General features: G+C 44.0%; 1 protein-coding gene and 1 pseudogene across 1 annotated transcript; both read right to left on the reverse strand.

The window, feature by feature from the left end:
• Window positions 1-2,711: 2,711 nt before the first annotated feature.
• On the reverse strand, window positions 2,712-35,524 carry LOC147703065 (uncharacterized). The gene is made up of 2 exons (XM_086931605.1): window positions 35,369-35,524; window positions 2,712-5,907 (listed from the first exon to the last, which is right to left on the reverse strand). The coding sequence occupies exon 2, from the start codon at window positions 5,752-5,754 to the stop codon at window positions 2,896-2,898; it is 2,859 nt and encodes a 952-aa protein (XP_086787731.1). The 5' UTR covers window positions 5,755-5,907; window positions 35,369-35,524; the 3' UTR covers window positions 2,712-2,895.
• Window positions 35,525-49,788: 14,264 nt separating this feature from the next.
• LOC147703066 (peptidyl-prolyl cis-trans isomerase NIMA-interacting 4 pseudogene) lies at window positions 49,789-50,202 on the reverse strand (annotated as a pseudogene).
• Window positions 50,203-72,089: the final 21,887 nt, after the last annotated feature.

The raw sequence follows: 72,089 nt of genomic DNA on the forward strand, positions 1-72,089 counted from the left end.
CACCGCACCCTCTGGTTGTCCAGTGTACATTATTTTCGGCAAAGCAAAGCACACCTTCCCTGCCTCAAGTGACCTGAATTAATTTGGGGCTGATTAATGTGTCACAGAATATTTTTTTAGCTGGCACCTGCTTCCTTAGTGCTTCCTGATTAGTGATCTTTTGCACTTGCTAAGTGCTTTCATTGTTGCAAAATTAGTTACAACACCTGCCCTGCCCCAACTGACAATAATGAATTAGGGGCTGATTAATGTGTCACTGGATTTGAACTTCCAGCCTGGCTCCTGCTTGTCTGCCTTAGCTGTAATTCAGGACCTTTGTGTAACTATTCTGAGGGTCAGAGCAGGGTCACATAATAGTTGCAAGTAGGCAACTGAACTCTGGAGGGGCCCCTCAGGAAGCACTACAGGAAATGGCTACTAATGATGAGCTTGAACTTTTGAACCTGGTAAGTAGTTTCAGTTTTGCTAAGATCGAATTTCTGCAATTTAGTGCTTATTCGCGGGGCGCGAAGTTGAACTGCAAAGCCGCGAACTCACGCGAACAGTGCGAGCAAGCCATAAAATCCGCTGCTCGCGGATTTGCGGATTTTGCAGGAAATTCGCGAATCTCGCGGATTGCGAATTTACCGAAAATCCGCAAAATCCGCGAGCGTAACGGATTTTCCACCCATGCTTACTTGGCAGGAGCAGTAAATCTCCCACTAAGGCATAGCAAACAGTTATGTCTTGGGTGTGTACACCCCGGGACAAAGAGAGTACCGGCCCCTGGGGGGGAGGGGGTGATGGTCCCCACCGCCATATTGACTCCAGGAGGAGGGCCGCACCCCCCTCCCTTTGTTTCATTTAGCCCCGGGGAGGTGGTGGTCCCCTGGGGTCTGCAATGGACCCCCTGCATTTTATTATTTGAGCCCCGGGGAGGTGGTCATCCCCAGGGCTGCGGGGTGCATGCAGGCCCCCGCATCACTCTTCTTGTTTGCCCCGGGGTGATGGCGTTTACCGGAATACTTGGAATTTCATGAAGACATGAAGCACATTAAACAGCAAAATGGAATAGGTTCTTCCTCATTAACCTGAATGAATGTATCCAATTCTATCTCTATGGCTGTACAATACACATCATGAACACAGGGGCTCTTCTCAGGGCCACCTTTACTAAGTGAGTGCATTTTGAATTTTTTTTTATTAAAAAAAACCTTATTTGGGGCCTTGGATCTGCCCTCCACTGACCCGAGGCATAGTTCTCCCATAGCTCTCTTGCTGGGTTTGCTGATGGTGGACGAATCCTATAAATTGCAGAAAAAATTGGTGTATCATTAATCCCTTATGGAGCTGTGCACCCTACCATCCATATATGCTCACCCCTGCTGTGCATGGCCTTTTTCAATGCGCAGCCAGGAAAAACCATAGGGCCTGTTTTCTTGTCATATCTGGCACCCAACCCTTCGCTGCTGTCCTACTCCCATTTCACATCACCTTTGGGCATCCAATTCTGGCTGCATATAGTTTCTGCAATGCTTAGCAGGTAGGTCCAGAAGGCCAGGTTTTCAGGCAAGCCCTGGGCCCCACCCATTGTGGGCATCCGACCCATGCCACACATGGTCTATAATTGTGCACAGGGGTCGCCACAGTCATGCACTGCATCCCACCCACCGCGTGTGCCCCACTCTGACTGCACATGGCCTTAAGCTGCGTGAAGGAGGGATATACTTGAGTGTGTGGCTGTGCTCAACCATCCTTGGTCAGCACTTGCTGCCAACATCTTGCTGCACAGTCTTCATATGCATCAATCATTAGGCAACCATCCAGAAACAAATAATCTCTTCAGAATTTAGAAATTATAGGATTTAGACTAGATTCAGGAGTACAAACATTTGGTTTTGCAATTATTAAACTGAAATTAGAAACTGACCTCCTCCAAGGTTAAAAATGCTACATGTACCAAAGAAAGTAGATAGCACGAAAAGAAGATTCCCATGTGAGCACAGCATGGCAAGGAGTGTGAGCAAGTACTTCCTCCTAAAGTCCTACGGAGCAGCATATCATAACTCAATATGTGTAGTTACTTGGAGATGGCATGGTAATTTGGATCACACATGGGAAGGAGGTAAATGTATTTATGAGCATTAGAAAATCTTGCTTTTTTTATATGTATGCACACATACACATATAGTTACATAATATAGATTATGGCTGCTCAAGCAGCATGTGCATCTTACAGGTTGCTAGAAATGTGAAAGAAAGGCAGGGGTAAATCATGAGAGAGTTTCTTGGCCAACTGGCCCAAATAGGCAGATGTCATTAATTATTACCCTTTGTTCGGCTATTTAGGTGTGGGAGTGCCTGCACTATATGGTGATAAAGAAGTAGCTATGGGGTGGGGGTTAGTTAGTTAAGAAAGCACCAACCCAAGCCAAAGTTAGTGGGGGCTGCAAGGCGGCAGTAGGCATGTTGTTGGCCTTTCAGTTTAGGGCCTTGTGCGGTCTTTCATACTGCTAAGGATCGTGTGGCACAGAAGAGAGATCAGTTGCTGGTGGGATGGCTTCTGCCTACCAAAACAGTTGTTCTAGGGATGAGAGAACTGGTGCCTATGATCCCAACCCTGAGGGAAAAAAGGCAATATTCCAGTTTGTAAATAAGTCTAAGTTGCACCTTAGTTTACACAAATTCAAATAAAATACCTATTGACTCAATATACTCATCTGGTTGGTGTGTAATAAAATAATTTATTTAAATTAAAGAAATCATAAATGTTACTGGCTCTTCACTAAGAAAGATATTGCTCAACAATGGAAGTGTGGGAAGGGCTTTGTCAAATAGAATGGATTCTTCATATTTTTCTTGCTTGTTCATAGCTGAGAAACTGATATTTTCAGCAGATGTTTGGTAATGGGTCTATTAGTAGTCATCTGGAATAGTCCCACGCAAAATTGGGTTATTTTCTCCTCCGTCGTCCAGTGTTTTTAAGGCCATATTGACTTTGTGCCAGAATAAGTGTACCTCTTCCCGCTTCTGTGGCCAACGGAGGTAGGTCTTTCTCTTGACCAGCTTTCTCATCCTATGATATGGTGACAGCCTCTCTCTTGGTATTTCTTCTAGGAAAATCAGAATAAGGACATCCTTACGCTCATCAAAAAGGCGGAAGCTGGCCACCTGCATCTCACTGGAGCACCACTCACTCCCCAAGTAGTGTTCACTGATGACACAGATGGTCTTCCGACTGGCATAGATGTTCTCCACAATGTTGTCCAAAATTGGCTTCCCTGGCTGAAAATCTCGGTGATGGAGGCATAGCTTCCACTGGTATTGTTCTTCAAGTGTTGGAAGAAGATCTCTCATCACCCACTCTTCATCATGCCTGTTGTATGAAATAAATGCATCATAGGTATATTTTGAACCCAATTTTCTCTTTTGTTTCTTATCGTAGAGAAAAGCAAGTAAGAGGTAATAAGCATAGGCCACCTGCCACCTGAACAAGTGATGGATTGTGCAGCAAGCCATCACCAGTATTGTTCCCCCTGATGTGCTTATGAAGAGGATAAACTCATAGCGTGGGCACCACTTGGTTTCGAATGTGTGTAGGGGCTCTCCCTTGGATCCAGGTGGATATGCACAGGTGTATTCATAGAAATGCAGCACTTGGGTTTTCAGATCGTTGAGGGACCAATTCAGGAAGTCCTTGTTATTGCAATCACAGGTGAAGGGGTTCTGCCTGATATCTAAGAAATTGAGGAATGGTAGAGCCTTTATGTGCTGATCTTTGATTACTTGCAGTTGATTTCCCACTGCACGTAAAAGAAACATTTCAGAAAAATTTACATGGAGTACAAAATCCAGGGATTGAAGCCCAGTTCTACTAATATGCAGTTGACTTAGGTTTGCTACTGGCTGGAACACCGTTGGATCAATTGTGTTGAGAAGGTTATTGCTCAGGTCTAGTTCTTTAAGATTAGGGGTGTAAGTAAAAGTGGTTGGGTCCAGAGTGGTTATAGCCAAGTTGCCTGCATGAATCCTCTTGACAGATATCAATCCTTCAAAGAAATTTGCTGGTAAATGAAGTAGCCCTGTGTGGGCTTGACTGTTTAAAGTGCATATTTGTAATGACTTCAGCTGAAGAAAAGGAGGTCTTTTAAGTTTTTCTGTTGAAGCGTAAGATATGTAATTGCTAAACATTTGCAGTTCTTTGAGGGAGGTTAATCCATTGAAGATCCCTTTTTCTAACAATGGACTGCCAATGTTGTTACTGGCAATTAGTAAAGTTTCTAAATTACTGAGGCCATCAAAAGCTCCTGCTTCTATTGATTCTATCTGGTTCGCCACTAGATTAAGAGTCTGCAGTGCAGTCAAGTTTACGAAGGTGTATTTCTTGATGGCAGTAAGTTTATTTTTCCTTAGTTCAAGTGATTTTAGCATCACTAAAGCTGGAGAGAAAGGTGCTGAGATTTCTAAGAGTAAATTTTTACCAATTTGTAATTCCACCAATCTGCTAAGTGCCTGAAATTGAGAAGAACTGTATAGTTTTATTAGTTGGTTACCGACAAGGTTGAGATTTGTCAGTTTACTGGCAGACGCAGATTGATTCATGAAAATGTCTTCAATATTATTGTAGCTAAGGTCCAACATTTGTAAAGATGGCATTTGTACAATGTCATCTGACACAATAAAGAGCTTGTTATATGCCAGGGACAAGACCTGCAGAAAGTGTAGGTGTTTAAAAGTCAATTTGCTTACCTCCTGGAAATTGTTCATGGACAAATCCAAATGTGTTAGAGAAGTGCAGTTTTTAAAGACATCTTCCTTGAGCCCTGTGAAGTTGTTGCCTCGCAGTTGCAGAAACGTAAGATTTGGTTGGAAAGAGCAGATCTGTTCCACTAGATTGTCGGAGTCTGTCAAGTTTAAATAATTGAGTTGAATGTTCTCCAGAGAAGAGCAAGAAAGGCCTCGGATAAGACCTGACAACTCTGCAGGCTTCATATTAACACCACTAAGTATTAGATTCTTTAATGCATTTAAGAAACAGGGATCTTTAAAAAACCATGTGATAGAATGACTCCCACCAACATATGAGGTATCCAATGAGTGGAGATTCTGGAAAACATTGCTGGTCATGTCAATTTCAGAGAGCGGATTTCTTGAAATGTCTAGCTTTGTCAGGTTCATGAGGGTGTCCATCAAATCTTTAGTTAAAAAATTATGTAAACCATTGTCCCCGATCTGTAACCTCTCTAAGGTCTTCAGCATGAACACTGCATGCATTGAATCCAGGGTCTGCAACTTGTTGGATCCCAAATCAATCATTCTTAGATTTTTCATGCTTGAAAAGGCATGTGGCTCAATGTTGGTGATGCTATTGTGGCTGAGCAGAAGGGTGGTGAGGCTGCTCAGCCCAGTAAACATGCTGCTGGAGAGGTCAGTTAGCCTATTTTTGGTGAGGTTCAATAGTTCCAGTCGGTCTTGGTTGGAGAAAGTATGACTATCAATGGTGCTGATCTTGTTCTGGGAAACATTCAGCACCTGGAGTCGGCTCAGGTTATGGAAGTCCTTCGCCTGAAGGTCGGAGAACCTGTTCTGGGAGAGATCCAAGTTCACCACCATTACAGGTAGAGACCAGGGAACTCGTGACAAGCCCACGAGATAGCAGAGAACCTTCATGTCCTTTCCCCAGACTCCTTGCACTTGGCAGCCTTGTAGGGAGAAACATGCTACCCTCTGGGCTGTTACGGACAGCAGGATCAGTGTTACAAAGAGAGAGATCATGGCCTCTGTAAGAAGTTCTATTTAGCAAAAAAAATGCCCATAACCCAATTAAATCGTTCCTCTAAAATCTAGCGTGCAGTCACAAGCTGGTCAATCGAGGAAAATTCCACACCCAGGCTCGGTTGGATATCTGCGTTTTTTCCTTCGCAAGAGCTGTGGAAGAGAGAAGAGAATAGGACATTAGAAAAAACATAAACAAATGCATGTAAATCAAATGCCTGAGCTCAGCTCCGCATTTCTTCCACAGCTCTGTGCGTAACATAACCTGTCTTTCAACCTTGAGGACTGCACTAATTTACTTTCTATCAAGTGGGGAGGTAATTTGGTGGACTTTACCTCAAACCTAGTTTAGGTAAATGAGTCCAGTTAGCCACCTCATAAAACCATATCTGGCAGCTTTGTGGAGTTCTTCCACCTGTTTCAAGCAGCATAACTCTAAAAACCTGCTTGCCTTATGTGCATTGTTGTTGGAAGTCAGTGGCTTTAACACTGTTGGTACTTTGAAAGAGGAGGTAAAATAATTGGCCCTTCCATAATGTCTATGTGTTGTGGTGCTTATTTGGGTGTGCCATGGTTCAAGTTTACAACAAGGGCCATCCAATTGCACCTCTCTACGCCTGCTTTCCTGCTGGGGGCCAGGACTCAGAGCCCCTGGCTGCACCACGCAGATAGCGTCACACCCAGTGCCAGGAGGCACAAGATATAAACCAGCGTGGGCTCCCACAGCTCTGGACCTGCATGTGCAGTGCCCGGGCCAAGGGCCGGCCCGTCCTTGCCTGTCAGAGCCCAGAAGAGGCTGGGCTGGGCCCGGTCTCTTGGTTCCTGGATCCAGACACCTAACTGACTTCAATATTTGTTGTGCAACAAGGGGCAGCCTAATTAGAGTCTTTTTGCATGAGCGAGTCTGATTTACATTTGTAATACCCCTGATTTGGAATGGCGGCTAAACTAAAATCGACGGGTGGGGGGGGAAGCGTTCACTCCAAAACCATCGCTAAACTCTACACTCAACTGCTTCCTCCTACGGGTCGCCAATGCCATGGACAAGGAGATTCAGGTTGCAGAGCAACGTTTGTCAGTGGAAGGGGGTTCGGTTGGTCTTATTTCTGGCCCTATTACTGAGGCTACTGCACAAGCTCTTCCAACAAGTGACCCCAGTCAGAACAATCATGTACTCAATAGAAGTCTATCCGTCTCATCCCTTGTTCAGTGCCCTTTTTCTTTACCTACAGCAACTCCAGTGCATGAAAGTCCAGCTAAAAGGAAAAAAAAGGTAAAACATTTGGAGCCTTCATGGGTTGTATGGACTAGATCCAGGAAAAAGATCCAGGATTTAGCCCCGGAAGCTATTGCTGACACATTGCAAAGACCCTCTCTTATGATTGGCTCTAACACTAATTCGCCTCTCCACTCTGAGGAATTACACCCGCAAACTATTGTAACACTAATATCATGCATAGAAAAAAGTATTGACAAAAACTTTCTGCCTATCCTGGCTAAACTTGACAAATTGGAGTCTAGTGTGGAACTAATTCATAAATCAGTTGCTGATATATTATCTGGAGCAGGGGTAATAACGAAAATATTTGAAGGGGGGCTGATTTTCATGGGGGCTCAAATTCTGGTGAGGGGCTTTCTAGCAGAAATGTAGATATACCAACTTGTGCCTTAAATACTGGAACTAATAGGAATGATACTAGGGCAGCACCACACAAACAGATAGGGCCCTTACGCTGTAGTCACCTGGGGAATGTAAGGTTGCCCCCTATTCACATCGGGCCTATCCCCTCCAATTTAACTCCCACTGGGAATTTAATTGATTGCAGTCAACAAACACATCCTGAAATGTTGAATCAAAATGGTCTGATTGATCAAGACGATAAGGTGACACTACATCTTCCCCCAGAGTGTTACCCCTATGTGGCAATCCTACCTAATGTCCCCCGTTACAGGGAAATCAAAAAGAATCTCTGAAACAGTTGAAAAACAAAGTGTGCTAATGGTTAACACAGAATACAAATTTTTCAAATACCAACTATAGTGACAACATGTTTCTAAGAGAGATAAGCTGGGTTGGCCCGTTACGCAAGTCCATAGCAAGAGATTGTATCATCATAAATTGTAGATCCTCAATGCTAGCGGGACAGGTTCTTAGCTGAGGGAAGAATCCATTAATACAGAGGAAAAGATTTGGGATTGACATTGTTCCACTTTTTTTATAGGCACCTTGAATGTGCAGGCCCAAATATACCAGTTATTAAGTCACTCATTAAGAAGCCTATTGCGAGACAGGAGTTCCCCTTTTTGGAACTGAGAAATAGATTCCAACCTTTGACTTACCTGGATTCTCAAGATTGACTACCCATTGTAACTACCAACTCACAAATGATAGCTGACGAACCATCTGCTATTCAATTCGAAGAGTTTATCAAAATCAATACTAGTAATGAAATTGTACACTGCGGCCCAATAATTAAGCATTGCCATATGTTTCAACAACTAGATTATGAGAGAGCAAAAATCACTTTAGGATATTGCCCAGGAGCCCATGTTAGAAATCCAGGATTTGAAAATCTTATCCTGGAACATTGCAGGCATAAAGTCTAAGTTAATTGATCCTGTAGTGGTGTAAGCTAGAGGGTGATTTCCATCTATGCTTGTTCCAGGAAACCTGGGCGTTAGAGCAGGTACACAAGGTCTGGTTCACTACTTTCAGTGTAGAAGCCTGGCTGTCTTCAGTTGGCTGCTCAGCCGGCGGTTTATTAATCTGGGTTAAGAATACATTAGCATGTAAAACCAAGGTGCTGGAACTAGGTTCAGAGGAAATACTTGGGTTGGAACTGACTTCCCTGAAAGGAAATATCCATCTTAGGCTTTTTAACATTTACAATCTCTTTAGTAGTCCTCACAAGTTATCTGACACAATAATCACATTAACAAATTATCTTGACTCAACAAAGGGGAATTATCAACTCATAGTAGCGGATGACTTTAATATAACATTTGATCCGGTTGACTATATACAGGAGCTAATATATGATAGAGACAAAGCCAGATAGATTGATAAACTTCAGATTAAACCTATTAAGAAGTGTACTAGGGTGGGGCAACAGGTTTTATCATTCATCGTTACCCACGGGGTTCGAGCCTGCAATGGTCAGACACGTTCAGACATAGAAGCATGCCACACGTTTAAGAGAGGGGAAGCTAAAACCAGGATTGACTATATTTTGGTTCATCTTGATCTTCGGCCAAACGTCAAAGATATAGTCGTATTAATTCGGGAGGATAGCAACCATAATGCTCTGGCACTTACGCTGTCTGGCCTAGTACTCTTATATGGACAGTTTTGGCATAAAATCGCCCCTGTTATCGCCACCAACAATAATAAAAGAGTAAAATGACCACAAATACTGATCCAAATATTCTCCCAAAAATATATTCTGAGGTTGTGCAGATTCTACCCAACATGAGTAATACTGTTGCTAGCGCAGACAACATTATGGCCACATTCCAGCAATTGACTTGCACACTAAGACCATTTTTTAATAAATAGTGCAACCAAAATTCATTCTCACGGAGTACCGCCGCATGGTATAATGAGGTTTGCAAAAAAGCTAAGGATGATTTAATTGTGGCTGTAAAGGAAAAATCTTGCATAGATATTATAATTAGTAGGAAGCTGTATAAATTGGCACAAGACAAGGCAAAATGGGATTGGGAGTCAGGAAATTGGCGCTCACTCGTAGAAGCATCAAGGCAGAAGGACTGCCGAATATTCTGGCATCTCCTGTAGAAAGGGTCATCTAAACAGAAAATGGAAACAGATTTCCATATATAGCCCCATGTTTGGGAGGAGTAGTTTATGCATCTTTATGCAGGCAATCGGGTTGCCCCTTCTTTAGGTTTACAGTTGAATTATTCAGACCATACATTAACTGATGAGACTGCAATTACAATAGAGGAAACTACTACAGCTATTAATTCTCTACAGAATGAGAAAACCCCAGACTTAGATAATCTTCCAGGAGACATGTACAAAGCAGAGCCTAAAATATGGGGATCACTGCTACCAATGTTTTTTAATGCTATCTTGTGTGGTGGTGAAATCCTGGTGTCCTGGAGAGGCACTGAAATTATTCCAATATACAAAAGGGTCTCCCGCAAATTATAGGCCCATTAGCCAAATAGACGTCTCCAAAAAAACTTTTGTAAAATTATTTTAACCTGGATTCAAAATTGGATTGAGGAGAATAATATTTTATCAAATTGCAGGCAGGATTTAGGGCCTCCACAAGCACTATAGATCACGTTTTTAGATTTCTTCTGCTAATGTGGAAGGAAGTGACCATTAGAGGAGGTCATTTGTATGTTGTGTTTGTGGACCTGAAATGGGTTTTGACTCAATAGAACGTACTCCACTCTGGTCAGCCCTATGAGATCTGGGACTCTCACCATATCTACTTAAAATGTTGATCCGCCTGCACCATGACACCTATGCAAAGGTCAGGTGGAATCTTGATAGCAGTCTTTCAAATGATATTTCTGTTTGTAAGGGGATATGCCAGGGATCTGTTCTCACCCCAACATTAATTACCATGTACATAAACGGGTTAATAGGAGAGTTCTATGATTGTGGCTGTGATCCCCCAAAATTAGCGGGTAGTCCTGTGCCCTCTCTGCTTTTTGTAGATGATATGTTATTCATTGCTAGGATGCCAAAGGGGATTCAGAATATTGTGAACAAATTTGCTAAAGCCTGTAAGGACAGAGGATTAGAAATTAATTGTTCTAAGACTAAATATATGAGGTTTAACCTCTATAAATCCCACATGGGTATATTGACTCTGGGCTTGCAAACCATGGAGCAGATTAAGGCATTTGACTACCTGGGAGTACAAATTAGTGACAGGCTGATTTGGACACCTCAAATCTAAAAGAGTACTTTGACTCTCCAGTATGCCGACTGCGCAATATCCGGGAAAGCTAGAGCGTCTCCATATCGACCTCTCTCCCCAATTTTGGAACTTCATAGGGCTAAAGGTCTAGGAGCAGCCCTGTATGGGGCTGAGCTATGGGGACTGGAGAATCTCAAGGACTTAGTCCTTGCTGAGAATAAATGTATTGGGGTGATACTTAATCTACCCGTGAACACTCCCCACTTGCCGTTAAGGCTTGACCTTGGTCTTAAACCTATTAACAACTTTTCCATTCTTAAGGCTCTCTTATTTTGGGTAAGGATCTGAACCAGTAACACACAGGTTCCGGTGAAGGAGGCCCTGGAAAATCTACTGACCCTACAAAAACAAACAGGCCACCTGGTGTGATTCAAAAAGATCAAGGAATGGTTTTTCAAACTAGGGCTGGGGCCACTATGGGAGGATCCGGGGTCTATAACAAAACAAATGGTCCCTCTCTTTAAAAAAAGGTTCTGGCAGAACATGTATACCGAAAGTATTGATGGTATTGCACATGGTACTTGAACTTCTAGTTTTATAAAAATAAAAGGATGGTTTGGTTTTGAAATGTTTATGGATGACATCAAACCTCCCCAGGCAAGAGCTCTGTTAATTCAATGTAGGTAAGGAGTTCTTTCCCTTAATTCTAGGAGACGCTCCTGGGAAAATGCATCTGTAACATCTATTTGCCCGACCTGTCATTCCATACCCGAGACTCTAGATCATTTTTTCTTTTTCTGTCTATATTATACTGACCTTCGGAAAAACTGGTTAATTCCTATCTGTCGTCTAAATCTTTTACACGCAATGTTGATGCTTTACGCATTTTTAAGACGGATACCACAAGGAGGCTAGTATTTACATTCTCAAGATATTTGCTCTTTGCTTGGTGGAAGAGGTCAAAAATGATCAATAAGGTCTCTGTGAATTTAATTCGATTATGTATGCCACCATGTTGTGGGGTCTCAAATCGGACACCGGGGAACAGAATTATGGAATTTTACAAATTTAAATTTTCAGGAATGTGGAAATTGTCTCTTCTTAATTACTTTTACAAATTTTTGAACTTTTGAAAAATATTAATATTGCTAGAGGCATGTGATAGCTCGCTTTTTAAATCATTCTTTTATCATGTAATGAAATGAAATATTTTACTGTTTTTAAGGGTATGAATTTTTACTATGTAAATGTTTATACTTCTGATCGATTAAATAAATATATATAACCTGTCTTTCAACCATGAGGACTGCACTGAGTTGCTTTCTTCCAAGTGGGGAGGCATTTTTGTGGAATTTACCTCAACCTTAGTTTAGGTCAATGAGCCCAGTTTTGCACCTCATAAAACCATAGCTGGCAGTTTTTTGAGTTCTTTCACCTCGTTTCAGGCCGCATAACTCTAAAAACCTGCTTGCGTTATGTACATCATTGTTGGAAATCCGTGACTTTAACTCTGTTGGTACTTTGAAAGAGGACGCAAAATTATTGGCGTTGCCTTAATGTCTATGGGCTAGATGTAGGTAAATAGGATTTACCAATTCTAAAATACCGAATTTTACCGATTCGGTATTTTAGATTTGGTAAATGCTATGTAGGTAATAATTCGGTAAAAATTACCGAATCGTTAAGATTCGGTATTTACCGAATCTATAATTACCGATTCTGTAATTGACATTCATTCCTATGGGCCTGGAGGCCCATAGGAATGAATGTCAATTACAGAATCGGTAATTACCGAATCAGTAAAATAGGTGGCAGGGTGTCACTTTGACACTCTGTTGCACCCCTGAATAGTGCTTGTGTGCACATGTGGCACACATACATGCCCTAAGGGCATGTACGTCTGTCACATGGCACAGGTGTAAATGCACAGATTTGCATTTACAGAGGTATTCGTTATTTACCACCAACTAATAGTTGGTGGTAAATAAAGAATCCTTAAAGCACAGAAGCACTCTTCAAAGGGCTTCTTACATGTCATTTACCGATTCAGTAAATACCGAATTGGTAAATACCGAATCGGTAAATACCGATTAATTATTTACCAAATCCTCCCCTACATCCCAAATGGCCAATACCAGTCGGTAACGGCCGAAATTCGTTAATTTCTGCTGTTACCGACCGGTAAAAGCCTTCCTACATCTGGCCCTATGTTTTGTGGTGCTGCGTTAATTGGGTGTGCCGAGGTTCAAGTTTACAACTGTACTCTTAAACTCAGATCAGGCAAGAACTAGCAAGGGGTTTGTAATATGCACCCTTGTCATAGAACATTGAGAAGCCAAGTGAGGAGCTCTGTGGATTTGAATATTTTGGTTCTCACCTCTAATACAGAGAAAGAAGTTGCATCAGAGGAAATACGAGAAGACATGAAATGAGGGAGTGCGTCTTCTTCCTAGGCGTGACGGGAATATCGTCGAAGGTATCTATGGAAGGAGTTACTCAATTAGAGTCAGTAATGCATGCTTCTACTTCGGGAGTGCTTTGTCTCTGTAAGAGCAGGAAAAGAGTTTCAGACTCTGACAGAAGTATGGTCATGTGGAGGGAAACGAGGATCTGTGATCTTGCGATCATTCATCGTAAATGCTGCCTGGTACTGGAACCAGGGCAGCCGCGGTGCGTCCATTGGGGCGTAGGGGCGTAGCCCCACTAGCAAGAAAATAAACACTGACTGTCACTGTCGATAAATAATTTAGTAAGCGCCGAGCGCCGCCGGGAATCCGGGCAGCACCCGACCTATCCGGGAGTGCGCTGCGCAGGGGGGCTGGTCCGGAATGCTGCGCAGCTTGAGTGACAGTCCACGCACTCCCTCAGCTGCAGAGCAGACAGCCAAGGTATCTGTAGCGCGCAAGTGAAGCTTGGGGCTGAAACTAGCCCGAGCATGCGCATTAAAGTTCCCCCACAGAGAGTGACCAGGGGGGTGCTGGTTGAACCGGGCCGCAGCCCCGGCATGCAGCGCCAGGATTGGCTGGTCACCGCGCAGCAGGGCAGGGCAATCCATTATTGGATGCTGTGCGTGGGTGGTGAGCCGCACTGCATAATGGCCAATCACTGTGTGTGACTTCATGTAGTCATGCACTGATTGGCCATTTCGCGGCGCGCGGCGCTGCTGACGTCAGATGATCCTCTCTCTCTGGGGCCCTGGGACTCGCCTCGCGGACCGTGGTGCGTGCGCATGAGCCAGCCTGTGCCCTGTGGTTTCTCTCATCTCGAGTCTCGACCCGTAGGCCGTACACAGTCCCAGATTCAAGCTTCCTGTTGCTGATCAGGTATTTTCATTTGCTGTAACTGTATATCGGGTCACTCACACAGCCCCGGCCCTCATGCGCTCCAAACGGCACTAGTCTCTGCCTAGACACACAGCCTCCTTGAGGCCTAAAAACAACTTTACAAGTCAGTGACTTGTAAAGTTGTTTTAAGCCTCAAGGAGACTGTGTGTCTAGGCGAAGTCAGACAGCGCCCAACCAAAGGAAACTGTTTACCGATATAAAAAGGAATAACCCATTCTCAAAACTCGCGGAAGGGGCCTAAGTTGTTCTAGGTCTCTAGCTCTAATGGTCTCAGGGGTTAGAAGGACTGTAGCAGAAACCCCACCAAGACCCAGTAAAAAGGGTGTGCCAGGAAGGAAAAGAGAGCGAAAAAAGATGCCAAGAAATTGCACCCCTGGCCGAGAGGTGTGGCAGGGTGTTGCGAGAAGTGCCAAACAGACAAGAAAGGGTGCAAAACACAAGCGGCCAATAGAAGGGCGAGTTGCTTATTGAATGTCAGCCCCAAATGGGGTTTTGAGGGTTTAAATGAAGGCTACAACGGCTGGGCCCCTTACATTCATCGGGTGGCCGGGCAACAGATTATCGTGAAAAACCCACTCCTAAAAAGCAAGAGCCCAGACAATATTGCAGGCTGGACAGCAGCGAAGGTGTGCAAAAAGCAGCTCAAGGAAGAAGGTGAAGCCACATCAGACACAGTGGGGTGGCAGGGCTTCTAACCGTGGGATGCCTTGCAACACAAAACACGGCACTCACAGCCCAGGTCTGCCGGAAGGCAGGAAGTAAGGAACGATCAAAGCCTACAAGGGTTGAAAGGAGTACCCACCCACACAAAAGGAGAAACGCCAGCGCAAAGATTCAGTTTCATCACAAACTGATAGATTGATTACTGGCTAGTTGATTTATGATTGACAAGTGATGACAAGGCAATGATGCAGGAAGTGATTTGTGGCCGTACCGATTTATTGTGCATCATAAAAAGGGGAAAGCGAGTTATGATACATTGCCAAGAATGATTTATAGCCCCAAATTGGTCAAAAAAATGTCAAAGTGATTTATGACGGGCCTGTCGCAAATGGTTTATGGCCCCTAATAAAAGACACGAAGGGACCTGTGCTGTAAATTAATGTTTGATAAACCACAGCCAATATTTCCTACCTACCAAAGATCAATGTGCATCATTGCTTTGGGAGTAGGCCTCGTGCCGGGGTTTTGCCGCTCCTCCCTCGTTAGGTTGCCCTGTCTGAGACACCAGTGACTCTGAAACACAGCTCTCTGTGTTTTACTGCCAAAAAAAAACCTCCAGCGTGAAAGTTTTTGTTCTGAAAGCAAAATACTTTGCTGAGTATATGTAAAAAAGCATGGCCTCTAGCTGGCAAATTTCATGTTTTATGTCTCTGCAATGTCTGTTTGCAATGCTACCCTGCGTACGTACATTCTGAATGAATGTACATATGTATGTTATGTTATATTTTACTGCAAGATAACGCGAGGCTCAGTGAGTGAAACCCCTCGCATTGCATGCCTAACTGATGTACATCTTCCCAGTTTGTCTCTGTGACTGTATGGTCGGCTCCTGAATAAAAGAGGGGCATGCAATTATACAAATCATATCTTTGGAGCAGAGGTACTGCAGATGTCGATGCTGCAGTTAGCCGATGATTCAAGACGTGTATTTACTTATATACTCCTGTGACTCTTGGCTCCTGCCTGTAGTTGTCCCTGGTTCTAGGCCTCTGGCTCCGGTGGTCTGTGGCTCCTGCCTCTAGTTGTCCCTGGTTTTAGGTCTCTGGCTCTGGTGGTCTGTGGCTCCTGTCCTCTAGTTGTCCCTGGTTCTAGTGCTCACTGCTGGCTCTGATTGTCTTTGGCTGTAATGGTTGACAGTGTATTGAGATACTGCACGTCTGTTACTGGATGTTCCTGCATTTGATCATTTTTGCTTTGTATTAGTTCATATTTTCAACAAACATAAATACAACTTAAAGCCAGCTGTGGCTTCTTTCTTTTGAAGCTTCTATTAGTATCGTCGTTGTCTTTCATAACGAAAAGCGTGGACATTTTCGTAGTTAAACCGGCTTCTGGGGAACAGAACCAAGGGCGTTCATGGAAGGGAAAAAAGCTTAAAACATTCTCTTGTGTGAACAATATGTGTTTGTAGGACCGTGGTATTCACTTCAGCAAGGCAGGCTTCTTCAGAGTTTAATAAAGAATTAACATACAGAATCTTTTTATTTAGCGCACTCACGCGAGCCCTTTGCTGCCGGGTTAGGGTGGATGCGGGTGCGTTCCGGGTGAAGAAACAAAAGAAATGTTCCAGAGTCGGAGGCCGCAGGCCACACCTAACACCGGCTACACAGAGGGGCGTAGCTGTCACTGGTGCAGCAGGTGCAGTGGCACCCAGATGAGGGAATGTACCACAATGATTGCACCATTTTTCTTCGGAGCCCTCCACAGTTCCTGCTGAATAGCAGGGTTGCTATTCATTCCACCTCATGCCTCTTTCTTCCATCATCCTCCGTGTCCTATCTCATTATCCCGCTCTTTCAGGTTCTTTTACTTCCCTTCTTTTTCTTCCTTTCTCGCTGTTTTTCTAGCGTTCCCTCCCTTCTTCTCTCTTCCTTTTCTCTCTGCCCAGCACCTGCAAATACCCACATAATTGTTCACTACGGAGTGACTCCCTATACAACAGTCATGACTGGGGGGGGGGGCTTGCTCCATGGACTGGGGTAAAACGTGCTGTGCAGTAGGTGGACATGGACAGTTTGACCACTAGAGGAGAGGAAAATTGTCTCTTTATTGTTTTCCACACGCATATGAAGAGAGTTCTGCATTTTTAACAATCGTAATTTGCAATTAAAATAGCATACAAGAGGAACGTATGCTGTGCTTTCAGGGCTTGCAAATTTAATGACTCGCGGGCGGGTCCAAAAAAACCGAGCTTTTCAACGTTAATGGGGGAGGCGCGAGGTGGCTGTTCTTTCCAGACCGCATGCTTTAAAACATGACTAGCATATAAAGAGGATCCGAAAAACAGACGTATGTGTGTTGTGAGGTACATAAAGTTAATTATAGTGGTATATATTATGTTATTTTCTGTTGTGTGTATTTGCATGGCTGTGATAGTAATGGTCTTTATTACTGACAGAAATACAGTTTATGTCATAATGTCTTAATACTTTTTTCAGTCATTGTTTGTCAGTCACACCATCAGTGATAGGGCCCGATTCACAAAGGCTTTAGCAATTTAAAGAAAAAGAACACATGAATCCAGTATTGTGCTCCTGAGGTGTTTATTGGAGGGAGAAGCAGAGGCTGGCTCTGGTGGGCCATCGCCAGCATCATGGCCATTGTTGCTGTTGTTGATGCAATATTATGGTGGGAGAATCGCAGAAAATATACCCTCATCTTGGGGCTGTGGCAGAGAAGCTAGCTAGCTCCCACTTCCTGGTCGCATTAAGACATTCCTCAGGAACACCATGCTAGAGGAAAGACTCAATGTTTTGGCGATGCTCTCTGTAGAGAGCAAGCTAGTGCAAAAAATACCGGACTTCAACAAGAAAGTAATTGACAAGTTCGCTACACTGAAAGAGAGACGTGCAGATTTCATTTACAAAAAGTGAATGCTGCTACTTGTTGGTTGAATAAAAAAAATACTGATTGAGGTACTCAGAAATGCATTGTTATCTCTGTTTTTAAAAGTTTTCTAGTGTTTGTTCCTATTTGGGGACTAAACACATTTTAATGATCAAATGGCATATTAAGTACATTTTGTTTCACCTAAACACTATAATCTGTGTGGAAAGACATGTGTGATAAAGTCACATGCGTTCTAATGGAAACGTGGTAAAGGTAAGGCGTGGTTCCCAATGCTTTGTGAAAGCTGTTTCCCAACTGCTGTGCAACTTATTCTACTCTTAGAGCTGGAATTTTCATGAAAGTCTTATAGTCTGAATTCAGCACCTAAGCGTAATAGGACGGAATGTATGAAGCTCTGTGGTTATACTGAATAAGCAGCTACCTATGTTATGCCATCTATTAATGTAATAACTGCACTTTCACAATTGCTTTATTAACCTTCCTGCTTTCTCAAATTTGCTTGAAAATACACAATTTTTCTTCTCTTTTTTCTAAATTTATTTTGGGGGGATAAACCCACCCAAACTCCCCTTATGGGGTTCGGGCTCGTTCGCTGCGCTCGCTCGCTAAGGTTCAGTATGGGAAAACCGGTTTGCGCTTCACCGCTTTCAAATGTCACGAGCCACTCCTGAACCAGGGCATGGGTATTTGAAGACTGGAGGAACAAGATCAATCAATATTATGTAAGATGGTTCCATCACAATAGTATATGATGTGATTGTGTTCTATCGCCCAACTCTTTGTAGAACTATGGTTGCGAAGGACAGCTTTGGGAGCTGTGCCCGAGGTTAAGCAAGTAAATGACTTATCAGAAACACAAGTTTTGCTTGGGGTGCTTTTTGGTGAAAATGCAGCTCCTGGGGGAACCAAATCTCCTCCAAATTGACAAACTCGAATTTCTGGGTGTGTTAAGGGTCATTGAAGTGTCAAAAGAATCGAGGGTAAAATTGAGGGAAGGCCTTTATTTGTAGACATGTACCCTATGCAGTTATGGATGTGAATCAGTGAAGCAATCGCCATTTGCTAGTTGTGGTCAAATGTGGTGCTATTTTTGTTTTTGAGCTAAGTAAAAATGTGTTAGTAGTCTTACGGCTTACTCCAGTACACATTTATTTTTGCTGTGCATTCCGTGTGTATGTTGTCATCTGTGATCTGATGTTCTGCTCTTCTGCATTTGTTTAAACATTACTAAAGTCCAGAGGCTTTGTAAAGCAGTATGCTTTGCATTACTTGCTGTGTTATTGTGGAGCATTTAGGGATATCAGGTAGTCACATGTACTTTGTGAGTGGTTACTGTATACCTGCTCTTGTTTCTTTACATTCTGGAATACATAGTCCTGCCGTAGCAATGAAAAAAATAAACTGCAAATACTAAAATGCTAAGAATACGATTATTTGCCACTTCTAGACAATACTGTTTTTTTAGGCAACATTGCTTTGCACGGTGGCAGTTTCAACCAAATTCTTTTTAGGATACACAGAACTGGAAGTCACAAAATACAAAGTGAAGTTGTTTGAAAATCAACAAGTTTCTGAAGGCAATGCGCATGAGATGAGCGAATACTTTTTATGTTTAACAATTTGTAGCACACTATTTCCAGGGATGTTCAATCACATACATATATAATGTCATGAGACTGAATCGATTTTCTTTTTTTAAAAACATATTTTAATTGATGTAGATGTCACTTTTGCTCGAGCTTGTACCTTATGATCGTAGGAATTTTCACTTTGCTGCAGTTCTTACACACGAAGCATTGCTGCCAAATTTGGAGGGATCACATGTAAAGCAGATTTAAACTGTTTACTTTCAGTTACGTTCTGATATTTAGTACTATGTCTAGCACATTTGCACTTTGGGAAACATGGCAGTCGTTAAGGAGATGAGACTTAAAGATTGCTTAGGGTCTGCACTTTATGGAATAACATCAGCTCTCTGTGGGGCATATTAGCAAGAACCTTGTTAAAATTATCGCAGTTTTAGCGGTATGAAACTGCCGCTAAAACGGCGCTAATGGGCTTGCTAATATGCATTATAGAATTCCAAAAGAAGCCCAGGTTAGATGTCCTGCACATCTAACCTGGGCCTCTATTGGAATTCTATAACGCATATTAGCAAGCCCATTATCGCCGCTTTAGCGGCAGTTTCCTACCGCTAAAACGGCAATAATTTTGACGAGGTTCTTGCTAATATGCCCCACAGTTAGTTATTTTACATATCTTGACCCCAAAAGGTGCGAGAACCTTCTGATGTACTTGTTGTTCTTTATTTTAACTCTCATCCCATACCGATATTTTATTAAAGACATTCATTTTAAGGTTAAAGTTCTCAAAGGCCATTTAGTTAACTATGTGATTCCTATGTCCTACTGTATCTGAGATCCTGTCCTACCAGAGCACAAGCTGTAAAAAACAGAAGTGGGGCGACTAACTTAGGGGCCGGTTAGGATGGCGGTGAATCCGCATCCTCCGGGCCGGCGGAAGCCACCGCCGGCCTGGAGGATGCGGATTCACCGCTGCGGCCACAGAAAACACCCACCGCCAGATTAGGATGGCGGTGGGAATGCGGTGGGACCAGCGGCGGATGGCAGGTCCGTCCGCCGCAGATCCGCGGGGTGTGGAGGGCTATTTGGTGGCGGTGTCTGCAAGACACCGTCAGCCAAATTACGATGTGCATTTAAACATGCTTTTCCACGGCGGCTTTTCCGCTGTGGAAAAGCATGTGGTCTTTGGTGTTTGGGGGCCCGTTGCTGGCCCCCAGGGTGTCGGGGTGGGGGGTGCACATGGGGGGTACATATGGTACCCCCCAGCATTTACATGCACAAAGCGCCAGGCACCTTGCGGTGCCTGCCGCTTTGTGCATGTAAATGTAAAACATGCATTTTTAACCTTGCGGCGGGTGCTGCTTCAAGCAGCACCCGCCCCAAGGTTAAAGATACAGGATGTGACCGCCAGGGTGGCGGTCACATCCTAATTGCACCGGAGAGACCGCCGCTGCCCCTGCGGACGGTCCCTCCACCTCGGGGTGGCGGACGGACGCAGGTCCGTCCGCAATCCTAATAGTCCCCTAAGTTAGGTAGTATGCAAGTGTCATGAGGGCGCATTCCATCAGAGCACATGATGTCACTGCATGCGACATCGGGTGTGGCGTCACTGGAAGTGACCTTATTGGTATTGGCATTATAAGAATTGACATCGAATATTAAGACCTCACACATATGTTTATCAGGTATATCATGATTACATTTTGGTGCATTATGGGATTTAACAAATGTTATTGTGATCAGGGCTGTGCCAAAAATGTAGTGAAAAACCAACGCAACATCTGGGCCTCAACTAAAAAATAAAGAATTTTAAACCCTGCCACAAATATTGGCAACAAGGAGAAGCATGGTAATAGATCTGCTCTGCTTAATTGATTGCAAAGTGTGCATTTTAAAATATCTTATGAGGTTAAGGTACCTGCTCCAGAGAATTTTTGGTGCCCAGTAAATCTTAGGGAATAGTAGTAATGGGGAGATAACTCTGAAGGTTAACGCTTCTGCCGAAGAAATGTAAAGACATCTTTGTTTTTTGTATTCCCATATTTGAATCAAAGTAGTATAGATGGTTAATGTGCCTCCTGCAAAGCAATTACATTTTGCTAGATTTAACCCCCCTCACAGAATAAAGTATCTTGTCCTGAGCCTGACAGCTGAAAGCATCCCAGAGCAGGATGGCTCACCTGCGCATTGAATTGACATCTCTGGAATCAGCCAATGAGAGGAGTAGGGAAATCTGGGAGTCATAGAGCCCAAAACAGCCACCACCTCTGCTTGCAGGCATGATGAAACTGACCTTTGCCTGCCTAAGCCAGCCCCTGGCTAAACCCAGCCAAACCCTGCACTCCTATTCCCTCAGTTTTTAACTCTGTCTCGATAAGTGTGGATAAACCTCTTCTGGGCTCAGAAATAAGAGTTGTGCTGACTACATGTCTAAGTTTCACTGAGCCCTTGGGATGTCTAGCACCATGTGGCTCCTACCAGATTCCCCCTATGTAGATGCCTGTCCTGAAGGACAATGATGTAGAGCCAGGAAGAAGGTATTGTTTAGCGGTGCAGCAGGCAAGTCAGGATCACTATTGGGAGGTAATTTGGGAGTGGGGGCAGACAGCGTGTCCCTTGTGTGTGTGTGTGTGTGTGTGTGTATTCACCTCTTTGAAATGTCAAAAAAATAAATACCATAAAACCGGGAGTCCTAGTTATAGTTAGACTCAAATTTCACTTGTTCAAAACCAGTGAAATTCAGCAGTTATAGTTACCTGAGCTAACTATAACTTACACCCCCGCAATGCATTGCTTATGACCTCGCATATTACATCAATCATGATATGGTCAGTGACATGCCTGATGACATCGCTGATGGCATCATCCACAGAACCACTCACACCTCCACATAACCACCCACTTACCCATTAACTGACCCATACCAGTACTCACACACCCACTCACTCCTCCATAGTGGTGCCTACAGACCCATTCAGTCACTCATACAACCAGTCACTCACCCATACAGCCAGTCTCAGAACCACACACTCACCCATACAGCTACTCACAAACTCACTTCTTTCCTACACAGCCACTGACATATCTACTCACTCACCCATATAGCCTCTCAACACAGTCACTCACTCACCCATACAAGCACTCACACACTCACTCATGCACCACACAACCACTTACATACCCATTCACACATCCATGCAAACACTCACACATTCGCTCACTCACCCATACAGCCATTCACACAGACATTCAGTCTGCAAAACAGCCCATCACACACCAACTCACTTAACCAAACACCTACTCAAATAGCCACTCACTCACTCACTCATACAGCCATTCAGACACCACTCACTCATCCATACAGTCACCTTGAGGCTCTATAGGTGTGGCTTCCTGAGGGCTACATACCCACTGGAAAAAAGTTTTGCCCTGGTCTCCCCTCTCCGTTCCCAATGCCAGCCTTTCAACCTGAACAAAGAGCAGTCCCTAAGGAGTGTGATCGCCATTTGCCCACCAAAAGTGGCTTTGCCTTTGAAGCTTTCCTTTTGGACTAACGCTTTAATCCATACTTAATAATCCATATTTGTAAAGCGCAAACATATCACCTCTTAAGGTTTCTAGGTGTTGGAGGCCGTCAGGGAGATTAAGTGAGCTATTGCCCCGAGTCACATGATGATGAGCTGAGATGCCCTGCACTCCGGAGTCAGACGCTCTGGCTGCTGCGCCTCACCTCTCACACCCTGAGTGCCTTCCTGTGAAGGGGAGGTAACACTTTTACTCTGTAGCACCGTCTATTGCTCCTAAACTGGGTAGTCATTCATACGACTCCCGAGGAGGGCAGAAAACTCTCTGGTGGCCATTGACCATGTGAGTTCACTGGACAAACTGGGTCACAGAGTGGCAACTTTCTAAAAGTTGCATTTCTCCAATAGTGACATTAAATTCGACTTGGGTCGCAAATTGGGTTTAATGCCACAACTGATTTGATACCTTTCAGTGCCCATTTCAGTAGTCCCATTCAGAAGTTAGCCTGGCTGAGCGGACAGCTGGTAGCTCTGGGTTTGCCCTGATGTTACTAACTCTCCCACAGCATAACAACTATTTGGAAGTGTTGCTGTTAGGACACATATGTAAAATACATGTCCTACTTAACAGCATACAGCTCCCTACCATAGGGCTCGACAGGCTTTCTTCAGGAAAGACTTACATTTATTGTTGAGGGAGCTAGGGGCTTTGCCATTGGTTTGAATGACAAAGTCGAACTAGCAGTGTTAAAACTGCCCTTCCAGTCGGCAGTGGCTGGCTGGGAGCCATTTTGTACTTTGTAACTTACAGGGTGGCACAATCAGTGCTGCAGCCCTAGGTGAGCCCTCTACTTTACATGCCCTAGGTACCATATATTAGGGACTTATAAGTAAGCCAGTCTCTGCCAATTGGGAGTAGTCAATTTGACAGATCTCAGTGCACCCTCAGAGTTGAAAAACCAGCAGCTAGTATTACAAAATGAAGGCAAAAACTGTGGGGGGTGGGGGGGGGGGGGGGGGGCTGGGGGACCTGCAAAAAATCTAGTTTCCTTACAGAAAATATGGAAAATGTAAAAATCCCAAAAACACATCTACGATGAACTACGAACATTAAAATTAATTTAGAAATAAAAACCAATAATATAAAATATAAACAAATAAACAATTACTGCTATAAAATCTGTTCAGCCTCCTAAAAGCATTTGCTCCATCCAAATCGGATCGAGAACGTGTCTTTCCAACCGACTTAGAAACGTTTCCGACCGACCGAGTATGATGCGAGTTAGGCGTTATGAATATCCAAATCTAAACCCGATGGCATTTGAAATGACGAGACGGATAGCACAGAATCATACGTCTATATGGGGTAAACATTGGATTTCGAAGGGGTTAAATTTACTATTCTCACTTCAGTAAGAACAACAGTAGGAAAAGTGTTGGACTTTGGATGGGGTAAAATTTGATATTCCCACTCCAGTCTCTGCAACAGTAGGGAAGGTGTTGGATTTCAGAAGATAGTGATATTTACTATTCCCAATCAGACAGCAAAACAATAGGAAAAGTGTTGGACTTTGAAAGGGTAAAATTTACTTTGCAAAGATGTTAATTTGAATATTCCTTCTACAGCATAAGCAAGAGTAGGGAAAAAATGTCAGTTCAAACACAATACCCCATGAATGTAGAAGAAATATGAATCATTTAATAAAATATATATATGTATTAAGAAAAACAAAAAACAATTAATCCATTTGTATACTTACTATTCAATAGAATAATGAAGTATCAATTATAAAATAATTGTTATTTGATTATCAATTAATTAATTTCCCACCCTGTACCTATACAAACCAAGCAATCCAAACCTAAAATATTACAAAAAGACTATTCCATAACAAACATATTTAAAATTAATTAAATAATCAATTAACAATTCGTAAATAAACCCACCCTAAACCCCTACAAACCCAGCATCCTACCACTAAAATAAAATTTAATTAAATACATATTCCACAATTTACAAAATTAAAATCCAATTAAATAATTAATTTTGAAATATGAATTAGTAGTTAGTTAATTATTACTAAATTAACGTTCCACCCTGTAGCCCAACAATCCTAGTATCCTGCAACTAAAATATAAGTAAAATGAATGTGTATTCCATAATTAAAATCAATTAAATAATCAATTAATAATTACTTTTAATTAATTATTACTTAATTAATTACCCACCCTAAACCCACATAAACCTAACAGCCAGCAAATAACTTATAATAGAAATAAATAATTGTTACATAAATTACATAATAAATATCTAACATATAATTAAATAAAATGTATTAAAAATAATTCTCAATTAGTTATTACCTAATTAACTTCCCCATCCCATACAAGCCCAACAACCCACTACAGCCCTAAAAATTACCATTAAAATTAATAAATAATTATAATACCCTTAAAATTACAAGCTATTTTTTTAAAAACAATTGATAAGATTTGTATAAACAATATAATTAATACATCAACTAAAACACACTAAAATAATTTTAAAAAACAATATTTTTAACCAGTATATTACCGAAAACGATATTAAAAACATCAATATTATTTACAAAGATACATAGAAAATTATGTATTTTTACTTATTGGCCTGGAGCACATTTTGAGCAATCCAGTAGTAAGGAAACATTGAGTTCCTCTAAAGTGGGCAAATAAACTCACATTCTGACTACTTACTTCCCTCTACACTGGGTAAAGGCGAAAATGGGCACCATGTGACTTCAGCAGCTGTCAGAGCAGAGTGCAAGGGATCATGTAGCCAGCCTGACGCAGGCAAGTCAGAGCATGTGTGTTCCCCCGGGCAAGAAGTCAAGTCAAGTCAAGTCATAAAATTTGTATAGCGCACTACATACCCAGAGGGTTTCAAGGCGCTTAGGAAGGGGAGGAGGATTATTTGTCAAATATCCACGTTTTAAGCTGCTTTCTGAACGCTAGGTGATTCTGGGTGAGGCGAAGGTAAGCGGGGAGTGAGTTCCAAGTTTTGGCAGCCAGGTATGAAAAGGATCTGCCTCCCATGGTGGTCTTGTTGATGCGAGGTACAGTGGCGAAGGCTTGGCTGGAAGAGCGAAGTTGGCGGGAGGGGGTGTAGAAGGACAGTCGAGAGTTGAGGCAATCTGGTCCGATGTCGTAGAGTGATTTGTGTGCGTGGGTTAGCAGTCGGAAAGTGATCCTCTTATTGACGGGTAGCCAGTGGAGGTCTTTAAGGTGACCAGAGATGTGTTCGTTGCGTGGGATGTCTAATATGAGCCTGGCTGAGGCGTTTTGGATTCGTTGTAGTTTCTTCTGGAGTTTAGCGGTGGTACCTGCGTAGAGGGTGTTTCCGTAGTCCAGTCGGCTAGTGACTAGAGCGTGGGTGACTGTTTTCCTTGTTTCGGAGGGGATCCAGCGAAATGTTTTTCTGAGCATGCGAAGAATGTTAAAGCAGGAAGATGATACGGCGTTGACTTGTCTGTTCATTGAGAGTGAAGAATCCAGGATGACGCCAAGGTTCCGTGCGTGGTCTGTCGGGATGGGTGCTTTTCCGAGGGCTTCCGGCCACCAGGAGTCGTCCCATGCAGAGGGGGATGTACCTAAGATGAGGACTTCTGTTTTGTCTGAGTTCAGTTTCAGACGGCTTTGTTTCATCCATTCGGCGACTTCTTTCATTCCTTCGTGTAGGTTAGTTTTGGCGGTGCTGGGGTCCTTGGTGAGAGAGAGGATCAGTTGAGTGTCGTCCGCGTAAGAGATGATGTTGAGGTTGTGTTGGCGGGCGATGGCCGCGAGGGGGCTCATGTATACGTTGAATAGGGTGGGACTGAGTGAGGATCCTTGAGGTACGCCGCAGATGATTTCAGAGGCCTCGGACTTGAATGGTGGGAGGCGGACTCTCTGGGTTCTTCCGGTGAGGAACGAGGTGATCCATTCCAGTGCTTTTCCTTGGATTCCGATGTTTCTGAGGCGTTGTAAGAGGGTGCTGTGGCAGACTGTGTCGAAGGCTGCGGAGAGGTCGAGGAGGATGAGGGCGACTGTGTCTCCATTGTCCAGTAGAGTTCGAATGTCGTCTGTTGCTGCGATGAGGGCGGTCTCAGTGCTGTGTTTGGCTCGGAAGCCAGATTGTGAGGGGTCGAGTGATTTGTTGGCTTCGAGGAAGGCGGCGAGCTGGTTGTTGACGGCTTTCTCGATGACTTTGGCCGGGAATGGAAGAAGCGAGATGGGGCGGTAGTTTTTGAGTTCGGTGGGGTCTGCTGTTGGTTTTTTCAGAAGGGCGGTGAGTTCAGCGTGTTTCCAGTCTTCTGGGAAGGTAGCGGAGTTGAAGGAGCAGTTGATGACGTCTCGGAGGTGCGGTGCTATGACGGAGTCTGCTTTGTTGAAGATGTGGTGAGGGCATGGGTCTGTGGGGGATCCGGAGTGGATGGAATTCATCAGGCGGATGGTGTCCTCAGTGGAGATTGGGTTCCAGGCGTTAAGGGTGTTTACGGGGGGAAGATGGTCAGCAGATGGTAGGGTGGGTTGGCTTCCGGGTTGGTTGTCAAAGCTGTTGTGGATGTCAGCAATCTTGTTGTGGAAAAAAGAGGCTAGGGAGTCGCAGAGGGTTTGAGAGGGGGTGATGTCGTTGGAGTTGGCCGAGGGGTTGGAAAATTCCTTGACGATGTTGAAAAGTTCCTTGCTGTTGTGGGCGTTGTTGTCAAGTCGATCCTTGAATGCTGTTTTCTTGCCTTTTCGGATCAGTTGGTGGTGAGTACGGGTGGCGCTTTTGAAGGCGTCCTTGGTGCTGGTGGATGGGTCTTTTTTCCAGGCCTTTTCCAGGGAGCGGCACAGTTTCTTGGACTTCTTGAGATCATCGTTGAACCATGAGGCCTTCTTGTTGCCAAGTTTGTGTTGACGTTTTTTCAGTGGTGCTAAGGTGTCGGCGGTGTTGGATAACCAAAGGGTGAGGTTGGAGGCAGCTTTGTTGGCGTTAGAAGAGAGGGCTGGGGAGGTTCGAAGGAGCGATGTGGAGATCTGATCCGTGGTGATTTTGTTCCAGTTTCTTTGTAGAGTTGGTTGGAGGTGGATGATGGGTTTCGGCTTGTTGTAGGTGAAGTGAACGCAGCTGTGGTCAGTCCAGAGGAGATCCGTAGTGTGGCTGAAGGAGACATGGTTGCTGGAGGTGAAGATGGGGTCGAGTGTGTGACCTGCGATGTGGGTGGGGGAAGTGACCAGTTGTTTAAGTCCGAGGTTGGCGAGGTTGTCTAAGAGGGTGGCGGAGTTGCGGTCGTTGATCTTTTCGAGGTGGAAGTTGAGGTCTCCCAGAAGGATGTAGTCTTTGGAGGGGAGCGCGTGTGGGGTGATGAAGTCCGTGATGTCTTCACTGAATTTTGCGCGGGGTCCTGGTGGTCTGTAAAGGAGGGTGCCTCTGAGTGTGGTCTTGGGGTCGATGTGGATCTGGAAGTGAAGGTGTTCAGAGTTAGCGAGGTTGGCGTCGGAGCTGGTAGAGATGCGGATGGATTTCTTATGGACGATAGCAATTCCTCCTCCTGTGTGGTCGGTGCGGTCCTTGCGTGTGATCTTATAGTCATCTGGGATAGCGATGGCGATGTCAGGGGCGGAGGATGCGTTCATCCATGTTTCCGTTAGGAAGGCGACGTCAGGAGAGATGGTGTCTAGTAGGTTCCAAAGGTCAATGGCGTGCCTGTGGACCGAGCGGGTGTTGAGAAGGATGCATTGTAGGTGGTTGGGGTCGGGGATCTGTGGTGTGGTCGTAGCGGAGATGTTGTCGGTGCCGCTGAATTTGCAGAAGAAGCAGGAGAACGGTCCATGGGTGCGTCCAGGAGCGGCTTGGACGCAGTTGGGGGCGCGGCCGGGGTTAAGGGCTAGGAGGGTGGCGGCATCGTAGGTAGTGCGGGGGGGCTGGGGAGCGCGAGGGGCAGGGGGTCTGGCGCTGGGCGCGGTCCAGGCGCGGACGGGCGTAGACGGGCTTACCTTTGGCGCACCTTCGGCGCAGATTGGGCGCGGTCGCTGCGCGTGGACGCTGCGCGCGGGAGGAGCTGTCATATATGGATGGTGGAGGGGGAGGGGCGAGGGCGTCTCAGCTGGGAGGCGGGCGGGCACACGAGGACGACAACAAACACGGAAAATGGAGGCGGGGGGAGGAGCAGAGCGGAGCGCTTGTGGTGAAACGCGCAATACAGTTAAAAAAGGCAAAATCGGTTACACAATGCAAGGCGAGTCAAGCGGCAAGCAGGGCTGACTGCAGGAAGCAAATTCTGAGGCAGTTAATACAGAAAGAGGAGCAACGATACCACGGGTCACCAGCGAGGCAGGGGAGCGACCACTCCGCTCGAGAGCAAAGTGAGTCACAGCGTGGTCAAGGTAGCGGAGCTCTCTATGAGCTTAGTGGGAGGGCGTCTCAGCTGGGAGGCGGGCGGGCACACGAGGACGACAACAAACACGGAAAATGGAGGCGGGGGGAGGAGCAGAGCGGAGCGCTTGTGGTGAAACGCGCAATACAGTTAAAAAAGGCAAAATCGGTTACACAATGCAAGGCGAGTCAAGCGGCAAGCAGGGCTGACTGCAGGAAGCAAATTCTGAGGCAGTTAATACAGAAAGAGGAGCAACGATACCACGGGTCACCAGCGAGGCAGGGGAGCGACCACTCCGCTCGAGAGCAAAGTGAGCAAAGAAGGGTCCTGGGGAGGTAACAAAAGGGTATTAATTGCCCCAAGGAAATAACTTTGATAGACTCTCACAACTGCAGGCCTCCCCACATAAATCAGAAGGCCTCTTGAACCACGGGATATTTCTAATTTACTGACAAGCAGTGCAGGAAGTCAAGTGGATTCACACAGGACTTGGATCTTACAGCTGTTATTGAGATGGATTGGAATTCTGGTTGGCCGCAGTGAAAAACGCTGACTTTGTCCTTGTCTAATTTGCAGACACCTTCTGCAACACCCACATGTTGTCTGCTTTCTGTTTGAAGGAGCAACCTACAAGGGGTGAGGAGGATTTCTTATTTTCACTTCCAGCTGGGTCCAACACAAATGCCTCCCTTAAAGGCTCATCAGCCCTCTTTTTGGTGAAATCCCATTCTGGCTGAAAGCTATCTGGAGACCAACAGGTTGATACAAATATCATGGAGGGAAACAAAGGTTCTCAGCTTGTTGAAAACTTCACAAGTGCTTAAATAAATTATGCTTTGTAGGCAGGTTTTTGACTTAGTTCACCCCTGTATGGAAGATATATGCATGCACTGTAACAATGTCAGATGTATATGACTATATGAGTATTTCGACTAACAATGATGTATTCAGTACTGACTAATTTATTTTTCATGAATTTTTTTTAAAGCACTATTTACAGCAATGTCAGAATGCTTACTGGTAGGCATTATATTTTAGGAGAGGTTAGTCTGAAGAAACACAGTCAGGATTTAAAACATAATGCATTGGTTGCTGTTGACTGAACTAAGAAGACTTTGGTGCTGATCAAAGTTCGGTGGACAGAGTACTCCATCACAAGCGTGATAGAGTAATAATATTCATGTCCTAAAAATATAGGGCCTCGTTACGATGGTGGACGGACTTTGTCCATCCACCTTCGATACGGATTTGGGACCGGCTGCCTATGAGGCGGCCTCCCCACCATCCTAATCACGATGCGACCGACATCTCGGCGGTCGCATCACCTATATTTTGCATTGTTGCAGGGATGCAGCCCCCGCCACAATGCAAATTGGAGGGAGCAGACACATCCCTGCAATACGACACAGGCACCCTGCGGTGCCTACCACATGGGGCAGGGATATGTAGGTGGTGGTACATGTCCCTGCACCTGGGATTGAGGGGGGCCCACTACGGGACCACAAATACATTTCCGCCATTTGTTGTGTGGCTGATTGTCCGCTGTAAAACGAACGGAGGAAAGGGATATCATAATCCCAGCACCGCCGCAATGTTGGCCAATGTTTTTGCTCCAACAGGCGGTCGGAAAAGGACCACCTGTCAGAACCATGGCAGGCAGTCTTTACGACGATTCCCCCCGCCATCTCTCGGTAAATATCCATATTACATACAACACCAGTCGCATTCAAACTATCAAATGGAATCAGATGGGTGAGTCGGTGTAACGACTAATCACCCACAAACGTTCGTAATATTTTCCTATAGTTAAATGCAGCTTAAAATCGTCTGTCCTTGCTAAGTAGCCAAGACTACTCGGTCAGCATATACCAGCACTTACTTGTGCGTTCGGCAATCCTGCCAGATAACCGGTATATGGCGTGCTGAATAGGTGCCATTTTGCATGTCCTATTAAACTAGATGAGAAATCAAAAATGGACCTATCACAGTTCTATATTCCCTGAGGGACTTAAAATCGTGTCAGACATATTGGAGTGCTGTTTGCCAGAAAATTCCCTATTTAGCATGTTCGATAACTGCATACTCGTTGCATTGTTATTCATATTACCAACAATCACTTATTGGCTGTTGCTAATATGAATGACAATGCAACGAATATGCAGTTATCCAAGACGATAAGTAGATAATTTTCTGGCAAACAACACACCAATACGCCTTAAGTTGATACCAGCTCTTACAACACTGTAAGGTAATATCCTATGCCTTTTTCTACCCCAATGGCACATTACTTCATGAACAAGAACTGATTTGATATACCTTCCTATATTTTTAGGACACAAATATGTTTGTTCTGTACTATTGAAACATATATAGGATTCTGACCTAGCGTACATTCAGCGCAACAAGAAGTATTACATACATAAGTACAGGTGAGCTAATACCAGTTGGCACATTGCTGGATGGTGACGGGGATAGTATCTAAGCATGTACTTGATTCACCCGCTGAGTCGACTGTCCCACAAGGGTGATCCCACTACCCTATATGATATATCTCCCATTCTTTTGATCTTTTATACCCTTGGATGATCTTAATCAGATCTTTTAGAAACTACGGCCACATTTTAACAGTAAACACAAGGCTTACATTAAAACCACTGGTGGTGCCGTTAAGTCATTTGACCCAGGTGGTGGGACTTTTTCAGTTAGAGTTTCCTCTCTAAAATGTATTATATTTTATCCTCAGCCCTGATGAAGTTTGCTGTTATATTCATAACATAAAGATTAAACATGTGTTGGCAAGGAAAGTCCAAGTACAAGGGCAGATTTGATCATTGGAATAAAGAACTGTTGATACCATGATCTCAACGCCTAAACTATTTTTGTGCTTGAAGGAGATTAGGTGGGTCTTTTTGCCCCAGAGCACCAAATGAGATATGGGCTTCTGTTCTATGGACTGAATGATGTATGTACCACTCATACAGGTTAAGTTGTGTGCACCTATATTTCCAGCCACCATCTATAGTACAAAGTACCCTGTCTAACAAAGCCTTGGTCCATCCGCTCTATTCTGACTTGGCTGGACCATCAGTTTTTCGATGGCATATGCCCCTCCTGGCTCTACTGTTGCAAAGTTTACTCCTAGAGCTCAATAGATTAGGTGCCATGGAGAACCGACATCAGAAGGCCCTTCCTCTTTTGAGCCGCCTGTCTAATGTCTAGGTTTCTGGTTCATTACTGCCAGATAAAACCCCTGTTGTCATGGACAGATAAAAATGGTACTTCCATACCCTGGGAAATGGCTTCCAAGATGTTGGATAATTTTTTTGATTTCATAAATACACTCCCACTTTGTAAGTCTGTTTCTGAAAAACAAAAAAAATATGTTGCACATAAAAGACAGCTCCTCAGAAGGCCCAGAGATCACCGCAGGGCTGGAGGTGATCTTGTAATTTTCAGGCAGTAGTCAGGCCACAGTGACGGAGAAGATGACTTCCGCCATCCTGATGGACGACTGGCCACATGCCAGGTATAAATCAGACCCCCTATGACTACCTGAAGGGACACTTTTCAGCAACCTTAGAATTACAAAAGATTGTGGAAAAAATAGAAAGGTTCTCAACCGATGCCTTGTAGTTTGCATTCAGCTCCGCGATGCCAGTTCATAGCTCAGCGTGGTATATTAGAAGAACTGGGTGTTATAAACTGCAAGTAACAAAAGGATCTTTGTAACAAAAACAATACCCCACCGAACTATCAACATAAAGAACAATCTGTAATCTACATGTTACACGTTGTTATTTGCAGCTGGCCCATTAACCCTCTAGCATACTTTACAAGGCGTAAACAAGACAAAACACAAATACCTCCAAAAAGTGCATTAACTACCATAGTTACCCTGCTGGTATTATTATCCCCTTAAAATTGCTGGGCACACAAAGATCTCCGCAGCAGGTGCCTAAACCACACACGATATTTAGAAATGTTGCCTTTTTGTGACCAATAAAGTAAGTCAGAACAGATATACTGTCACATTCATCCTTTTCGCCAAGTTCTTTGAAGAAGACATTACAAAAATATATAGAAGTGACTGTCAGACTCCACTTTTAATGTCCCAGTCCCTTGTGGAGAGGTTTACCAGTTATCAGGGTTTGTGTATGTGAGGAAGGTCAAGTACACAAGTTCACACTGAAGTGGACGACCGATCATTAATGCATCCACTCCACACATAAAGGTTATAAGAACATTACAATAAACAGACTTGCTACTGCATGTATTTAAATCGAGTGGCGATGGGTTACATCCTTCAGTGTGTAATAAAAATGCTGCGTCCCTCTGGACACCAGAACCTACCAAGGGTGGTTTCTGTGTGAGGTCTTTTGGTGGTCCTTATCCAGGCTGTGTCTAGAGCCCCGCACAGTAGCATTTAGAGTTGGCACCTAAGGTCTCTGGAAGTACAGCTCACCAGGGGTCCCATTTTCCCTGTTTGTGCCATGGCACACCTTTCAAAAGGCAAACAGGGCCAGTCTGCAGTATTACACAGATTGCGCTGCCCCCAGCTTTGAAGCAGCTGCTCCGTATTTCACTTGAATGCGCAGCCCTCAGAACAGCCGCGAAATTGTGCTGCCCTTGGGGCAGTGCACTCAAGTGAAATACGCAGCAGCTGCTTCAAAGCTGCTCCGAGTTTCACAGTGCAAGCGGCACCCACCTGCACTTTCAAGAGAGATTGAAGATCCCCTTGCAGGTAGATGCAGTAAGTGACTATACCTGCCTACAGGGGATGTCTGGGGGTTCCATGGGACCCCCTTTCTCCCCTCCAGAGCTCTGCCTTTAGGAGGCAAACTGAAAGTGCACCACCTTTTTGTGGCGCACTTTCAGTGTGCCTCCCAAGGGCTTGTTTGCCTCTGTGCCCACATACAAAATATGGTGCAGACGCAAGGTGACCCCTTCATTTGTATAGGGCCACGCTCCCATGCAAATAAGGGAACGCCCTCTCGTGATAGTGCCAGCGATGTCAGTATTGCGGAAGGGGACGCAAAAGCGTCTGCAGCTCCTTCCCTAATACCATTGTGACCCAGGGGTGCACAAAGCGGACGCACATGCCCGTTGCGCCCCCAGGAGACAATCAGGCGCGGTTCGTCCATTGGGGCATGGGGGCGTAGCCCCCCTGCCCGAAGCCGCCCGCAGCTCCCTCGGCGTAGATCATGTCAATGAATCAACATGACGTCAGACCGCCCTGCCCCTTCAGAGTCTGAAGGGGTGGGCGGTCTGGAGTCATGTTGATTGATTGACATGATTGTACAGGCGGCAACACAAGTGCGCATGCGTGGGGACGGAGGGTGAATTTTTACCCGTGCCCACGCATGCGCACTTGTGTTTTTGCGATGTTGCGCATGCCCAGTAGGAGCCCTAATGGGCGTGCTGCGGGCGAGAAGGTACCTGTGCCCCTGGCGCCAGGATTGACCAGGGGCGCTGTGAGCCTGTGACCTGTGGGGAGCAGAGCCCAGAGGTGGCGCAGACCGGGACCGGCAGCAAGGTAAGAGTGTGTGTTTTTCTTTTATTTTAAAGTGTTTGGTGCGAGCGTGCGTGTATGCATGAATGTTTGGTGGAGAGTGTTGCGAATGGATGTGTTTGTGTGTATGAATACATTTCTTTGAGTGTTGTGTATGGGGGGGGGTCGCTGCCGGGGGCAGGGGGGGGTCGCACTCGCAAATCAGTTTGCGCCTCACCACTTGAAAATTTCACCAGCCGCCCCTGGAGACAATGTATAATATGGCCCCAGGTACCAACAAAAGGAACTTTCAGGGAACAATTAAAACATTGCAGACTGGAGCTTTTGCAATAAACCAATCCTTGACTTTCGTTCTTACACCTTCCCCCAAGTTCCCTCTGACACTCATACCTGACATGATTTCACTTCCTTTCAAAACGTTCTTAATACTGGTCATCGTCATTTCTGTCAGCTGTGCGTTGGATTTGAAGGTATTTAGGGTATTTTTCCCTCAATCACTCTCTAAAATGGTCCTACAGCTGTTCATTGTTCTTCCCACTCATGACGTAACTCGCACCACCCCCACTGCTGTCACAAAATTCTGAATTTCCTTTGTTGAGTAGAGCAAGCTGCCTACTTTCGTTTCTCATTCAAAATACCAGTCCTAAGGGTGTTCTTTTTTACATATACTTCGACTAGAAAGCAGTCTATAAACTAAGATTCGTCTTATTGTCTGCTTTAGCAAAATGTATTGCTTTTGTATTCAAAGTCAGTCTAGACGAGTGATAAATCCATTAAAAAAAAGGTAGATTGGTTGCATTACTTACCCTCAGAAGGTAGAACAAAACCAGTTGCCTTTCTCCTCCACCTGAAACCCTTTGGGGTGAATGAAATTAGCAGGTAAGTGCGACTACACCAGATTTGAAGTAGTAAATTACGTTCCTTTTGGTATAAAATGTTTCCCATCACTCCCTGCATGCCCTCTGCGCCATCGTCCTCGACGGAGGAGTGAGTGCTCACAGACACACTTCCTCTTTGCCCTCTGTGTAACTAACCACACCGTTGTGTAATACATCAATTCCTGCACGCTATGCGTCTTTCAGCGGTAAAGGGGTGGAATGGCAAGCATGGTTCAGTTTTTTATCCACCCATGGACGTCAATTTATCAAAAAGCCTGGGGTAGCAGAAGTGGCATGTGACTTCACATGCCACTTGAACTTCACTTTCACTTTCACTCACACATGCATATGTTTATACATACACACATATTCACATATACACACCCACTCCCCTATAAACACACACTCTGCCTAAACATGCACACACATTCACACATACATACACTCTCTCTTACATAAATACACTTAAAATTCAAAGCACGCACACAGCATACATGCATTTAAAAAACATTTATTTGTACTTACCTCCGCTGCCAGGTAAAGTCGTTTTCCAGCTATTTGCATTCATTTTTTTTAAATTAAACTAATAGCAAATAATGTAATATTATTCTCAATTAGTATAATAAACAAGTATTTGCAATGCAATAGGTCTCGCATTTACGCGAGTTTAAGCTATTGGCATTGTAAATGACAATGCTTTTATTTAATGTTTAAAAAAACTAAAATATAAATAAAGGGCATTGTCATTTACAATGCCAATAGCTCAAACTCACGTAAATGCGAGACCTGTTGCATTGCAAATACTTGTTTGCATGTGCTGTACTGAACTGATGCGGACCGCTCTGCAAACTAATTAAATACAGCAGCGTGGCCCCTAAAGTGAAAACGGACCGTGCTGGAATAAGGAAAGACCTTATTAGAAAATTAGAAAATAGTGCTCACCCACTAAATAACAGAGACTGTGTAACAAGTAACAAGCCAAGTGAAAGGTCCAGTCGTTATGGGCGGCATCAAATGCAGACAAATCGTTACCAAGGCGGGACTAACAAGCCTATGTACGAATCAGAAGCCAGCATATTCGAAGGAAAATGACACAAGCCAATGACAAATATAGGCGGAGAGTGGGCGTAGTTTCCAGTGCATACCCTAACACAGCATGCCTCTCAGAGTGAGCAGCGCATGCGCACTGTCGCTTGGCTCGACCTAAAAAATTACAAAAAACAAGGTGAGTGAAGCCCCCACTGACGTCATTAAGGACAAGCTACTTCTGTTCATCGCCTTCAGCCACGCCACCAGACTCCACTGGACGGACCACAGCTGCGTCCACTTCAGCTTCGGTAGGACCACGATCCACCACCACCAGCAACAGGTTGCACGCAGGAGCAGGAACAAGATCACAGCCGACCAGCTCACGACCTCCCTGAACATGAACCCTCCCACCAGCACAACGAACCCTAGCCAGGCGGCCACCAACCTCACGAAGTGGATCAGCGACTGCGCAGACGAGCTCGGCCCCCCTGAGGACCCCGCCCAGCAGACCCGGTAGCAAGAAAGCCCCATGGTTCACCGACGAACTCAAGAGCTCCAAGAAGAACTGCCGAGCCCTCGAGAGAACCTGGCGCAGAGACCCAACACCGGACAACATGACTGCCCTCAAGCTCGCCACCCGAAAACACCACCAACTCATCCACGCCACCAAGAAAACTGCATTCAAGGAACGACTGGACAACAACGCACACAACAGCAAGGAACTCTTCAACATCGTCAAAGAGCTCTCCAACCCCAACGCCGGAAACAACGACATCACCCCTTCGCAAGACCTCTGCAACTCCCTCTCCTCCTACTTCCACAACAAGATCGCGGACATACACAACAGCTTCAGCTCTCAACCGACAAACGCCACGACCGAACCACCGCCCCCACCACCACCCTCTGCGCCTGGACTCCGATCAGCACCGAAGACACCGTCCGCACGATGAACTCCATCCACTCCGGATCTCCGACCGATCCCTGCTCTCACCACGTCTTCAACAAGGCCGACGCTGTCATCGCACCCCACCTGCGGGACATCATCAACACCTCCTTCGACACCGCCACCTTCCCGGAGAGCTGGAAGCACGCCGAACTCAGCGCCCTACTCAAGAAGCCATCGGCCGACCCGACCGACCTCAAGAACTACCGCCCCATCTTGCTGCTCCCGTTTCCAGCAAAAGTCATCGAGAAGACCGTCAACAAGCAACTGGCTGCCTTCCTCGAAATGAACGGATCCCTCGACCCCTCGCAGTCTGGCTTCCGGCCCAACCACAGCACCGAGACCACCCTGATCGCAGCCACCGATGACATCCGAGCGCTACTCGACAACGGAGAAACAGCGGCCCTCATCCTCCTCGACCTCTCCGCGGCCTTCGACACTGTCTGCCACCGTACCCTAGTACAACGCCTCAGCAACGTCGGAGTCCAGGAGAAGGCACTGGAGTGGATCATCTCCTTCCTCGCCGGAAGGACACAGAGAGTCCGTCTCCCTCCATTCAGATCTGAAGCCACCGAAGTCATCTGCGGCGTCCCTCAAGGCTCCTTGCTCAGTCCAACCCTCTTCAACGTCTACATGAGCCCCCTCGCAGACATCGCACGCCAGCACAACCTCAACATCATCTCCTACGCCGACGACACCCAGCTGATCCTGTCCCTCACCATCGACCCCACCACCGCCAGAGCCAACCTTCACGAAGGGATGAAAGAGGTAGCCGAATGGATGAAGAACAGCCACCTGAAACTGAACTCGGACAACACGGAAGTCCTCATCCTGGGATCCTCACCCGCCGCGTGGGACGACTCCTGGTGGCCCCCCGCCCTAGGCAGCGCACCCAAACCAACAGACCACGCACGCAACCTGGGCTTCATCCTGGACTCCTCCCTCTCCATGACCAGACAAGTCAACGCCGTCTCCTCGTCGTGTTTCAACATACTGCTCATGCTACGTAAGATCTTCCGGTGGATCCCCACCGAGACCAGGAAGACGGTCACCCAGGCCCTCGTCACCAGCCGTCTGGACTACGGCAACTCCCTCTACGCCGGAACCACCGCCAAACTCCAAAAGAGACTCCAGCGGATCCAGAACGCCTCAGCGCGACTCATCCTGGACATCCCCCGTCGCAGCCACATCTCCGGACACCTGAGAGACCTGCACTGGCTCCCGGTCAGCAAGAGAATCACCTTCCGTCTCCTCACCCACGCACACAAAGCCCTACACAACCAAGGCCCAGGATACCTCAACAGCCGCCTCAACTTCTACGCTCCCAAACGCCAGCTTCGATCGACCAGCCACGCCCTCGCCGCCGTCCCCCGCATCCGAAGAGCCACCACAGGGGGGCGGTCCTTCTCCTACCTTGCCGCCAAGACATGGAACTCCCTCCCCACCCACCTCCGCCTGACCCAGGACCACCTCACCTTCAGGAAGCAACTCAAGACCTGGCTGTTCGAGCAGTAGCGGACCCCCCTCCCCCAGCGCCTTGAGACTCTCTGGGTGAGTAGCGCGCTATATAAATGTGATGATTGATTGATTGATTGATTCCTGCTACTCATTTTTCAACTGCTGACACTAGGGGTTGAAAAGGCAGTGCCGGGGTAACAAGGGGCATGCCAGGTGGCGACCCATAAATGAGTCCGTGTTCCCACCTCCACAGCGGTTAAAGGTGATTTCAGAGGTATGGCCTGACCCCTGATTGATAGCAATATGACAACATCGAGACCACAAAAAAGGACATATCTCTGATAATTCACATTGTATGCTGCTTACTATTGCGCTTGGTATGGCAACAATGAGGTGACCCCTCAGAACCTGGGTATGTGTATAATAGGCTACAATGGTTCTGTTGGGGAGAACCCAATTGCTTTAAAGTAACAGGAAGAGCTCCTTGATACCTGATAGCCAACCCAAACGGTAGCTGTCTCACTATTTTAGTTGTTACCCCCTCGCCTATATTTAAGGTGTTGCTGTGACAGCCCTCCAGAACTAGTTAACACCCTCTCTCATGGATGCCCAGTAAATATAAGACTGAAAAACCTCTATGATCAAGCGCAGTAGTATAATAGGCTTCAATGGTTCTGTCGGGGAGAACCCAATTGCTTTAAAATAACAGGAAGAGTTCCTTGATACCTTTTAAATAAGTTAGGGCCAGATGTATCAAAGGGGTTAGCCCATTCTGTGTCTATGGGGAAATATGTTGATACATATGGCCCTTAGCCAAGTAAAGCATTTACATTGGTTAATTCATAAAACGTATTTCAAAAACATTGGAACGCAAATCAAATGACGTAGGAACACAGATTAAAGCAACACACCTAATAGTAAATGTTTGGAAGAGGCTCTTCTTTTATATCAATTAAACCATAAATCAATATTTACAAGTAATCAGAGGGCTGTCAATACAGGAAATACTGACAGAGTGACATGTGATACGGTGACATTAAGTGCTCAGTGATAGTGGTGCAGTGCATATATACAAGGTGATATTATGTACAACTATTTATACTGGGGACTAGAATGCGTTTAGAATGAAGGTAGGCAATAACTCTGGTAAACAGCAAGTTAGCCTATTGATTTAACAACCAGATATTTGATTGATCTGGACCATATGTATTCGTCAACGTTTCGACCCTGACAGAGCGTTATTGGAATTTCATGGCGGGTCTTCTTCAGGAAAATTGGGAGTGTTAACTGCAGCTGAGCACTGTTGCATCCAGCGCTAATATTCAGGACTGTTGTCTGGCCATCTGATGGACCGCATTCATTCTATATTCTATGTCCTCCACGTTAAGGAATTAAATACCACAACTTGTTAGGGTTTTAGCCTTATGAAGCAATCTTCCCTCCCAGAGCTTATCTGACACTTGCAGATCCACTGACGGCTTCCACTAAGCAAGGGACGCCTGAGCGAGTCATACAACTTTCTGGGCAGTCAACACTCACACTTGTCCTGAAGAAGACCCGCCATGACATTCCAATAATGCTCTGTCAGGGTCGTAATGTTGATGAATACATATGGTCCAGATCAATCAAATCTCTGGTTGTTAAATCAATATGCTAACTTGCTGTTTACCAGAATTATTGCCTACTTTCATTCTGACCGCATTCTAGTCCTCAGTATAAATAATTGTACATAATATCACCTTGCATATATGCACTGCACCCCTATCACTGAGCACTCAATGTCACCGTATCACATGTCACTTTGTCAGTATTTCCTGTATTGACAGCCCTTTGATTACTTGTAAATATTGATTTATGCTTTAATTGATATAAAAGAAGAACCTCTTGCAAACATTTACTTTTAGGTGTGTTGCTTTAATTTGTGTTCCCACGTCATTTGATTTGCGTTCCAATGTTTTTGAAATACGTTTTATGAATTAACCATTGTAAATGCTTTACTCGTCTAATTTATTTAAAAGGTATCAAGGATCTCTTCCTGTTACTTTAAAGCAATTGGGTTCTCCCCGACAGAACCATTGAAGCCTATTCTACTACTGCGCTTGATCATAGAGGTTTTTCAGTCTTACATTTAGTGGGCATCCAAGATAGAGGGTGTTTAACAGTTCTGGAGGACTGTCTCAGCAAAACCTTAAATAAAGGCGAGGGGGTAACAACTAAAATAGTGAGACAGCTACCGTTTGGGTTGGCTGGAGCAGGTTAGGATATGAAGGGTGGATGGGTTTAGTTTAGCACTTCAAGGAAGAGAGCACAGCAGAACGAAATATATTGAAACTAGGGGGAGGGGGAGGGGGGAAGTATTAATTAGACTTAGTAAAAAAGGAAGTAGTGTTATTCGTTCCTCATTGCTGGATTGATCATAAATGTAAATGCTCGTAACCCTTTTAAAATGTTAATCATGTTATTATTGCTCACATGAGGTGGATGAGCAGTAAACTTCACCGGCGCTGGGGCCTGGCAGGTCGCACTTTCCACCATTTTCTGTGATGTCAATCATTATTTCTTCAACATTCCGAGGAATTTGTTAGTTTATTCCTATTAGAAGTACCCACTGCCAGCCAATGTCCTCTGGACCTCCATGGGCTTTTTTTTCTGCGTACCTGAGCGAGGGAAATATGAGAGATTCACTCAGCTGGTATTGTGGATGACATGTCTTCAAAACCAAATGAATCACTCTTTAAAGTAATCCATGTCAGTCCGGCGCTTTTAAGAAAACATATGCAGAGGACCTCAACACTCAGTGCATTAAGTGACTGCATCCAGCCCCTGTCTCAAAGGATGGTGAAAGAGGGCTGCGTCCGCTGGATCCAGGGTCTTTCCTGAGTGGTGTAGTACATATGTTACTTAAGTTATTGTTCTAGTTCTTCACAGAATGTCATCTCCATGCTATGATTCCTCTAGAATGTCCACTTACCCTAGTTCCATCTTTGTACTTAACTGTTCATTCTGTTCTAGGGCAGGTACTTGTTAGCTCCTGCCTGGAAGAGTCCGCTCTTGTCTCTTCTCCTGCGTTTACAATAAAGGACTCTGAACTTGCCTGCCTTCTCCATGCTCTGACTTCTCTTACAAGTGGCCTGTAGGAATAGCTCTTGGAGGAAAGAGGGGAAGGTACTGAAGCTAGAGCTTTATTTACGTGTTTTTTGTTGGGGTAGAGCAACAGCTTTGGAGAGCACAAGGTACTTAAATGATTGAGCAGGTTTAATAGGCAGTTGGATAGGCACTCTGCTGCGTGCAATATATCCTCTGCCTCAACTCTCTTACTCATCTCAAACCTCTTTCTATATTATTTCTAATGCACTACCCTATTTCTCACCATATACCTCTATCAATATATCCTATACCTGCGCTTTCTCATTCATCCCAAACCCCATACCACTACTATGACCCCCAAAATAACCCTACCTACATTCTTCCCTCCTCTACCCCTCCTTGCACCATCTGACACATCTTTTACTATTCAGATCTCCCAAACAAGCCCTTCTAAACCCTTCCCTCTGACACTTCCTCCTACACCTCCCCTTTACTCATCCCAAACCCCCACCTACTGCTATGAACGCCAAAAAATAATAAATAAATTCTAGGCCCTTCCCTTTTCTATCCCTCCACTATTCCTTTTCAATCCAAATATCAGACTATAATGTCCACTGCTCGATTAGTTTCACACTTTTTTATACTAATTCCCCACTAATCCTGTTTGGGTTCCAGAGTAGCATGCTACTCGCTGAAAGCGCTTCAAAACCCCATCAGGAGTAACAAGCACTATATGAATGGAAACCTTTTCTGTCTTCTATCCCTCCCCTATCCTTATCAATCCAAATAACAGACTAACATATCCATTGCTCAAATTACTTTCAGATTTCACTATACTAATTCAGCACTAATACTTTCTGGGGTCCGGAGTAGCATACTAGTCGCCGAAAAAGCGCTTTGACGCCTCATCAGGGGTAGTAAGCGCTATATATAAATGCAATTACAATTACCTTGATGTGGGAGTTTGAGAGTTGTTTGAAGTAAGCCAGGGTCTAAAGTCTGCGAATAGAAGTAGTCTTTAATCCAGGTATAAATAGACCTATTTTTGGGCCTCTTGCTCCTGGTGTGTTGAAGGATCTTTGCTTTTTTTTAATGAAGTGGTCAGTAATGGGGCTGCTTAATGACTGGGAGTGAATATTGTTGTTGTGGTGCATTCTGGGTTGTAGCATTCTGTGAGGTTCCTGTTGGAATTTTGCCTTTTCCGTAGGGTCATCCCAAATTTTTGCCTTCTGATTTCTTCTGAACATGTTTTTTTTATTAGCTTTAGGACGCAAAGGACTTTACCCCTGCTAACCAGCAGTAAAGGGCTTATCCCCTCCCTTTTAAGCATGTTAAAATTGGTATACTCCTAATTGGCACATTTAATTTACTTATAAACTTAATTATAAAGCCCCAGATTATGGTACTACCTGTACCCACGACAGATAAATTAAGTGCTACTAGTGGGTTGCAGCACTCATTGTGTCACCCATTAAAGTAGCACTGTAAAAACATGTCTCCAGGTCTGGTGAACTCAGGACCTGCGTGCTGCACCCTCCGGGAGAAGTTTTATCTGTGAACTGCCTTTGGGGAACGACCTCGGCCCTCCATGCCTCGCCACAGAAGACTGAGCACCACTTGATCCTTGTCCCCAGTGACTGCATCTGCCCCCATCCCTTACAAATCTACAGGTTGACTCTTGGGTCTTCTCTTGTCCCATCTAGGTTAATTAGCCAGAGGTGAGACCCTTTTGCCATTCGGGCCTTGATGGCTGCAGGTGGAGAGCGACACAAAGCTCTCACAACTGAATGACAGGTACACTGTGCTGCTGATTAACATTCACTTAGCAATGGGGAAGAGTGACCAGCAGCATTCCAAGTTATCCTTCGCCACCAGACAGCCGGCATGGGCGGCTGATAGCAGGGGTGATGACAACTGACCCCTAGATCATAACCCAGAGGAGACCAATGATGTCATCAACATTAAACAACTGCTCACCTACATTCATCAAAGCCTGCACATATTAGACTCAAAAATTGATGCTCTATTAACCAAATTAGATCGGATGTGTGAGAAACTACACAATCATGACACTAGGGTACACAGTCTGAATATCGATTACTAATTTTTGACCTACACAAATATCGAGTTGGAAATATCGAAGGTACAGAATTTCGATGTCAAGAATATCGTTGGACAGAATATCGACCCCAAGGTAAGTAATATCGAATTTATTTATATCGATGTAAGTAATATCGAAGTTAGTAATATCGATAGCATATATATCGATGTAACTAATTTCGATGTTACTACTATCGATATTTGTATTATTTTTAAGTTTTTAATTATGTATGTGTAATATGTTTTTGTTAAGTATTTTAATGTTTTTAAAATATATGTGTATTATTTTTATATGTTAATAATGTTATTTTTAAGTAAATTTTATGTTTTAGTACCGGAGCGGGTTGTGGGTTTATAGGGGAATAGGGTGGGAAGTAATTTAAATATTATAAATTAATTATACATTTTTAGGAATTATAAATTAATTTTAATTAATTTTTGTTTTTATTTCTGTAGCGGGTTGCAGGTTTATAGGGGAATTGGGTGGGAAGTAATTTAATTGTAATTAATTAATGATTTATATATTTTTTTGTTATGGATAATTATTTTATTTATATTTATTTATTAATTGGCAATTAAATATTTAAATTAATAATTTATTTTTAATTGGTAATTAATGTTTTTAATAGTTATTTAATTTTTTTAATTGGTAATTCATGTTTGTAATGGGGAAATAATTTTTGTAATTGGTAATTAATTATTTAATTGGTAAATATTTTTTTTAATTGGCAATTAATATTTTTAATTGGCAATTATTTCTTATTAATTGGAAAATATTTGTAATGAATTGGTAATCAATGTTTTATAAAATATTATTTGGTATAAACAATAATGTTATTGTTTAATAATTTTAATTATGAATTAATTTTAAATAATATTTTTTTGTAATGAAAAATATTTTATTGTTTAATATTTATTATTTGGTGAGTAATATTTAATAATTAATATTTATTGGTATTTGTTGTTAATTTATTGTTAATTAATTATTCAAATGTAATTGCTTTAAAAAAATTATTAATTGTTTGTAAATGATATAAGTTTATTTAAAAATGTAATTATACATTATTTTAAATATAAAAATTAATTATAAGTATGTTATTTTTAAATTCTACGCTATCCAACGCTTTCCCTACTGTTGCACCCTCTGGAGTTGGAATAGTAATTTTTACCCCTACGCTATCCAACGCTTTCCCTACTGTTGAACCCTCTGGAGTTGGAATAGTAATTTTTACCCCTATGCTATGCAACGCTTTCCGTACTGTTGCACTCTCTGGAGTGGAAATAGTAATTTTTACCCCTACGCTATCCAACCCTTTCTCTACTGTTGCACTCTCTGGAGTGGGAAGAGTAATTTTTACCCCTACGCTATCCAACGTTTTCCCTACTGTTTCACTCTATGGAGTTGGAATAGTAATTTTTACCCACCGGCTATCCAACGTTTTCCCTACTGTTGCACTCTCTGGAGTGGGAATAGTAATTTTTACCCATACGCTATCCAACGCTTTCCCTACTGTTGTACTCTCTGGAGTGGGAATAGTAATTTTTACCCCTACGCTATCCAATGTTTTCCCTACTGTTTCACTCTCTGGAGTTGGAATAGTAATTTTTATCCCAACACTATCTAACGTTTTCCCTACTGTTGCACTCTCTGGAGTGGGAATAGTAATTTTTACCCCTACGCTATCCAACGTTTTCCCTACTGTTTCACTCTCTGGAGTGGGAATAGTAATTTTTACCCCTACGCTATGCAACGTTTTCCCTACTGTTTCACTCTCTGGAGTTGGAATAGTAATTTTTACCCCTACGCTATCCAACGCTTTCCCTACTGTTGCACTCTCTGGAGTGGGAATAGTATTTTTACCCCTATGCTATTCAAAGCTTTCCCTACTGTTGCACTCTCTGGAGTGGGAACAGTAATTTTTACCCTTACGCTATCCAATGCTTTCCCTACTGTTGCACTCTCTGGAGTGCGAATGGTAATATTTACCCTTATGCTATCCAACGCTTTCCCTACTGTTGCACTCTCTGGAGTGGGAATAGTAATTTTTACCCCTATGCTATCCAACGCTTTCCGTATTGTTGCACTCTCTGGAGTGGAAATAGTAATTTTTACCCCTAGGCTATCCAACGCTTTCCCTACTGTTGCACTCTCTGGAGTGGGAATAGTAACTTTTACCCCTACGCCATCCAACGTTTTCCCTACTGTTTCACTCTATGGAGTTGGAATAGTAATTTTTACAAACCCCAATATCCAACGCTTTCCCTACTGTTGCACTCTCTGGAGTTGGAATAGTAATTTTTACCCCTACGCTATCCAACGCTTTCCCTACTGTTGTACTCTCTGGAGTGGGAATAGTCATTTTTACCCCTACGCTATCCAATGTTTTCCCTACTGTTTTACTCTCTAGAGTTGGAATAGTAATTTTTACCCCTACGCTATCCAACGCTTTCCCTACTGTTGCACTCTCTGTAGTGGGAATAGTAATTTTTACCTCTATGCTATCCAACGCTTTCCCTACTGTTGCACTCTTTGGAGTGGGAATAGTATTTTTTACGCTTACGCTATCCAACGCTTTCCTTACTGTTGCACTCTCTGGAGTGGGAATAGTAATTTTTACCCCTACTCTATCCAACGCTTTTCCTACTGTTGCACTCTCTGGAGTGGGAATAGTATTTTTTACCCTTACGCTATCCAACGCTTTCCCTACTGTTGCACTCTCTGGAGTGGGAATAGTAATTTTTACCCCTACGCTATCCAACGTTTTTCCTACTGTTGCACTCTCTGGGGAGGGAATAGTAATTTTTACCCCTACGCTATTTAACGCTTTCCCTACTGTTTAATTTTCTGGAGTGTGAATAGTAATTTTATATTCTACGCTATCCAATGTTTTCATTACTGTAGTTTTTTGGGGACTTTAAATAGTAGTTTTATTTATTTATGTATTTAATACTTTTTGTATTATTTTAGATAATGTTGTATTTAATTAAGTTTAAAAATATTGAAAGTATATTTGATTTTTTTAATTTATTAAATATAATTGTTTATTTTTTATGATATTATTTTATGTGTGTAGATATTTTTGTAATTTATAGTATATTTGAATAATTTATAAGTAGTTAAAATAATTTATAAAATGTATTATTAAGTAAGTATATATTAAGGGGCCGATTCCGATCCTGGAAAAAAAAACGTCCACACGATTTTCATCCAGAGCCATCGCTGTACGATTCGTACCCATCCGTCCCAGTCGCGTAGCACGATCCGTATTCCGTCAATCTGTCTGAATCGTCACGATCCGTACGTATTGCAAGGCTGAAACAGTGAACTGTACGACTTGTACACATGCCGTACGACCCGACGAGTGCGATCCGGACCGGGGTATGAGGACGCGATTTGTACGCTCCATGTCAGGTATAGGCCATTTGTACGGAAAAGCACACAATCACTTACACACCGTACGGTGCGTATACCCCATGATAGCAGGGGTATGGTGCATACCCCTGCGATCTTGGGCTGTATGCACCGTACCCCGCGATCGCAGGGTGTACGCACCGTACACCCAGCGAACATGGGGTACGGTGCGTACACCCCAAGATCCCGGGGGAACGGTGCCTACACCCTGTGATCGCAGGGGTACACACCGTACCCCTGCGATCATGGGGTGTACCCACCATACCCGGGGAGGCCGTTCTGTACCTGTTTTGGGGCTAACTCTGCTTTTACGGCTGTTTTCAGCTCCCGTAGAAAAAGGGTTGTATGTTGTGTACCCGACACGAATCGTACTTGCCAGGTCAGAAAAAGCAGCCGCGAACCGTACAGATGTCGCATACAGCGGGTTCCGAGGGAGATCCGTACGGGGATTTGATTTGTACGGTCTCTGTACGATTTGTACGGGGTCCAGCTCCTGGTACGAATCGTACTTCGTCGTACAAATGGTGGACGTTGCAGGGTATGATTCGTACGGGAAAAACGCTCCGAACGGCTATTCAGAGTGTTTTTTCCCGAATCGGAATCAACCCCTACATGTTATGTTTTTTTTTTATTAAAGTTTTATTATTCAATATGTATTATTTATTCATTTTAAACATTATTAAATATGTTTATTTTATTTATAAGTATTATTTACATGATTTTACTTTTTTTTTTACAGAAAAAACCCTGATATTTTTAATTACGATATTTTTAACATCGATATTTTGGTTTCGATATTTTTGTACTTACCATGTTGTAGATAGGGTGTCGATATACTTGCCTTCGATATTCCAGCGTCGATGTTTTGTAGGTCGATATTATGTCCGTCGATATTCTGTCAGAGATTCCACACTAGATTTAGCCAGCTGGAACAAACAGTCTCTCTAATGAACAATCATTACCCATGGAAAAAGTGCTGGAGGTCATGAAGGCCAAAAGCAGGAGCTCAATGAGACTTCCTGCCTGCCAAGCACTTACTGCTAAAGGCTGGCTTTCAATATGCGCTTCTCTACCATGCCGAATTAAGAGTCACCATACAAGACAAAACATATATTCATCGACCCCCAAAGCAGCACTCAAGTTTTGACGCAGAAAAATCTGCATCTGGAAATTCTTTTATTTTTTGAGTTTTCAAAGAAACTGTATATCAATTTTATTTGCAAAGCGATTATTTGACATGTTGTGGAGGTATTAAATAGTTTATAAGCTTTGACTTTCTCAACTGAAAAGGCATCGCAAGCATGTTATTTCTGTTCTATGTGAATAACTGTCTTTGAAAACATTTCAAAAGGGCTTATTCAAAAGATGCCACAAGCTGCATACCAATAGATAGACAACACTGAAAATGGCCTTATTTCATCTTGCTTCTAGGGGAGATTATGTAAAGCAGGCAGTCTATTAATTCCAAGCTAGAAAATGATGGATGTTTTACTTTCATTTTCAACAGATGTTTCTGTGATACACTAAAGTGAGATGTATTCATACTACTTTGCCTCCTGTCAAAGTGAATTAATATGGCAACGTACTGTGCGCGGCAAATTAACAATATTGCCTAGATCCACGGAATCTAAGGGTTGTCCGCAATGCCCTCAGCCATGTCAGGTTTTCAGGATAATCAGTGAGCATAAAAACCATCTTCTGGATAGCTTGACAACCTGTCATGGCTCTTGCTTTTATGCCCCAATTTAGTATATCCCCATTTACGTCTTTTGCCGGGTGTTTGGTAAAAATGATGAGGAAGAACTCTTCACACCACCCTTTGGTGGGCAAGCATGTGCCAAGAAGGCCAGGATAAGAGGTGGGTAAAAAGACCAATGCAATTACAAGGAGGAGCAGAGTCAGTTTTGAGACCATCTCTTCATGCTCTCTATCTTTACAGTAAAGCAAGTTAGCACAGGATAGCCTGCTAATTACAGAGTACACAAAACGTTATGCAAAGTAGTGAGCTGTGGTACATTCTACAATCGGTGTTTGGGTCGCATCTGCATCCAGGTTTTAACCCCTTCGCTGCTGGGCCGTTTCCGCCGCTGTGCGGTAAACAAATGAACAGGGGCGGGCCATGACGAACCCCAGCCGTCATCAGCACACGAGCACCGTAGTGCATGACGGCTGGGGTTCGTCATCAGCATACAAGGGGTTAATATTGTTCTACATGTGGACAAATTGTGTAGTTGGGTCTTGCCACTCGAGACAGGCAATCTTGTCGACTGGAACATTTGATCTTGGAGAGGATTCAATATTTTTTACTGTCTCAGACGTCTATTTTCTTCCTTCCACCATGATGATGTGGTATCCAAATTTGGTTGTGACAGGAGGGTCTGTGTATACTGGCTTGTCCATGGTACTGACAGACAAAGCAAAGGCGGCTTCTTGAAAAGGTCGAACCATAGATCCTCTGGTCATCCAACCCAAGTCTCCCCCTTGCCTGGCTTTGTCTTCACTATAATGTGTTGCCTCTTCACTGAATCAAACTCCTGACTTCAGCTTTTACATGGCCTCCATTGCTTTGCCATGTTTTTCACAGAGAATGTGTGGAACCTTTAATGCAGTGCCAGCCTTTGGGAGCCTGAGCCTTTTTATCGCCACCATCACTGCCAGATGCTCCTCCACCTTTGCTGCTTTTTGCACCACCTTTGCCCTTTGGAGGCATGTCCGCAGCCTACAGCGTGCACTGCCCGCCCCGCATACACAAATTCACTTAGTAATGTGGTGAAGCCCTCTTGGACCCACATTGGTTCTCATTTTACTTTTACATTTTACACATTTTAGCTAACTTTGTTTAAGCCCTGTTAACTTTTACATATTTTATTTTCACAATATGAGTCTAAGTAACGTTGTACATGCTGTTTGGTTTAGAACGCCTTTCCTGCTATTTAAATCCCTACTCTTCGTTCAAGGCTGGGAACATAGAACAAGATATTCTATGAGACGCTTTCTTCGCTTGTATACAGCTTCTAACATCTAGTTACATAATTGCATCAGAGCTGAATCTCTAATACAGTGGTTTCAGTGCACTATCCCTTAGTGGGTCGAAGGAGGCACTCCAGCCACAATGGTCCTGGGACGACTGTCTTGTTCAACATGTAGCTCTGCCAATGCTGATCTTCATGCTGATCCTGCAGAGAGAGATTACCAATCCAACTTCAGACCAAGTCATCCAGGGATGGGGTCTCAGGGTATCTTCGAAGATCGGGCAGAGTGTGAACCCACTATACTCTCAGAGTAGGGATAGTGTGAGGTAGGGATATGTAGATATTTAGAAATCAGACTGCCATGGTTGGACTGGTCATTCTTTTCATCACGTTCACAATGCTGGTTACTTTGTTCTCTTTTGGGGTTTTGGTTTGTTACACAATGGATGTATAGAAAGGATTGTTCCTTGTTTGTTACATATGCTTATCTCCCCACAAGCTCCCAATTTGCTTACACCATGGTTATCCTTAACTAAGCAACTACAACAACCCATTGGGTTACTACTCTGTCTGCAAATCAACCTCCAGCTGTATTTCGTCTAGGGCCTTAGATGTCTGAAATCAACCTAATGTCTTTGAATGTCCAAGACATGAATGACCAATGCAGTGTGGCAAGTCTTTGGGTTTCTCAGATGTTACAGGGTGGACATAGGGTTACTTCAGGAACTACGCCTCACTGAGAGCACAAAAGTAAATTTGAGGGCCGACAGGATTAGGGAGGCACATATTTAATTTATATTTAATTTAATTGTGGGTTTATATAGCGCTAGGAATCGACTCCCGGAGGAGTATCTCTGCGCTTCGACCGCTGGGGAACCCGTCCTGGCTCACCCTGAGAGATGGTCCCTAATGGGTAACCCTAAGGTGCGACCAAGCATCCCCGGCAGTCTGGGGGGGCCGTTGTGAAGATGAGGAAAGCTAATGCCCAGAGTTGCCGAGTGTGGTCCCTGACTGGAGTAGGCAACGAGGCGAGAATTATCGAGCCCGCTGACCATGGTCCACGACCCTGCCACGTCGGGAATCGAACCCTGGTCCCGGGCCGTCCTCTGCTTACGGGTCTGCCGCCTCTAACCATTGAGCCACACCACTTCACTTCCGCCTATGCCAGGGAAGTAGCAGGGACATGCCTCCTTTTCTGGCGTTCCCTCATCCTGCATGTTGTTACAACGCTGTCGCTACAACGATCGTGTTGTAACAACGCAATGCCATTACCCCGCAAGTCGTTACAGCGACTTGCAATGACTTGCGAAGGGGGGTGCTGGATGTTGGAATAGTATAATTTACTATTCCAACTCCAGTTTGTGCGGACAGTAGGGAGAGAAGGTGTTGGATTTAAAATCCAACACCTTCTCTCCTCCTTGGCAAGTCTTTGTAATGACTTGCGGGGTAATGGTATTGTTTTATTACAACAGGGTCGTTGTAATGACCGCGTTGTGACAACACGCAGGGTGACTGATGCAGGGTGACTGATGTTTACCAAGTGGCAGTGGTTTTTCAGAAGGGGATACAATGACTTAGGGCTATATGTACTAAAGCACTTTCTCACAGACACAGAATGAGTAAAACCCTTTGATATATCTGGCCCTTACTCTCCTCTCCATTTGCAATAAAAAAGGTAGAGGTACTATCATAAGAGGCAAGAGATTCACGAGGGAAACAATCTTTACAACGCAACTTTTACAACGCACTACCATTACAAGGACATTTTTACAACGCAACATCCATTACATTGCATGCCATTACAACACAACCATTACAATACATGACACTACAACGCATCCCACTACAACGCATGTCATTACAACGCAGTCATTACAACACATACCATTACAACGCATACCATTTCAACACATAGTACCCTTACACTATCCAACACTTACCCTACTGTTGCACCCCCTGGAGTTAGAATAGTAATTTTTACCCCTACACTATCCAACACTTACCCTACTGTTGCACCCCCTGGAGTTAGAATAGTAATTTTTACCCCTACACTATCCAACACTTACCCTACTGTTGCACCCCCCTGGAGTTAGAATAGTAATTTTTACCTCTACACTATCCAATACTTACCATCCATGCAAAGTAATGTTATGCATTGTAATTTGTATGCGTTGTAAAGGTAGTATGCGTTGTAATGCAATGCGTTGTAAAGGTAGTTTTTAAAAATTCGTTGTAATGGCATGCGTTGTAATGGAATGCGTTGTAATGGATGTTGCGTTGTAAAAAATGCGTTGTAAAGGTATGCGTTGTAAAGGTATGCGTTGTAAAACTATGCGTTGTAACGTCATATATCCATTCACTATTGTGAGTTTATGGCACCAATTCATACTAAATCACACAACAAGAGAGCTAGAGGTCTGCTTGCTGTACATCCTCTACACATGAAACATAAAACACAAAAGGTATGGCAAGGCCAATATTCCTATTCTAATTTCTGAAATACCAACACTTTTCATTATAAAAGGGCAAAATCAAAAAAGGACAAAGATTTGGATGGAAAGGCATCACCCACTCTTTTGTGGCATGCTAAATCATCAGTCAGTCCGACCCACCATGTTAAGATGATATCAACATGCTAACCTCAATCTCATTGGGGAGGGAAATCAGAATAATTGGTTGGACTGCTTAGAAGAAGTAACCAAATGGATGACTGCCTCATGTCTTAAATTAAACGGAGACAAAACGGAGCTAATGCTCCTAGGCAACTCCCCCTCCCCCACTATCAATTCATTATGGCACTCTTGCCTTGGTTACCCCCTCCCCCCCTCACAACAAAGGACACCATAAAGAGCCTTGGCATCTGGTTGGACAAATCCCTGAACTTTAACCAGCAAGCAACAAAACTGTCAGTCACCTGCTTCGGGCTACTCAGGCTCCTTCGGAAGATTTTCCCCCTCCTGCCTTTCCAGGCAAAACAGATCATGGTTCAAGGTCTAATTCTGTCCCGCCTTGACTTCGGAAACGCACTTTACCTAGGAGCCCCACAGACTACCCTACGCAAGCTTCAGATCATACAAAAATGTGCTGCCCGAACACTGCGCCAGATTCACCGTCACCTCTCAGCCACACCCGGCCTTAGAACCCTTCACTGGCTTCCAGTCAGGGAAAGCATACATTTCAAGACCCTCTGCATCACTCACTCAGCATTCTGGAGAACGGGTGCAGTCATTAATCACTCCCTGATCACCCCCTACCACCCAAATAAACAACTCGGTTCAGCATCCTCCTTCTTGGCTACAGTCCCCAGGATCAAGAAATCCAGAAGTGGAGGCCGATTATTCTCTTATAACTCGGCCAAACTATGGAACTCCCTCCCCCTTCATCTGCGCTCCCAACCTAACCTACTTCTGTTCCGCAAACACTTAAAAACTTTCCTCTTCAATAAAATCGAATAAATCTTCAATGGTTTTCCACTGGCAAGTGTCGTCCGTATCGCTGGGACACCTGAGGGCAGCTATCGCGCTTTACAAATGGGCTTTTCATTTCATTTCATATAAGCGAGGTTCAGATTTTGGTCTAAAAGAACCTCACTGTAAACCCTGGTATTTCCTTTATTCTTGGGTACGCTCAGCTGGATTCAAAATTAAACATGAGAATGCCACTGGGAACCTCCCTCAAGCATCATGTTCTTATCATTGCCAACATGTTTTGGCCTCTATAGGATCCCTCATGGGAGGGTTTTTGGCCTTCATCAGGGCAGTCAGTGATAACCCTACTATCAGTCCTTATTGCACCAATCGTGTACATGCAGCTAAGAATAAGCCTTACCTGCCTGTCCACTGTCCTCAGCTATGGATAAACCATTATGGATGTCTTTACAGTCAAATTCGTTTTACAAACCCTACATTTAAAAAAAATATTTAAAAACTGTTTATTTCGTTTTTTTATTTTGCATGTAGATATTGAGGTATTTATCTCATGTAAATGCACCCATTGTGGTACACATTTAAAGTCACAAAATTCTCAGCACATGTGGAAAACACACTGGTGAATCATGCACAATTCATGCACTTACTTGCGCTAAATTGTCGGGTGTTTTACCATGCAGCCACACCTGGGAGGAGCCTCTCCTGTACTCGCACACTTGTGTGAAAGAAGAGGTATAGGTCATAAGTCATTACAGCTGTAGGAAAGTCATTCACAAAGCGACGTTTCTACTAGTAACTTTACTACTAGTAATTTTACAATCAATAACTTTACTACTAGTAAGTTTACTAGTAGCAAAGTTACTAGTCGTAACTTACCTTTGTGAATACCGAAAAGTAGTAAAGTTAGACTTTTGGTATAAGTTAGCCTTTTGGTCTAACTTTACCTTTGTGATTCTTGGCCTGCGAGATTACATACATAGACCTATATCTCTCTGCTTGCCTCCCGGTTGCCTGCTCCTTGGGGACGGACGGGCAGCGATGCACGATTTAACTATACCTCTGGCCAGGTTAGCTCCTCTGTACGGTACAAGAAGCCCTGTCTGTGAGCCTTTTGAATCTCTCGTAGAGTCCTGTTGGATCTGCTGACTCCAGCAATGTTGTCAAACCACTACCATGCCATTCAGAAAAGAAACTGTAACAGTAACTGTAGCCAAAACGGGACCGAGCCTGATGTGTCGCACTTTCTTATATCTATAAGTTCTGGTGTAATTGCTATACAAGTTGCTACTCTGGTCATATGGATCTTTGTTTATCCACTGAAAATGTGTGAAAGGAGCCAGCATCAGCACCAAAGTTCAATTACTGTGAAAACTATAGGGCTCCACAAGAACGACAGAAAGGAAGGTTTCCTAACCTTAAACACTTATTAACAAATTAGTCAAGGTTAAAGTTAACCAGATCATTAAATCAGTTTATCAAATAAGCATATACATCAGTTTGGGTATGCCATATGAATTAGATAAAAGAAAATGCGAAATATAATCAATACAGAATAGAAAAAGAGAAAGAACATTGGTTTCATAAAGGAACTTTCAATAACTAAAGCATTGAGAGTGGTAATGTGAAATTTTAAGTGGATGATGTCAGCGGAAGACGTCAGCATCAGTTGAGCCAAATTAAGGTTCAATCAATCAATCAATCAATTAGGGATTTATTGAGTGCACTACTCACCTGTGAAGGTCTCAAGACGCAGAGGGGGGGGGGGGGGGGGGCAACTCCGTGGTCGTCCAAAGAGCCAGGTCTTGAAGTCCTTTGTGAATAGGTGCAGTGTCAGGCTTTGTCTGATACTGAGAGGGGAGTTTGTTCCAGGTTCAGGGGAAATTTGACATGGATGTTCAATGGAGAAGCTCAAGGAGTATATATGAGTCAGAAAATCAGGAGAGTTAAGGAAAGGTCTTCCCTCAGTGAAGTCAGAACAAGATCTTCTAAACTATTCGAAGAGATGCACAATTAAAATCAACCATAAGTCTCCAGAAGCTCATTCCCTTCAACTCCCTCTGGATGGACCAATGAGGGTTTACTGACTTCTGGGAGCAGGTAGACCCCCTAAGGGTCGACCACTGAACAAAGAGGCATTCAGCTGCACAAGCTTGGAAAGTACCTGTGTCAGGTCCGCCTGGAAAAGAGGCTCTCTCCCATATCCTCGAAGAGCGCAACCCACAACAAAGCTCTAATTAACGTTTCCTAATCTAAGAGCTGCTCAACCTAAAGAAAAGAGCTCATCTTGCTAAAACACCTGGGAAAGGAAGGAAAGCGTGAACAATTTTTAAAAGAACATGGCAGTCAATATATGGAAAAAGACTTGTTAAACAACTTTGCTCAACTTAAGGCCTAGCCCCAGTAAGGCTTAGGTTCTGCTACATTTGATTAATGCAAATACGCTATAAAATATGAATTAAGCTTAAGAATATACTAATATGATTTCTTTATATACGAATATGTTGACAACTATCAACCCACAAGTTAATATATCAACATCTCAATGAATATATGATTAGTAATATTTTGGAGCAATAAAATGATGCTGCTCTAAGCCTATGCGGTGTGAAGTGAATCCCAGAAACACTGTCACAGTCGGCTGGAGCACTGATTCAGAGGGAGCCAAGAGCACACACATTCAAGAGAGGAGGGAGGAGCACTCCACCAAAATACCAAAATGACATTAATCTGTGCTGAGAAGAGGTTCCATGGGTGGAGAATGGGCATTCCCATGCATCCACCCTTGGACTTTGACTCAATCCCACTTTTCAGGTCAGTAAACCTGTGATCGCATGAAGACGGTACGCCTTCACAAATGAGGAGTACCGAGGAGAAATATCTTTCTTTCTCATTATTTCCTCTTTTCTGAGGAAAATGCCTCTAAGGATTGTTTTTTTGCTGGAAGGCATTCCTTCTGCATACAAAAAATCCTGCCTGTAACGCAGACTCATCTGCACTGTGGTTCAAGGGTGCCTGCTTGGCCCTTGGCAGCACACAGTACACCAGCGCAACAAGAGAGCAGAAATACATTGTATCTTAGTGTATATTGCACATTTCTGTTCCTACCCTGTCATGCAGTGCAGCACATCAAGTTGTCTTACTGTGTTGCGCTGCGTTACTTCTAAATCTGGCCCTCAGTCTCAGGGCAGGGCTCAACTCTGTAGATTCCTCTGAAGCTGACAAGTCCTCTTCATTCAAGCTGGATCAATTAATTTAATCTTGCCACCTCATCAGTTCCAAAGAATACTTAAAAAGGTTGCTGAAAAGGAAACTCAGGTGTCGTGTCGCAATACCTGACCAGGTCCCGGACTTCCGAGTCAAGCATGGCAGGAAGGGGATGTGAGGGGGCGGCGCGAGTGCCCGCGCCAGTTAAGAGGCGACGGCAAAAGAATAAAGACGGTTTTGAAACACCGCTCGTGTCGGCGCCTTATTTAAAAGCACAATGCTAAATCTGGCGATGAGGGTGGGATGCAAGGACACCCCCTCCAGTCGTACACGACACAAACAGCGTTTGAAGAGCGTACAGCCACAGTAGGAGACACGCTACTAATTGAGCAGACGAGCACCGCCAATCGGCTCAGCGTTGCAGCCCTGACAAGGACCTCTTGTGAGGCAAGTCCGTGAGGCCCCAAACAAATGAAAGGTAAGAACTCTAGGTCCTCATCTCTCAAACTGGCATACAGGCGTCACGTTTGGCGGCCATCTTAAAGTCAGGCGCGCCCTTAAGGAAGACATTGGTTTCAGTCAGCTGCCATTTTCAGGTCAGGCAAATGACAAAAGAAGCACCCTGAACCCGCAAAAATAGATTTTGAAGCTTTTTAAAGCCGTAAGAAGCATCAGGAGGGACAGTGAAGACAGCAGTGTATCATCATGTCCACACAACCTGACTCCACGCAGAATGCAACACCAGGTCCAGCCTCAGCTGCACCACAAGGGCCCATACTAATGGGGGTATTATTCCTGGGTCCCCCCGAATCTCTAATACTGACTTCAGGAAACAGCATGGGCCCCAAGTGGAAAAGCTGGATAGAAGACTTTGAAGACTTTATGAAAGGCTCAAGAGTAGATGATCCTGACCATCAACTTATAGCGCTAAAAAACGTAGTGGGCAAAGACATTGGATAAATAATCAATGAATTGCCCCCGGCCGACACTGCGTCGTATACAGACGTGAAGGACGCTCTGAACAAAAAATTTCTCCACAAATGTAATCTAGATTGTGAACGCTACACCTTTAATCTTGCGTCCCAAGAACTCGATGAATCCATGGGCGATTTCATTTCACGACTCAAGTGTCTGCCACGATTTTGCGAGTTTGACAATTTTAACACTGAGGACGCACTTCGTTTACGCATCATCGAAGGATGCCAATCCAAATCACTGCGACGTCGGCTACTCAAACAACACTACTCGCTCGACGACATTGAAGAACTCACATGCATAAATAACCAAGCCAAAGAACACGCAAAGAAAATGGAAGGCGGAAAAACAGAAAAGCGGGAAAGAGCCCTCCAAGTTCAATACCAGACAGAAACAAGACGTCGGCCGGATCATCGGAGGCCTGACAAACCGACGAGCTCATACCACGGTGGGACCAGAAGCAGCCCTGAGCCAACAATGCCACTGATGCAAGAGACACAATCACCTCGAAGCCATGTGCCAAACCAGGCATAAAGAAACTAGGCCAGTCAGACGAAGGGCCAGGACATGTCACCACGCAAGGGCGGTGCATGGAAGAAGAGATCGATCAACCAGCTCATCCAGGTCTAGCACCCAGTCCCAGTTGTCATATCGTTCTCACAGGTTGACATCAAGAGAATCGTCCGCACTCACTCCCATATCACAGGCCAGTGATGAATATGTATGCATGGCGGTCGACCCAGACCGGCTGAAGAAATACCCCCGACAAGATATTCGAATGGGAAACTACTCCACTAAGGTTGTTCTGGACACAGGAGTTTCACTGAGCTATATTTGCACAACGGAATATGAAAAGATGTGCCCAAAACTGAAGCTAGAACCGGCTGCAGTGCGTGTCTACACATGGATGTCCAAGGAGCCACTGCCATGTCTAGGACATTTTCCCACAACGCTAACATACAAGAACAGATCAATTCAGGCTCAAATTCTTGTCATAGTGGGCCCTGAAGCTGCTGACTGCTTACTCAGCTTACCCACAGCAGAACGTTTGAGGCTGGTAGAGATCCTATTCAAAGTGGATGACTCGCCCGACACGATCAACAAATTCATGAAGCTGTTCTCAGGCCTAGGGAAATTAGCCAACGTCAATGTTAAATTACACATCAATGAGCAAGTCACGCCAGTGGCCCAACACCACAGAAAAGTACCATTTCACCTCCAGCAAGCGGTCGCTGATGAGCTTCAAGATCTGTTGAGAGCAGACATTGTAGAATGATCATCCGGACCCACTCACTGGGTGTCACCGGTGGTAGTTGTGCCCAAACGAGGGCGTGAAAACAAAGTACGCCTGTGCGTGGGCATGCGCGCCCCGAATACAGACATAGAATGGGAAAGACATCCCGGACTTCATATTAGGGACATGATTACCAGCCTGAACAGAGCAACGGTCTTTTCAAAATTAAACCTCAACAAAGGATACCACCAGCTCGAACTCCACGAGAAATTGAGATATATCACCACGTTTACCACTCATCAAGGACTCTTCAGATATAAACGCCTCAACTTTGGCATCTCGTCAGCAGCGGAAATCTTTCAAGAAGCCGTTCAAAGGGTGATCCACCACATTCCCAACTCATTCAACTACAGCTATGACATACTTGTATTCGACACGTGAATAACATGACAAAGCCCTAGACCGCGTGTGCCATGCCCTTCTAAACACCAACCTCACAATCAACAGAGAGAGTGTGAATTACACAAGTCAACCCTCAGGTTCTACGGCCACATCTTCTCTAATGATGGCATGAGACCAGACCCCGACAAAGTCTCAGCGCTCGCTGGCACTCGCAACCTCGCGATGTCAGTGACGTTCATTCATTCCTGGGCATGGCAATTTTTAAAAGAACATGGAAGTCAATATATGGAAAAAGACTTGTTAAACAACTTTGCTCAACTTAAGGCCTAGCCCCAGTAAGGCTTAGGTTCTGCTCCATTTGATTAATGCAAATACGCTATAAAATATGAATTAAGCTTAAGAATATACTAATATGATTTCTTTATATACAAATATGTTGACAACTATCAACCCACAAGTTAATATATCAACATCTCAATGAATATATGATTAGTAATATTTTGGAGCAATAAAATGAAATCCCAGAAACACTGTCACAGTCTGCTGGAGCACTGATTCAGAGGGAGCCAAGAGCACACACATTCAAGAGAGGAGGGAGGAGCACTCCACCAAAATACCAAAATGACATTAATCTGTGCTGCGAAGAGGTTCCATGGGTGGAGAATGGGCATTCCCATGCATCCACCCTTGGACTTTGACTCAATCCCACTTTTCAGGTCAGTAAACCTGTGATCGCATGAAGACGGTACGCCTTCACAAATGAGGAGTACCGAGGAGAAATATCTTTCTTCCTCATTATTTCCTCTTTTCTGAGGAAAATGCCTCTAAGGATTGTTTTTTTGCTGGAAGGCATTCCTTCTGCATACAAAAAATCCTGCCTGTAACGCAGACTCATCTGCACTGTGGTTCAAGGGTGCCTGCATTGGCCCTTGGCAGCACACAGTACACCAGCGCAACGAGAGAGCAGAAATACATCGTATCTTAGTGTATATTGCACATTTCTGCCCCTACCCTGTCATGCAGTGTAGCACATCAAGTTGTCTTACTGTGTTGCGCTGCATTACTTCTAAATCTGGCCCTCAGTCTCAGGGCAGGGCTCAACTCTGTAGATTCCTCTGAAGCTGACAAGTCCTCTTCATTCAAGCTGGATCAATTAATTTAATCTTGCCATCTCATCAGTTCCAAAGAATACCTAAAAAGGTTGCTTAAAAGGAAACTCAGGTGTCGTGTCGCAATACCTGACCAGGTCCCGGACTTCCGAGTCAAGCATGGCAGGAAGGGGATGTGAGGGGGTGCGCGAGTGCCCGCGCCAGTTAAGAGGTGACGGCAAAAGAATAAAGACGGTTTTGAAACACCGCTCGTGTCGGCGCCTTATTTAAAAGCACAATGCTAAATCTGGCGATGAGGGTGGGATGCAAGGATACCCCCTCCAGCCGTACACGACACAAACAGCGTTTGAAGAGCGTACAGCCACAGTAGGAGACACGCTACTAATTGAGCAGACGAGCGCCGCAAATCGGCTCAGCGTTGCAGCCCTGACAAGGACCTCTTGTGAGGCAAGTCCGTGAGGCCCCAAACAAATGAAAGGTGCACAGCACTGGGGTAAGAACTCTAGGTCCTCATCTCTCAAACTGGCATACAGGCGTCACATTTGGCGGCCATCTTAAAGTCAGGTGCGCCCTTTAGGAAGACATTGGTTTCAGTCAGCTGCCATTTTGAGGTCAGGCAAATGACAAAAGAAGCACCCTGAACCCGCAAAAATAGATTTTGAAGCTTTTTAAAGCCGTAAGAAGCATCAGGAGGGACAGTGAAGACAGCAGTGTATCATCATGTCCACACAACCTGACTCCACGCAGAATGCAACACCAGGTCCAGCCTCAGCTGCACCACAAGGGCCCATACTAATGGGGGTATTGTTCCTGGGTCCCCCCGAATCTCTAATACTGACTTCAGGAAACAGCATGGGCCCCAAGTGGAAAAGCTGATGGAAGACTTTGAAGACTTTATGAAAGGCTCAAGAGTAGATGATCCTGACCATCAACTTATAGCGCTAAAAAACTTAGTGGGCAAAGACATTGGATAAATAATCAATGAATTGCCCCCGGCCGTTCGTTCATTCCTGGGCATGGCAAGCTATTGTGCCAGATACATTAAAGACTATGCAACTATCAGCTACCCACTGCGAGAGCTAACAAGACAAGGCTAACCATTTCACTGTTCCAAGGCATGCGAACATGCTTTCAACAAGATCAATGGCGCTGTAAGCTCTGCCACCCATTTGGACTACTTTAACCCCAAACGGAAAACGGAAGTCACCGTTGACGCCAGCCCCGTGGGCCTAGGTGCCATCCTTGCCCAGTATGATGGTGAAAGAGACCAGCGTCACATCATAGACTATGCCAGCGCCAGCCTTACCGACCAGAGAAGGAAAGCCTGGCTGTCGTGTGGGCATGCACGCGTTTTCACTTATTCATCTACGGGAAGCCCTTTACACATATTACTGACCATCAGGCCTTAATTACCATCTTCAGCAGCCCACGAGCGAAGATGCCTCCAAGGTTTGAGAGGTGGGGGATCCGCCTGCAGGACTACACCTACACCATTATTCACAAACCGGGAAAGGCAGAAAACCCAGCGGACTACATTACACGTCATCCTCAAACATTGACACAGACACGCACTTCGCTAGCTGAAGAAAACCTTCACTTTGGGATTGACCAAGCACGCCCACCTGCCATCCCACTAGACACCATTATAGAAGCCACTGCCAAGGATGCCACACTCCAAGACGTTATGCAGTGCATCCGAGCGGAGTCATGGAGACATCTGGAGACCTCCATCACTGCTATCAACATGCAAGAACTTTCATCCTTCAGACACGTCAAGGATGACATTACAATCAGTGCAGATGGATTGTTACTGAGAGACAGGAGGATTGTCATTCCTCACCAACTATGACAAGGGACCATCAATCTGGCTCATGAAGGCCACAGGGGTGTAGTAGCCACGAGGAAAGCACTGAGAGAGAGGGTCTTGTTCCCGTCTCTTGACCAGATGGTAGAAGCCACGCTTCAAGACTGCCCGCAATGCCAACTAGTGGGGCGAGAAGAACCACCCACCCCACTGCAAATGTCTGATCTCCCAGATGGCGTATGACAACAAGCAGCTGTTGACTTCTTCAGACCACTAAAATCTGGGAAATATGTCATCGTTATCATGGACCAATATTCTGGTTTTCCCATTGCACAACACTATCGTCCACAAGAGCATCTGCAGTCAACACATCCTTGAAAAAATATTTGCAGCATGGGGGATTCCACAGACATTAAAAATGGACAATAGACCACCTTTCAATGGACATGAATTCCCAGAATTTGCAGATCATCTGAACATTAGACATCGGAAAATCACCCCCCTACGGCCCCGAGCCAATTGGATGGTTGCACGCTTCATAGCCACCCTCCAGAAAACAATACAACAAGCTGAACTGTCCCAGCATGACATACAACCAGAGCTCAAAGAAGTACTGAGAGCTTACAAAATACACAGCTGATGGACAGAATGCAGAACAATGTCTTACATCCACCCCAGTACAAAGATCTGGGCCTAAATCCATAGTTTATTTGCACTCCACACCACCCTAGGTCAGACAATGGCTATATGTAAATCAGCCTTGACCCTGTGCCTCATGGGAACAGTCCAGCCCGAACTACCAAGCCATGTCTCTCCTAGACCGGAATCAAGCATCCAAGGACCGGTTTCTGGCTATCAGCCTTCTTCAGCCTGGATAGCTTGACTCCAGTGATGTGGAGAGCCTGGGACTCATGTCTGAGCATACCCAGCCCACTCGGGGTGAAAATTGCAAAAAACACAGTTGATGGACAGAATGCAGAACAATGTCTTACATTCACCCCAGTACTAAGATCTGGGCCTAAATTCATCGTTTTTTTGCACTCCACACCACCCTAGGTCAGACAATGGTTATATGCAAATCAACCTTGACCCTGTGCCTCATGGTAACAGTCCAGCCCGAACTACCAAGCCATGTCTTTCCTAGACCGGAATCAAGCATCCAAGGACCGGTTTCTGGCTATCAGCCTTTTTCAGCCTTGATAGCTTGACTCCAGTGCTGTGGAGAGCCTGGGACTCACGTCTGAGCATACCCAGCCCACTCGGGGTGAAAATTGCAAAAAACAAAGTTGATGGACAGAATGCAGAACAATGTCTTACATTCACCCCAGTACAAAGATCTGGGCCTAACTCCATCGTTTTTTTGCACTCCACACCACCCTAGGTCAGGCAATGGCTATATGCAAACCAGCCTTGACCCTGTGCCTCATGGGAACAGTCCAGCCCGAACTACCAAGCCATGTCTTTCCTAGACCGGAATCAAGCATCCAAGGACCGGTTTCTGGCTATCAGCCTTCTTCAGCCTGGATAGCTTGACTCCAGTGATGTGGAGAGCCTGGGACTCACGTCTGAGCATACCCAGCCCACTCTGGGTGAAAATTGCAAAAAACACAGTTGATGGACAGAATGCAGAACAATGTATTACATTCACCCCAGTACAAAGATCTGGGCCTAAATCCATCGTTTTTTTGCACTCCACACCACCCTAGGTCAGACAATGGGTATATACAAATCAGCCTTGACCCTGTGCCTCATGGGAACAGTCCAGCCCGAACTACCAAGCCATGTCTTTCCTAGACCGGAATCAAGCATCCAAGGACCGGTTTCTGGCTATCAGCCTTTTTCAGCCTGGATAGCTTGACTCCAGTGATGTGGAGAGCCTATGAGTAAAAAATTCCCCGGAATTAAACTTGTCATCTCATTCAAAAATATCCATGATCCATTTTTCACGAAATTTATCAACGTTAAAAATCCTGCTCTACCCCAGTTAGCAACAGTTTCAGACCCAATTTTGATACCTATAAAGGAAAAAGCGCTACTTAGTGAAGTTGTTAAATTCATGCGAGCGAGTGAATATCTTTTAAGCATGGCACCACTTTTTTTAAAAACCAAATCAGAACCTTATAACGCACAAAAGTGGGTGATTTAAGGACCTGCAGTGGAGAGGGGATTTTACTTTCTTGACAAATTAGATCAAACTTTTTTTTTATAAATAATGTCTGGCCAATGACTGGTTGTTTAAATCTTGACAGATAATGTGCGAAGTATGCATTATATTAGTCTTTGAGATTTGGTAAAGCAAGACCTCCTTGTTCGGTATCTGCATACAGTGTATTGATTGCAATTCAGGCGGTCTTTTTTGCCCAAACAAAAGCTGAAAATAAGGACTCTACTTTTGAAAACAATGAACCAGGCAGAGAACAAGAAATCGTAGGAAACAGAAAATTAAAAGAAAAAGCACTGACATTTTAATAAGAGCCACCCTGCCCAAGATGGATAGTGGCAGTAAGTTCCAGCGTCCAAACATGTTGCGGACCTTTTGAATACGAGGATCATAATTCAATGAGTACAGATCTCTTACTGAGGCAGAAAGAAAGACCCCCAGATATCTCTTTGGTCTGTTATTGATACAGCTGTGTATATCGGGATAAAGTTCGGGATCTATACCTCCACAGACCAAGATCTCGGTTTTCTTTTTATTGATTCGATATCCTCCCGAGAGCCTCAAATTCTTTGAAAATTAAAAGAGCCTGTGTTTGAGAATGCAGCTCAGGTTTAATCAGTAACATTATATCGTCCGCATATAATTTAATCTTGGCCATGGAGGTTATGGGAGGAGAAATATCTACGCGGTTACTGATTGCCATAGCTAAAGGCTCGATAAAAAAAGCAAAAAGGGTAGGTGACAATGTGCAACCTTGCCTGGTGCCTCACTGAACTAAAATCGAGCCCACACTAACTGCATTAACAATAAGATTAGCTTTTGCACCCCTATATAAATTCTGAATTAAATTAATAATTTATGATGGAATCCCAAAACGCTGTAAAATTTAAAAAAAAAGTGTCTCCCAAACCACCAAATCAAAAGCTTTTTCCACGTCCAGAAGTAAAATTAAAGCAGGAATTTCTCGAATTTCAAAATAATGTAAGTCTTCAATCAAATAATGTGTATTAGTGAAAAGTTGTCGACCTACAATAAATCCATTCTGGTCTGGATGAATCAATTCTGTGGAAACATTACTAAAACGAGTTGAAAGTAATTTTGTAACAATTTTATAATCTGAATTCAGCAATGTGATTGGCCTATAAGAATTAGGATCCTTGAGTTCCTTCCCCCTCTTAAGAAAACTGACCACCGTTCCTTCTTGAAAAGAAGCTGGAATTGGACCTTCCTCCAACATAGAATTCAATAATAGCAAAAAAAGTTCCAAGAGGGAATAAAAAAAAAACACGAACAACTTGGCGGGGAGTCCATCCGGACCGCAGGCCTTACCATGATGAAGACTTTTTACCACCAGCTCTATTTCTTCCCTGGAGAAAGGGGTGGTCATTGTCCGTTGATCTACTTGAGAGAGAGTCGGAAGAGGATATTTATCTAAAAAGTCATTTAGCCTTTGTTGATCTATGTTATGTAACGTGCTATAAATATTCTCATAATGGGAAAGCAATATTAACCCTGTCTCTCCTGAGTTTGAGGTTTCCTTGTGAGTAATTGGGGATTTTAAGGAGTGAATCATGTTAGCCGCAGCTTATTCCTTAATCTGCCAAGCTAGAAATTTTCCAGTAAAGTTACTATGTTCATAAATTTTTTGTGATTGCCTGCAGAACATTTCCTCACTTTCTGCAAAATAATGCGCACTAAGCTCCTGTTTAGCAGCATTTAATTGGTTCTGAACGCTACCAGATGGATTATAATATCTTTGTTCTATTAACGCCTGTATTTTTTGCTGCAGCAAATCTTTCGTATTCCTAGTAATGGAAGATTCTATTGCATCTTTTCCTATAAGGACCCCCCCGAATAAAGGCCTTCAAGGAGTCCCAAACAATGTGAAGAGGGGCGGTGTCAATATTACGTGCAATAAATTGTTCTATCCCTAATTTTAGAGATGTTACCCAAGATTCGTCAGAGAGATATATCTTATTAAAAACCCACCGTTTAGAAGTTCTCTGACTTTCCCCCCAAAAAAATTCAATGATTAACATGGCATGGTCGGAAAAACCATTGTGTAACATCTTCTGGTGCAAAAAATTTAATTTTGTAGAGGCAAGAAAAAAATCAATGCGAGAAGATGATTTAAATCTTCCCGACCAGCAAGTAAACTCTTTTTTAAGGGATTCTGTACCCGCCATGGATCACAGAGATCGAGTATCTTCGAATTATTAACAATAGAACTAAACGACTTAGGTTTAGACTTTTTTTTTATATCAGTAGTGGAGTCTAATTTTAGATCCATGAGAATATTAAAATCACCTCCGATAACAATATCCCCTCCCACCATTAATAAGGACTGAAACAGACCTTCATAGATAAGAAAATTATCATTTAGAGGAGCATACAGACTAAAAAAAGTTAGAGATAATTGTCTGTTTTTTAATTTACATGTGGCTCAACACCAACGGCCTTGGCCTCCCTCCTCTGTTTGAATTATTTCAGAGTGCAAATTTTTATTTAAAAAAAGTGCGACACCTCTCTGAGACTCAGAGAATAAGGAGAAACTGCGGTATGAGGCCCAAGCTTTGAACATAGTAAAATCATTACTTCTGAGACTGGAATATGGATTTCCTGTAACAATATTACTGCAGGATTCTCAGTCATAATCCATGTTTCTATTGCACACATTTTCTTCTTATTGTTTAAGCCATTCACATTGAAAGAAACGATTTTCAACCCAATTCTAGAAGACATTTAACCTTAACAACCAGTTTTTATTCCCTATTAAACCAATCAAAAATCCCCTGCATTCTGCATCTGCCAAAAAAAAAACAATTCTTTGTCTTCTGTGCCTAGCAAAAGAGAAATGTACAACATGAAGGACTTCATTTTTGTTCTTTCAACCACCCAACACCCGTCAACCCAACCCCTTGACCCCCCCCCGCTTGTGGCTCTTCTCCTACTCTATTTTCCCTCCCCCACGCTAGCCACAAAGCTCTAACCCTTTGCATTGGGGTGTCGTGTTATTACACTCCTTCTGCCGTCCCCTTGATTCTCCTCCCCCCCAGGACAAAAAAAAAGAAAAAAAGAACATGATGATGATGATTGACGATAGAGTGATGGAATTTCCCAGCTTATCTAACCATCTTCCATCTCCTTAAGCAGCTCCTGGGCTTCCTCAACATCAGATGCATATAAAATTTACCCTTAATCAAAACTCTTAACTTCGATTGCTAAGCGATCATAGCCTGAGCCCCCTTAGCCTTAAATAGGTGTAAAATCTTTATGAACTCCTTCGTTCTTCTAGCTGCGTCTGCAGACATGTCCGATAAAAATTCGACATTTCACCATAGCATTTACTGGGAACTGCCTCTGTTTGATAGCTTTTGAGAGGATTTGTTCTTTAACCCTGACATCCGCAAAGTTTAACAAAATAGTGCGAGGAAGAGTGGAGTTTGGGAGTGGGTGTGCCCGAACCCGGTGGGCTCTAGTAATGGTTAGATCACCTTTAAATTCGGGAATCACGCCCTGCTGAAGAAATGATACAACCCAGAGAATCATATCAGATCCCTCGATTCCTTCTGGAACCCCCACTATTCGAGGATTCGATCTTCGATTATAGTTTTCTATATCATCAAGTTTAGCCTCCATTCCCCTAGTTATCTTGAATACACTTTTGGCCTCCTTTTTGGCCTCCGTCATTTGGTCCTCCCAATGAGAGATTCTCTCCTCAGCTTCTGATAGACGAGCGGGAAGAGTGGATACTAGTTCTTCAATTTTACGGCTGTTACGGCCGTTGGAAAAGTAAAGGAACAGGAAAAAACATTTATGGCTTTACTTTGTTCTTTCCATTCGAACATGTCAAAGTAGTGATAACTGCAGGAGTGACGGCTGCGGAAAAAGCACATTTTTATCGCAGAGTCGTCTGAATCTGAATCTGGGCTCTGTTCTATATCGTGGACACATAGGACTTCTAGCCTGCAATTGCGTTTGTTGTCTGGTAAGCACCCCCAACATTAATTTGGATCTGTAACGTATACAATTGTCGTATGTAATATGGGCAAGCTTTTAACTGCTCAAAGTAAGGCGTGGGCTCGGCGACAGCAGGCTAAAGAAGCAGCTGCAAAATTAGCAGAGAAAGGGGACTCCAGGAAGGAAAATTCGGTACATTCCTCGGCAAGCTCAGATGAACTGGAGGAATCACTGACAGAACGTCCTGTTCAATCCAGCCCAGGAGTTAATTGTGGGATATTTGAAATTGGGAAACTCAACATTCGAGAGGTGTCGCCTAATCAATTCACTCACCACAATTTAAATATGGATATTAAGACTAAGACACCCGGGCCTCCTCAGCCCTCAAAGCAATTCCCATTGTTTGATAAGAAATTAACTGTGTCTCCTTCTAGTACTCCTAATACTTTGATTCAGTCTTTAGATATTCCGGATGGCACTGTCCCTTTAGAAAACTCAAAGACGAAACTAGCACCTAATACTATCTATGTAAGCACCCCTCCACATGGAATGCAAAGTTCAGCCACTATAGATCAAAATACGGAAGAACCAGTGAGCACAGTCTGCTCTTCGGTAACACAGGATGTAAAGTCTGGAAATGACGTGGACTTTCTTAGTCCTGTTCTAGATATGGACACTGAGACTGTGGGCGAAATGAAGATGTCCATTAAAGATATGCTAATCTTAATTTTTGACGAGATAAGGGAGATGAAGAGGTCTCAAAATATGGAACTGTCCTCTATACATCAGAGACTGGATAAAATGGATAGACTAGTTCATAAGATATTGTGGACTGTAGCGTTGATTACTACTATGTAATGAGCAAATGCACTTTTGAACTGGATTTTGGTATCAACTGACTTCCTGGCTGCAGTGATGTAAAGACACTTCACCAGCTTCAAGGCAAGATGAACTTTGGCATTTCGGGTCATATGTGAGGCTCAGATATGGGCTCCTGACTGGTGCATGGGGTATATAGTTGCATTCTATGCATGGAGCGGTATGCAATGGAAGCCTTTAGGCATAGGTTCACAGGCTGCCCATACAACCAATATGACTTGTAATCTGAAAGTAATTTAGGTTCTGATTTTTGGGAACAGCAATTCTAGATGACTGCTGATAATCATTATTTTTATTTTGGAGCATGTTTGTGGGGCATACTCTCAACAGAGAGCAACAGATGTCCAATCACAGGAAGCACTGTTATTCCAGAAGTAAATACTCGATGACAGAAAGCCAACCACTGCAGGCATGTGAAGGCACTGGTAAACACTGTATGGCATTAACCCAAAAGCAAAAGAATCCCAACACCAGAAGGTGCTTTCAATCCAGGGGTAAATGTTTGTATAAGGCCACGGTGATAAGTGATAGGTCTTTGGGGTCATCTCTGAGGCAAACATGGAGCAATATCAAAGTTAGATTAAAGACTGGCTATGAGAAATCTACTCGAAAATGGATGGAAAAGACCTAAGGATTACCACATACCTCAATAAGAAGTCTACTGAGAATAGCCTGAAGGGGTGTACATCGTGGTGCTACCCACTCTCAGTAAAGGGTTGATTGTGTGCCCTAAAATCAATCGCATCACATTACACTGATGCCCCAGTACCGGATGCAAGGGATCCACCCAGATGCAGCAGAAGCACAACCCACCAGATGAGGTGAGGTACATTAAACCAGCAGAAGGAATGTGCGTAGAATCAGAAAAAAGAGTGGGGGCCTGAAGATATTTAATGGAGGGTGAAGGTCGAAATGTGAGTGATCTCTATCCAGTGACACGTGACCCTGTATGCTGACGTCTATCCGGTGACGTACCACCCTGATCTATCCTTCCCTTGTGTAAGAGACCTTTGTGTTCAGGATGGTTGAGGTGCGAATAGGATCACTGGCTTCATGAGGAGTGGCACAGGCATACCCAAAGCTCCAGTCTTGAGGCCATTGTATGTGGAAGGCATGTTTGTCTTTAAATAAAAGTGTTGTCTCAGTATGGAGCAGTTGATTCCCCTACAGAAAGGCAACATAGCGCCTGTGGACAGCACAACAAATTAACACTGGGGGGCTTATTTACAAGCCTCTTGCGTCATTTTTAACATGGGAAAAGGGACGCAAAAGTGGCGCAAGGGGCTTGTAAGTCTGTCCCTGGTACCTTTCCATGACTCAGTCACCGGAAGACCTCCCAAATTCATATACGTTTCTTTGGAGGTTTTTGTTTGTCTGTCTCTGCCTGTGTGCCTCTAAATGTGTCTCTCACATGGTGAGATGCCCCCATGGGGCTAGCTGCCTAATAATTCTGAAATCAAAAGAAATATTACAATTAATGGAAATTCTATATATCATTTGTCAGCTACCTCAGAATATGCAACAAGCCCCTTCACAACAACAGCATCAAAAACGATTTCCATTGCTTAGATTCCTCTAGAGTGACACCCACAATGCCTTGCCCCTTTGGTGGAGCAGATTATAGGCTTACAAATAACACAGCTCATGTGATTTTATGCTGAGTTGTATCTGCAAAAATCATGTTGTCCGATTATCCGAATGTGCGATGTCATCAGAGGTGCTGTAATGGGCCTCGTGGGCTGGCATTAGATGCAATGAAAGCAGAGAATGGACTGTACATGCACACAAAGAATAGTCCATCAGATTTCTGGCTGCAGCTGAGCCCAGGCCTCTGGTCAATATCGCAGGTTTGTGGTTCTGGTCAAGGAAGCTGTAACAACAAATGCATGCTTGGACCGTGTATCTTGAGCATCTCTTCCATGTGACAGCAATGATCAAATATAATGACTCATTTGTTTATGGGGATTTCTGAATTAATCTGGGAATTTCTTTATAAAAGCAAATCAAGTGCCAATTATCCTTGAAGCTTAGCCACAAGTATGTTTTGTTCTTTAATGCACAGGAGGACATAGCGATTCCTTTACTTGAATGATAACCGCATTCTAGAGAGTACCTTTGTTCCCTCCACGAGACAGGGTTTTGGGCAGGCCTGCTACTTGGGAGAACTTGTCTTTTCTTCATCCTCTTCTGTGATGAGAAGCTCTGAGAGACCTTCTCTTTCTCTCTATCTGTTATGGAAGAAGAGAGAATTTCCTTCCCCATTTTCTGAAAGTGTGTATGAAAATGTATCTTTTACTCCTATTTTCAGTGCTCACAGAATGTTTATCAGGTCTCGTTTATGACGGGGTGTAAGAAACTTTCTGTAATTGCTCTATTGTAAGCAGCTGTGAGACAGGTTCTGTGTTGTTAAAATGTGTAATAAATATGAGGAAACTTCACTTTGAACTCTTTCTGATAAACTCTGTTTTGCAAAACTGTAAGAACTTGTCATG

Source organism: Lissotriton vulgaris, chromosome 7, assembly GCF_964263255.1.
Source record: "Lissotriton vulgaris chromosome 7, aLisVul1.2, whole genome shotgun sequence".
NCBI lineage: Eukaryota > Metazoa > Chordata > Amphibia > Caudata > Salamandridae > Lissotriton > Lissotriton vulgaris.

Excerpts from the sequence above, each read along its gene's own strand:
- LOC147703065 (XM_086931605.1), bottom strand. The coding sequence starts at position 5,754 with ATGATCTCTCTCTTTGTAACACTGATCCTGCTGTCCGTAACAGCCCAG.